The sequence below is a fragment of the Falco peregrinus genome, chromosome Z, assembly GCF_023634155.1.
Source record: "Falco peregrinus isolate bFalPer1 chromosome Z, bFalPer1.pri, whole genome shotgun sequence".
NCBI lineage: Eukaryota > Metazoa > Chordata > Aves > Falconiformes > Falconidae > Falco > Falco peregrinus.
Genome location: NC_073739.1, coordinates 22,467,536 through 22,538,910, shown reverse-complemented (window position 1 = coordinate 22,538,910; position 71,375 = coordinate 22,467,536). Strand labels below are relative to the sequence as shown.

Here is a 71,375-nt window from a genome sequence, read left to right as displayed (position 1 = left end):
TCCATATATCTTCTTTCTAACTGAAGTAGTCGGAAATTTCTGACTTCTTTTAAGTTAATTTTCCTTTCAGGACCCTGGGTTTTGTTGCTCCTTCATTCTGAACACCACCTCATCTCATTGCTTGCAAAAGAGCCCTCTTCATAATGAATACCTCAACAGCCACGCCCATCAAAACCCTTCTTTCTCCAGAGTTGATGGTGATAATGATAATAATAATAAAAACCCCTAGTGTATCAGAAAAAAGTATTGGGGAGGGGGAAATAGACTGGAATAGTATTTAGTCTCTGTAAAATAATTAGTACTTACAACAAAATGCATGTCAGACTGGTAGAAGGCTTGAAAATCCCAACCGTTAAATGAAAATGACTGAAAGTAAGAGACATGGATAGCCTCAGATAAGCACGGTTGCAACATTTCCCCACACAGCGATTCCTTATGTAACAGACTTATCTCTAACTTTCAGGACAATTCAGCAAACTGAGCCTATCACTGACATCTTCAGAGGGAGCTTTCATGGGTCACATTCACATTGCTATGGAACATGAAAGCAAAAATGCACAAAGCCATGTAGGACTTCCAGTGAAGACATGCTAAGAAATAAATGAATCATGGTACCAAGGTCACAAGGCCCTGGCATGGCATGGCACACTGTCCCCTGTAAGGCCAGAGGAAGAACTGTGAGGAGCATTTCAGCCACGTTGAAGTCAAAGGTGAAGCTCTCTGCTGAGGCTTGTAAGGCCCAGACTTCATGATTATTTTGCCAGTATCTGGTAACTACACATTAAATGTATTTTTCATGGTAGATCACTGCTTGCTGCCTGCTCAACATTTTTTTTCCTCCATGGTCCAGCATCTTACTTAACGGCATCCATTGCAGAAAACAACTGGTTTAATGGTCTTGTTATTATTTAGTTATCAATCTCTATTTTAAAGACATGAACAGTATTGACTATTCTGCACTAAACATCTATTTAAATATCACAACATAAGCAGCCTTTCAGACTGGGGAGGTTCTCTCTTGAAGTGACCTGCATTGTGCTTTTTAATTTCTTTTTTTTTTAGCTGACTTGCTAGGTCACTATGCCCTTCATCCAGATTGGAAATTCAGAAGCAAAACCAGTGGAAGGCAGTGGCCAGGTGTGCAGCAGAGCTGGGTACTGGAAGGGCACAGATTTTTTTTCTGGCTTTAAGATAATCTACTTTCACCTTTCATCCAGCTGTAAGAGTAATCCTAACAACAGAGGGACCACTGAAAGATAAGATGGTAGTGACTGGTTTTCTGTCTGTTTGGTGGCTGTGGTCCTGGCACAGGAGGCTTTCTCCTTCTTTTGTTAATATTCATTACTCTATTTTTAATCAGCGAAGGATGTATGGGCTGCCAGGAGAATGAGCTTCACATATCCACGCTATGCCAGGAAGCAAGCTAAGGAGCAATCTATTGAAGGTGATCAGGTTGAGTATTCAGACACACATCTATGTCTTGGCCAGGTGAACTGTGGCAAGACTGGGGGAAATTATGTTTGCTAATAACAGATTGAGATGGTCCCTGAGTTAGGAAATAGGAGACGTAAGCACAGACTTCACTTTAGGCAGAACTGGAGCAAGAGCAGAACCTCATTTTTTTCTGTACTTAGAAAGGAACCCCAGAATACTGTCAAATCTGGAGAGGACATCAGCATCCAAACTGAAGGCTTGCCATGCAGAGGCACACAGTCATTAACAAAAAAGGGCCACACTCGTTGGTGTAACACACACAGCTCTTTGTATCTCAGGGAATTACTTCTTACTTAATCAGTGTAGTGTTCTTCTCAGTGTCACAGTCAGCTCACAAAACCACCATTCCTTCCAGCACCCTCTGCACATCAATTTTCAGAGAGTAATCAAAGTTAAGAAAGCAGGTATTTTTCCTCAAACAAGGAAGTTGTCACAGCTCAGTGCACTGAAGGGTTCTGCCTCTTCTAATGGGAGTGTTTACCCAAATCCTTTCACATCACCCCTGGCTAACCTCCTTTGGCTGACAGGCTTAGCACTGGAGCAGGTAAGCCCTGAGCTCCCTGGGACTCATGGACTTGGTCAAGAGCAACTGACCACACTCCTCACCCTCACCACAGCACTCTCCACTTCTATGCAAGGATTTCCCACACACTAGCAATAAAAAAACCCCAAAACAGGTGAGTTGGTGACTCCATCACCAGCTGATTTTGTGTTGGCCATTATGACTGCAGGTAATGGATTTTAGGCATATTCCCAACTTTGTAGAAAGCTTCATAGATCAACCTGAAGTCTGAGGGAATCCTCAGTGTAGCTCCACAAAGACCCAGGTACATAATGCATTATAGCATAAGATAGATACTAGCAACCAGGAAGGGAGAGTCTACATTGCCTTCACTGCCAGGGGAAACCTACCATGGAATGATATCACAGGATCCCTCCAAAGTGGGGAAACGGAGACAGAAGTGTGAACATGGAAGTACAATAAAATTTTCTGTCATTCCTCATGCAAAAATTGTTAGGGCCAGAATGACTAACAGAGAAGCTTACACACTCATTATCCAAGCTGAATGTATATCATGATGAGGAAGCACTTCAGCCCCCAAAGCAGCTTTTTACGAGAATGAAAAATCATCACAGGACACAAAGTGCTTGAAAGGCACCTCAGCCATCCCATGCATCTTGCTGTATCCAAAAAATACACACCTTGCTAAAAAATCTCCAACAGATACCTCGCTGAGTTCATCAGCAAAGCACTAAGAGGCTGAGGAGCAGTGACTGAGAAGCACTGCAGCAACCTATTTCTGAGCATGAGTAGACAGGTGCTTGGTACACACAGGTATTTGATCATGACAGTACAGTCAAGTATTTGTGTGGTCTCCTGTATTCAAGCTGTGAATGTACTCATAAGAAACTGATGGGAAACCGTTTGTCCTTTAAAAAAGCGATGTCTTCATGAAATCTTCCTTTGTGGAAGCAGAACAACACTGACTGAGGCTGGGGCACTTCACTGCAATTCCAAACAAAGAACAAAGTGTCATGACACAAGAATTGAAAAGAAAATAAAATCCATGTTTATTCCTCTTACCAGCTACCTTCACAAAGCATTAACTGTGATAACATCAAGTCCTGAAGCAGAGAAACAATGTAATGTTTATGAAGTCTCTTTTGCCTGTCAGTCTGGAATTGAGGGAATCTCCCAATGTTAACTGAATGACAGCAAATAACTGCAACAGTTAAAGGAAGCTATTTATAAAGTAAGGACCATTATGAGGGTATCTTTCTAAACATCCAGGAAGAAACAGATCTCACAAACAGATCACTTTTCCTAAGTGATACACATTTGTTCTCACACAAAAGCATACACCACATTAAATACTGGCATTTACATACAGTCTCTGCAACCATATAAACAAAGTTGGAACCTGGCAAATATTTTGTTTTTTCTTGCTGTTACCTGGCTTTAAGGTTCCACTCATGATTCATGCATGTGGGAACTTGGCTCTCAGAACCGTCCTGAAAAACAACCCTCACATCTCTATGCAAAGTCCCAGACCGAGATGCTACAGGTCAAGTTTACTGAAGTTTTCTGTGGCTTGTCCCTCCATGACACATACACACACTAGATGAACCTTCCCCTCCACAGAGAAAAATCTCTGCTGTATGACATTGTACTACTGTAGCTGCCAAGTCCCTCAGAGCCCTTTCCCATGACTGTCACTCCCTTGTGGCCCAGGCAGCGCTCCCAGACAAGGTGGCTTCCTGCAGCACCCTCAGCCAGCCAGCACTCATGCAGCCACTCTGCCACCACTGCTCCCAGAGCCAGCTGCCCCAGTGTACCCTGACACACATGGACAGGCAGGACGCCTTGGGAAGGAGCCTGCAGGGGGTTGTGTGCTATCTTGCCACCCCACCAGGATTATTTTATTATTTTGGTTATACTTCTCAACATAAAATAACTATTCAGCTATTTGTGGAGGAAATCCTCCGCTGCACCCTGATTCAGGAGCAGGCATGGACTGTAACAAAGCTCTCCGCTGTTTAATGAGTTAGCATCAGCAGATCAAGAGAGTAAGCAACACAGTGCTAAAAAATCACTGCCAGAAGAGACTTTAAAAACACCTATGGAAACAGATTGGGGAGTAAAATTATTTCCCACTCTATTACACTATTTATAAATACCTCTTTTTAAGAAGTTGCTGGGCTTTCAGACTGCTAGAGGGCCCTCTGCTCTGCAGGCCAGTGCTGATCACATTGCTCAGGCTGCTTAGGTTGGCTATCAGAAAATTGCTTATCTTGTTAAATTACAGCATAATAATGGAAAGAATACCACAAACCTGGCAGCACTGCTTATAGTCAATGTCAACTAGAAGAGATCAGGATTAAAATATAGCATACAATAAAAAAGAAATTACAAAGAAGAGATCACTGCCTCTAGTGGTAGTTGGTTACGGAGTATCTAGCACATAATTGCATGTTAGATTTTCGTAACATGGTTTTATTGCCAAAGAAGTTACCCCTTTCCCATTGCATGTTGCTCATTCTCATCCATGGACTATCAGTCACAATTCCTTTAAAAACAATAGGCTGGGGGTGTGAGGAAGGGGTAGCTGGTGGCAGTGTGGCCAGAAACATCTTAAGCTAGCTCTGCTGCTGAAACCATAATACAGAATTACATCATTATTCTTTACAGAACGTATGACTTAGCAGCCTTGACCTGAAACGAATCCCTTCACTTAGTCACACCACAGTGTTGATGGCACAGCCCTTAACTAAAACACAGATGCTTCAGAGAAACAAGTGTGCATGTGTCAGAGAGGAGATGACTACAACAATTTATGTGCTAATTGTAGGGTAGACTCATGATGCTTCTCAGTAGGGCTGAGGAAATAAACAACAACAAAAAAAAGCACAAAGACAAGAGAAGCAGGTAAAATACATGGTGAATACAGAGTCAGCATGCTGGGTGACATGGAAATGTGAGCCATGAAAGACTCAGGGACATTGCAGTAGGTGAACTTGTCAAAAACAAGTCCATCCTTCTCCCACAGCCCTCTTCAAGCACACAGTTTATGAAACCAGGGGTATCAAGCCCCAGGTGTTGAGATGCTGGCTTAGTAATGCCAGGTGAAATAATAGTCTTCCGATCAATTCCTTCAAAAGCACTAGTTTTATAACTTCTATGTGTCTAACTAGAAGGTTTCTAGTTTGCCCCCAGAGCAGCAGTTTTCCTCTTAAATTCATTTTCTTTCCTGTTGAAGAAAAAATACATATATCTGCTGAATTTACAGACAGGAAGTCATCAAGAGTGTGGGGAAAGAGACACCAATAATTCAGACTCTACCCCATAGGTTTCCATGTATGAGACATGTGAAGCAGTTGTCTGTTCTCCCCAGCTCTAGATTCAGCATTGGAGCTGTCTTTCCATAAAAAAACGAACAGCTTGAGAGGGCCTAGAACAGGGTAAGGGTGGGGGAAGCAGTCAGCAAGCTAGAAAACATGTTGGAGACAGATTAAAGAAGTTGGGGGCAATAGCACTTAAAAAAGAAGCGACAAAGGAGGATGTGATTAAAGTCCTAGAAAACTCAGGACATTTCTGCATAGAAAAAGGGATGATTTGTTCAATTCCATCATACATAAAACCTCATCAGGCAAGCCACACTGCTGCAGGAGAGGGAGACACAACCAGGACTATCTAGGGAGTCTGTGGAAACTCCCATGCTGGGAAGGGCCAAAGACATGGTAGGTAATCCTTTGTCAGGGTACAGTTATCAATGATCACACCTCACAGCATGGCCGGGACCCTCCTGGATCGATTATTCTGATACTTCACTCCCTATTACTAAGCAATCATTTACAGAGCTGATCATGAAAGATTTTTTTTTCTTCTATGTGTGGTCAAAAAGAAAGTAAAAAATTCATAAACATTCTTGCTGGTATACTTGCCAGCTGGCAGCACCCTGCAGGTGTCCTTTCCAAACCTGGACAGTTGTATTTCTTAGCAGACGATTCAAAGGTGTTCAGATACCCAAGGAACTGCTTAAGATGGCTGTAGGCCCATCCAGACAACAAATTTAGAAATTGTCCTCCTAACTCAGAAGCCTGCAGTGTAAATGGCTGTTGTGTCCCTCTTGTACTTTCATTTGCAGTTTAAGAAAAGGTCTTCTCCAGGCTCTTTGGGTTTGCAATTATTTATTGTCTCAGACACACAGTGACTGTAAACTGAATGTTTGGTATTAGAACAAGCTGTGTGTTCTAGAAACGTAATGGACATATGCCAAGAATGTCTTCCACCTGAGACCACCGGAGCACAGTCCCTGCTTGCTGAGCCAGAGGAAGGTTACACATTGTCTCACCTGGGGTGGCTTACTGCCCACAGACCATATTGTTCCCTCTGTGTTTGGCAGGCACGGGACTGGGGGAGCAAAGGCAGTGCATAGGCGTTGCAGGAAGTGTTGGCACTGTAAACAGGACACTGCCTCTGGACTATGAACGTGGGAGGGATGCAGAAGGGAAGAAAGTTGGTATGTGTTCAACTTTACCTTTAAGTGGAAAAAAAATGGGATTTCAAAAGCATGCTCAGAACCCAGAACTCTTTCAGCAAATTACAAGGTGTATATCCTTTTTGTTTGGCTTGTGCACTCACACAAGCAACCCTCGATCACCTGCTGATCCAGCAGTGGAGCAAGCAGACCTACTGCACAGTGCAGCACCCTGTTTTGGTCACTCCTGCTTATGGTGGCACGAAGCTGAGTGCTTGTGGCATTTCTAAAGAGAGCTGAACTGTGGGCCTGAAGTGTGTTTGCTAGATGCATTAAACAAATTCAGGCAGAAATCTTTTTTTTTCTGTCAAAAGGCCTGCTCCTTGGCACTGCCAAGTGAACAAACATGCTTTTCCTCCATTATGTCTGTCTTCACTGCATCCATCTTATGTTTACCTGCTGGGTAGCCTTTGAAATCTATCTTAATTAAATGGACCAGGGCACAGCAGAATTTTTACCCCTATAAACATATATGTGTGTAGCCTGCCTAATACCTAACGTACACCTAGTGTATACAACCTGCAATTTGTTCTTGCACTTTGAACCAGTTCTTAGCACTAGTGCAACAAAAGGCGACAGGGTGCGGGATCTGCAGTCCCGTGTCCTCTGCCACATCCAGACGGCCCACTGACGCCAGGCAGCACGGTGCTCAGTGCTGGCAGCGATGTAGCGCAGGGGTTCAGCTGTCGCCCTTTAGTGTGGGAGACTTTTGCGGGTAAGCACAGCCTCAGCAGCTGTTCGGCAGGCCAGGGGCGGCTTTGCCCTCGCTGCCTCTGCTCCTGGTGGAAATCTGCCGGCAAAGCCGTTTCTCGGCTGCGCTTCAGCTCTTGGAGGGGCTGCAGCACTCCCAGGTGCTTCGCGTGGGGCTGGGCACCCCACCGGGGACCCGGCAAAGACACAAGCAAGACTCTGCGAGCCAGTGCCTCGGTGTCCGTTCGTTAGCCCTGCAGCTGCTCTTTGGACACGGCCCAGGGGGTGGCCCGATTTTATCCCTGGGAGATGGAGGAACCTGTTTGAACCCTGGCACAACAGCTTTGTGACACCCCCCTGGGTTTCCGCCACGACACACGTCGGGCTGCTTTAGCAGCAGCCCAGCGCCGCCCCCACGCTTGCATCCCCGTTCCCCCGCACACACCGACCAAGGGCCGCGGCCGCCGCGCTGCGCCCCGGTCCCCGCGGCGCCCCCGGTCCCGGCGGCAGCGGCTCGGCGCAGGGCCGCCCCCTGCCGGCAGCGCCGCGGCACAGCGCACGGCGGCCGGGCCGGCGCTTTGCCCACGGCCGGGCGCGGAGCGGGGCCCGGCGCTGTGCGCCGCGTTCCGGGGAGCGCCGGGACTGGTTTTAACAAGGTCCGAGCGGTAGGGCTGCCCCGGCTGGCTGCTGGGCAGAAAGTCCCGCTACACTGACAAGCTTGCCGCTGGGCTTTCCCGGTCTTTGGCTGGGTCTCTTGAATCACAATTCGGAAAAGCTGGCTCTGAACGCGGCGGGATTTCACTTCGGGTGTGCCGCAGCGAAAGCCGTTTTGGGCCACATTTATACATGCTTTGTTTGCTTGACTCATTTCAAAGCCATCGGGAGGGTCACATTCCTAAAAAAAAACAAAAAACAACGACCTATCTCAAACGGATGGCCAGACACACTGAAGCTGAAGTCAAAGCAAGTGTCATATCCTTTTAAGCAACAGTTTTTAAATCGTTGTCACTGCGAGTGCTTGAGAACAGATACCCTTTGGAACAGGCAGCTCAGATACCGCTAGCCTTCAGTCTTTGTTCCTTTTTTTTTTTTTCCTCACTGTCATTTAGAAACTCTTCATTTATAGTAGCCAATTTATATTTGCTTGCATTGACTGTGGTGGTTTAACCCCAGCCAGCAACCAAGCGCCAGGCAGCCACTTGCTCACTCCCACCCACCCAGAGGGATGGGGAGGAGAATCGGAAAAGAATGCAAAACTCAAGGGCTGAGATAAGAACAATTTAACAGGTAAAGCAAAAGCTGCACATGCAAGGAAAGCAAAGCAAGGAATTAATTCACCGCTTCCCATGGGCAGGCAGGTGCTCAGCCATCCGCAGGGAAGCCGGGCTCCATGCTGTGTGATGGTTACTCAGGAAGACAAACACCATAATGCCAAATGTCTCCCCCTTCCTTCTTCTTTCCCCAGTTTATATACTCAGCATGATGTCATGTGGTATGGAATATCCTTTTGAGTAGCTCAGGTCACCTGTCCTGGCTATGTCCCCTCCCAATTCCTCATGTCCCTCCAGCCCTCTGGCTGGCAAGGCCCAAGGAACTGAAAAGTCCTTGATTTAGTATAAACAACACCCAGCAACAACTAAAAACATCAGTGTCCTACCAACATTGTTCTCACATCAAATCCAAAACACAGCACTGCACCAGCTACTAAGAAGAAAATTAATTCTATCCCAGCTGAAGCCAGGACAATTTTAGCTATGCTTCAAAATAAGAAAGATTATTTAATACCTTCTGATGGAGGCTCAACACATATTTTGTCTCTTCTGTTGAATCCAGAAATAGGTTTTAATAATTAGATGTGAAAAAAATACCACAAAACTTGAAGAATTTGAAGCTTGTTAACGTTAACTGTAACATTAATGTTAACAAATTATAACTACCCAGGGATAAAATCAGCACTTGTTAATGAAGGTGTAGAACAGTGTTTTCCTTCCTTTTCAACAAATAGCTTGATAACTTGCAATATTGCAGTCTTATCGCTTTGATAAGATAAAAAGCCCCAGCTGTTAAACAAAACAACGTAAAATTAATTGTGTTAAATATTTCTGCCACTATTTATGTCAACACATAAAATATTCTGCGAGCATTTAGACTAAACCTACTATAAGAAAGGGAAGGGCAGGGAGATATAAATGTTCTGGTCAGTAACTCAGTTATGGATGAGAGAAGCAAACATTGGCAGGCTCCAGTATGACAAGGTTGTACACTTCCTAAATTTTCTGCACAGCTTATTATCATATCCTTTTTTCTTTGCCAGTATCTTGAATTAAAACTGCTTTCCTTTTATGCCTTATTTGTTTTGGCAAGCCTTGGAACAGAGCGCACTTCATAACTTCAACCAGTTTGGGTCTAAGCATGTTTGGGCTTATTCACACATGATGTAAACAGGTGTGAATGAAGCCCAAGCTTGCTTTGTAAACTGGATAAATCCAGACCATAAAGATAGCTATGCTGGGTTGAAGAACATGGTTAAAATGCTGTCTCCACTGAAAAGGACAAGTAATTATACCTGTATCAGACATCTACCTTCTTAGTGATGTCTCAGTTCAGGAAGATGCAAACCATAGGATATTGTGGTCACTTCTTAGACTTTTCATTTTTTTAAATAAAATTTAATATAGTTATTAAATTAGAAACAGGTGTTTGTTTGGGGTTTTTTTCTCAGTAGAACTTGCTTTTTCGTTTGGTATCATTAGCAAACAATAGAACCATAGGGGAAAAAAAGTTTTGTATCATTTTAAAAAGAAATAACCAAGTGTAAGGAATTTACATTTTGGTAAATCCACAAAAGGAAAAAATGTCAACTTGATGACTAAGAAATCTTTTTCATATTGATAAAGAATATTCTTCTTAATTCAGAGTTCACCCTAATGACAACTTAATAACTTCTGGCAGATTTCTCATTACACACACGTTGCAAATGTGAGCAATGCTGATCTCAACAGTGAAACATAGTGTAATCATCCGTTGAGTCACACTGGGGAGATGCAGGCTTTTAACTTTATTTCCAACAAGCTGGTCTCTGCAGACCTACTTGCTTAACTCTATTTCAACATGTTGAGTATTCTTTAGCATAACAGCTGTGGAAAGTAAGAATAAGTTTTCTCTGGTCCTCTGTTTCTCAAAGCCTTTTGATTGTCACTTGCCAGCATTCATTTGCATTGTATGTGCCATATCAAAAGTAATGGTAGCCACTGGAGCAGTGGCTTGCCATCAGGTTTGCACTTCAAAGCAGAAGAAACATTTTCTAGACTTACTTCAAAGCAGCCAGCCCTTGCACCTTAGCATTTCTTCTATGCTTTGTGGAGGACAGCCCAACGCTACCAGCAGCACTGGAAAATATATTAAGGCCTGGGTTGGTCCCATGTCAAAGGGCACTTCACGCAATCTCAAATCTTGTGCCTCTCCCTTGAGAAGTAAATGAGCACTTATGAGACTGCAGAGTGTATAAAGCAAAGCACACAATGACTATACATGAGCTGAACAAAGCAGGCTCAGCCTGTCTCCCAGGAAATACTGCCAATGGCTGGTGTGCAACCACACAGCCCACCTCTCCTATTCTCGTTTCTACTTATCAGCCAATATGCTTTGATCAGATGTCCCTAAAAATATTTCAGTGTTTCTTCCTTGCTGCCCTGCTACATGTTCCAGTCACACCAATGGATGCAACTGGTCTTATTAGGGTGATCCTGGAGCTAGAGGTCCTGTGAGGAAAGATCTCCCCAAGGGTGAGCAGGGGGTGAGTCAAGGGGACGCACAACACTGCAGCACGAGCTTGAGCTCAGAGCTGGTGCTAATGCTCGTTGCTGTTGCCCCCTTTTTGAAAAGAAAACAGGCACAGTCAATGGTTGGACCAGAACCACAAAATCACAACTAAGAAATTAGTATTTCTTAAACAATGTTGACTACACTTTGAAAAATAGTAGTGAAAGGTCTTTTTTAAAGTTAAAAAATAATCAAGCTCATAAAGCAGTCTTTTTAAAAAAATCACTGTAAATAATAAAATACTAAAATGGGTTGTATGTCAATACACTAAACCAGTGAATATTAGTATTTTCTCCTCATTATATATAATAACTTCACGAGTGATTACATGGTCTCCAAGGGCACGTTCTTTGCACTGCTTCTCTAAAAAATCTCTTCTGCTTGCATTCACACTAGAAATCCAGCAACTAGCTAGGCAGAAGAACTTGAGAAGGAAAAACTAAATAAAGGGTGAGACACTAGAAAGTCAATGAAATCAGAGCTTACCCACATGCTCAGCTCTGCTCATTCAGCTCAAAAACCAGCAACTGGGACTGAACAAAAAATGATGGAAAAACCCTGAGGAAAGGCCCCCCAAGCCCATGCATGTGTCCTGTTGTACTGGCTGCTCTCATGACAAGATAAAAAAAAGGTGATGAAAGACAAACTAATGTTTAAATGCACTTGAATATATTTGCACTGCAAAACTGCATGCTCTATGTTACTGCTATTTAATTACAGTAGTAACACACCAGTCTGGGTGATGTGACTGCCAGGACCTGCCTGGTGCATGGGGAACTGGATGGGGCTCAGAGCAATGACAGCTTGCCTCCATGGAGCCTGACAAAATAAAAGCTACATAAAATAAATCTTTTAAAAAAGCTGTGAATTAAGGTGTCCAGAGAAGAAATAGGATTTGCAGAGAGAAATCTTACCGGTACAATGTTTCCTTGCTAGTGTCTTGAAAATGATTTTTTCATAAATTTTATGTTTGAAAGAAACAAAGTGCACTGAAATAAAATTAAAATAGTACAAACCTGGTATTATACATGACTTTTTTCTCATAAAAAGTCCTAGTCTTACCCTTCTTCATCTTTATATTTCTGCCTCAGAAGTTCTTTAAAATAGACTCTATTGTCATTTGAAAAAAAAACCCCACCAATTAACAATTTGAGATTTAATTTCAGTAATGGTTTGGCTGTTCCGCTGTGAGGCATGAAAAAATTTTAATAAAACCTGCACGAATGACTTCACACCTGCATAAACACTCTGAAGTATCAGGGGATGCCTGATACATGGCACTTTCTAAATAAGGGAAGAAGTGACAGGAGAAACTCACCAAACCACGTTCCATCATTTATCAACAGTCCTGGCAAACTGGGGAGTTCCCAGTTAACTGGAGGTTAGCCCATCTAAAGGAAGGGCAGGAAGCATATGGGAAACTAAAGGCCTGTCAGCCTGACCACAGTGCCAGGGAAGCAGATCATCCTGAACGCCATCACGCAGCATGTGCAGGAGAACCAGGGGATCAGGCTCAGCCAGCAGGGGGTTATGACAGGCAGGTCCTGCTTATGACAGGCAGGTCCTGCTTGACAGACCTGATCTCCTTCTATGACAAGATGACCCACCTGATGGATGAGGGAAAGCCTGTGCATGTTGACTACCTGGACCTTAGTAAAGCCTTTGACACCATCACCCACAGCATTCTCCTGGAGAAACTGGCTGCTCATGGCTTGGACAGATCTACCTCTCACTTGATGAAAGCTGGCTGGACAGCCAAGCCCGGAGAGTGGTGGTGACTAGAGTTACATCCAGCTGGTGGGGTCAGTACTGGGTCCAGTCCTGTTTAACATCTTTATTGACGATCTGCATGAGGGGATCGAGTGCACCCTCAGTGAGCTTGCAGATGACACCGAGGTGCGGGGGAGTGCTGACCTGCCTGAGGGCAGGAGGCTCTGCAGAGGGACCTGGGCAGGCTGGAGCGATGGGCCCAGGCCAGTTGTATGAGGTTCAGCAGGGCTCAGTGCCGGGTCCTGCCCTTGGGTCACACCAGCCCCACGCAGCGCTACAGGCTGGGGCAGAGCGGCTGGAAAGGGCCTGGTGGGAAAGGGCCTGGGGGTGCTGGGTGACGGCCGGCTGGGCAGGAGCCAGCAGTGTGCCCAGGGGGCCCAGGCGGCCAGCAGCACCCTGGCCTGTGTCCCCAGCAGTGTGGCCAGCAGGACCAGGGCAGTGACCGTCCCCCTGCACTGGGCACTGGTGAGGCTGAACCTTCAGTCCTCTGTTCAGTGTTGGGCCCCTCACTTCAAGAGCAATGTCAAGATGCTGGAGCGTGTCCAGACAAGGGCCGTGAAGCTGGTGAGGGTCTGGAGCACAAGCTGTATGAGCACTGGCTGAGGGAACTGCAGTTGTTCAGTCTGGAGAGGAGGATGCTCAGGGGGGACCTTACTGCTCTCTGCAGCTCCCTGACAGGAGGCTGTAGGTAGGTGGGGGTTGGTCTCTTCTCCCAGATAACAAGTGACAGGACAAGAGGAAACAGCCTCAAGCTATGCCAGGGGACGTTTAGATTGGGTATTGGGAAAAATTTCTTCACTGAAAGGGTGGCCAAGCGTTGAACAGGCTGCCCAGGGACATGGTGGAATCACCAGCCCTGGAGCTGTTTCAAAAACACATAGATGCGGTGCTTAGCCACACGGTTTACTGATGGACATGGCAGTCCTGCGTTAACGGTTGGACATGATGATCTCAAAGATATTTTCCAACCCCAATGATTCTATGGCTCTAAGTGCCCGCCAGCTCTGCGTTCATTTGCTGACATGGTGCCAGGAATATTGCTTCCTGCGCTTCTTCAGCCACCCTTCTCTCTTGTGGTTTTACTCCACTTCAAGCAATGAACATGTCTTTTGTGTCTTTGAACCACGTACGTGAGGATGGCAGTCAAACAGGAAAGCTGAGAAAATGCAGCAGAATACTGCCCTTGGTTTCAGCACTCCTGCTTTCCCAGGAGCGTATATCAGCTCTGCGGCTGCTTTAACCACACCAGCACAGGTCACAGGACACTCACTGTGAATACAGCCTCCAGCACTCGCAGGTGCACATACAGCAGGCCTGAAGGCAGCTGCCACCATAAGCTGGAACTTAAAAGCATCCCAAAAGCAGCAGCGTTGATAAATGGAAACACCATACTTTCAAATAAACGCAGATTCCAGCACTGGCACCAATTTGCAGAACTGCAGAGCAAGGCAGCTCCGTCCAACCGCACTCAGGTCTCTTGGCTGGGCTGCTCAGCTGCAGAGCTAAGGGCCATCTTCTGCCTCTGTTAGGGAAAGGGTAGGTTCCCTTGAAAAGGCCAAAGAGCCAACGCTCTTCTGCACACACACTGTCCTCCCCTCCCTGGGAGGGACCCTCAGGCAGCCAAGTTCCTAAAGAGCAGCTTAAGTAAAAGCCTGATGTGGCAATTAGGACAAACTAGATTCTTTAGCCTCTCCTCAAATTAGAGTGACTGGTTTATGGGCACGCTTGAGAACTTTTTCCCTGCAAGTCACCTGTTGCCATCAATTGTAAGAAATACAATTCCAGCCGGGGTACTGCAGAGCTGGAATGTAATAATGGGAACGACCCAGCTCCTGTATTTTCAGCTTTTATTCAAAAAAAAAAAAAAAAAAAAAAAAATAAGAACCACACACATCATGTTTACATTTCAGGATATTTTTAAACAAGGCTGTTTTTTTAAAGCTTTAGATATCTAAAAAGTGTCTACATGATTCACACCTGCATGGAGCTTTGCAAATCACACAGTAGTCACCAAACAGCTATATTGCACAAAGATCCACACAATACCACACCATTCTTAGCTTAGTCTACATTGTAAAGTGCTGTTCCGTAGGAAGAAAATTGTTCTGGAAAAATAAGTATCTGGATAGCCAAGTACTGCTGAACAGTAGTTCTGAAATGTGACGCTTCCATTGTAGCCGAACAACTCTGACAGTGAGTTGCCAGTGCCTCTGACAGTGGGGGGGGGGGTCATTTAATACGGTGGAGTAAGCACCACAGAGTACTGTCATGAATGCATCCTAAGTATTCAAGTAACACCAAAAGCCAAATCCATTTTTAAACTCAGAACGAAATAAATACAAGCAGACATACCAAAAGGCAGATAAATGTTTAAAATAGTATCAGGCTCTGTCCAGTAGAGTAAGTAATTGCATAGCACAGCAAATCTTAAATGAAAGTAAGATAAAGCTAGATAAAGCTAATGGGGGGGGGGGGGGGGGGGCGGCGGAAGACAGGACAAATTTTTTATGTCTTACTTCTATATTCTCAAACCAGTAAATCTCAATTTATCTTTTAATAAATGAGTCTGAGAGACCGTCTTCGTGTCCAAGATGGAGTTGTTCCAGATTATGCATCTTTCTATGAACTAACAAAACGCCGCAGCCTCATGGTATTGGTCCAGGTGCATCCAAATGTGGAACTGGGCAGTGCTAACCATGACGCAAAACCTCTAGTTTAGACCAGTTTCTGAAACAGAGGAACCAAAAATGATGCATTTGTCTATGGAAGGACATCTAGCCTGGGAACAACAAACTGGAAAGTTCAACACTGTGATCTACAGCCTTCAGCTGACAGACACTGGGTTTCATAGATGAACAGGCAAATGGTGACTGTGCAATGGGAGAATCACAGCTACCGAAGAGAGAATCCTGTCTCCTGGGTCTGTTTGACTGCTGGGCTCACACACACAAGAACGTCAGCCACCTACTCAACACAGCGTAGTAATGTGTAAAGGTTTTCAGCGCTTGCCCAGCCAATCACGGTTTATTAAACGAGAGGGAAAAAAGTAGAAGGAACAACCAATTTTAACAGCAGAAAGAGATTTTCTGACTCTCACTTACAACTTTCCAAGATCTGGAAAAGCAAGCAAACAAAAAAGGATCACATTTGTGTTACTTATGAAGCTACTCGGGAACATTCAAGTCTAGGAGTGAATGACGAGCTGCAGGAGCCTCAGGACTAAGTGATCAGGTAAACGAGCAGAGGAAACTCAACATTAACAAATGCAGAATTCACACAAGGTGGGGAAACCCTTATCTGCATGGCTTACGTACAACTAGACCACAGGACTGTGTGGAAAATACTGCAGGAACCACCTTTGTGAATGTCAGCTTAATATTCGGTATTGACCAAAAGGGCAAATACAGTTTCAGGACTATGAAAAGAAGGAAAACACAGAACTCATGCGTGTCTTAGTGCTTCTCAGTGCCTTTTGTTCAGGGCACTAGTCAGAGGTAGCACTACGGTTCTGAGGGCATCCGTGAGAAACTGGGCTGGACCTCCGGTTCAGGGTGATGGGGGAAGGTGGAAGAGCACCTAGCTCTTGGGCACAAAGACTTTGAGACTGACCTGCTTGCTTTTCCATGAGCTGTTTAGACAAATGCCATGCATAACTCAAGGCGCAGTCAGAGGAACACTTTCCTGCTCTTGGTTCTCGGTGTTAGGGTACTAAACGCTAGCTTGGGTGCAGCGCTGATCGCGTTGTCAGTCCCAAAGAGCACAACAGAGCTCATTAGTCTTGTCTGTCAAGCGCCTGACTAGATTGCTGTGATACCTTGAACAACCTTATGTATGTTTCTGTACACAGCCGCAGCTGTGGAATCTGTCCGAGTGTCTTTTGTTCCCTTCTAGTGCAACAGTGAAAGGGCTAAAGAAGAAGCATCTCAGAGTTTTGAGAAATTATTTCATGTCCTGGAAGAGAAGAAGTCTGCAGCCCTTAGGGCAATTGAAGCTTCTAAGACTTTAAGGCTGGAGAAATTGCAAATGCAAGCAGAAGAATACCAGGGGCTCCTGGAAAATAATGGCCTTGTCGGATATGCCCAAGAAGTGCTTAAAGAGACTGATCCATCTTGTTTTGTTCAAACAGCAAAACAACTTCACGTCAGGTATCTGAATTACCTTCTGTTTGAGGGACGGGTACCCTTCCAGGATGTCTGGTCAGCCGTATTGTTTTGACACCTCCTAGCAAAGTACGGAATGTCTTGCGGAGGCTCAGGAGGTGGTCCCGGTACCGTTCAGTAGCAGTAATTAGAGTGTGCGTTCAAAAACAGCACGCAGGAGGGGCCCTGTCCTGTGGCAAGACCGAGCCTCCCTCAGTAGGACTGCAGTGGAAGGGCGGCTTGTTCAGCTCACTGCCGCATTCCTTTGCTCAGAGATTGTATCGGGTATTTGCAAGTTAATCAAACATGTCTCTTCCGGCTTTAAACGCTTTCATCTTAATGGCTACTCTCCATGAGTGCTTCACACCTATTTTGCTCTTTGAGCATAATGCCTCAAATTGTTAAAATGCTCTGCCAAGAGAATTGCCTGTTCCTTACCTTTACGCGGATGTACAAACAGCCTTTAAATGTTGCCTTTGAATTCTGTCTAGAGAGGCAGAACTTTCTGGGAGGTATCAGTAACTATATGAAGATGGAACTTTTTGGAAAGCAAAGCTTAGCAATTTTGTTTAAGGAATGCACACACGTGAATTCCCTTTTCTCTCTTCTGCCATGCCTCTGCTTCTGCGCTGTCAGAATCCAAAAAGCTACCGAATCTCTGAAGAGCTTCAGGCCAGCAGCTGGAGCTACTTTTGAAGACTTTGTGGTGGACATCGCCAAGCAAGAAGAGATCCTTGGTGACTTGTCTTTCCATTCCAATGGTAAGTTGCGAGCGCACCAGCTCATTGTCAAGTTACAGCTTTAAGGGCTGCTCTGAAAGAGGCAAAACTTAGGCAGGGCTGCAGCTGCAGAAGTCAGTCTTGTGACTTGTGTTGTCCTTTCTGTCTCTGTGATCCACAAGGCATTACCTGGCAGCAATGTAATGAAGCTTCAGCTTTGGTAACGAAGCTAAGACGCCATTGCTTTCAGTGCCAGTTAACACTGGCTTCCAAAATATTGTAGATCAGTAATACTAGGTCTTTGCAGATGCTTTTTGTTGCACGACAAAAAAGAACAGTTTTCATACGCTTTTTTAGCTGCCAGTAGAAACGAACGATACAACTTTGAAAGTAAAAACAGAAAGCGAAGGTTTTATTTAAGTGCACATCCAGAACCATCCTCATCTGCACTCGTGAACTGAGCCAGGTTCCCCCCTGCGACTCATGGTGCTGTAGCCACTCAACAAAGGGCTTGTACATGAATTCTAGACCAAGGTGTATCTAAATGTGAGGGTTATGCCTCCTGAGTCTCTGTCGTTCCAGGTCTGGAAATACCAGAGATCAATGAAGAGCAAAGCAGAATATACAACCAAGCTCTGATCAGCTGGGAATGCCCTGGGAATGTCGACTCGGCTGATATCTATGTCCTTGAATATCGTAAGCTTAATAGAGAAGACGAGACTGAGATGTGGCAGGTCGAAGTTTGCAGCAAGAGCAAAGTAATATCTGATCTTGATGATGACAGCAGCTATGCCTTTAGAGTTCGTGGATATAAAGGCTCCATCTGTAGCCCTTGGAGCCGAGAAGTTGTTTTGCGTACTCCTCCAGCTCCAGGTATGGGGTTTTCTTCTTTCCGCAAGGTGCTGGATCTGTGTCTGTCGGTGTTGAGAGCTGTGCGTACGTAGTTCCAGTAGCTCCCAGACTTTGACTATACAGTTACTAGTTGCATAAATGTTGAGAAGCACTGTTAATGGGTTAAGTAGGTAGCATGCTGAGACTGTGTTAAATTGCATGATGTTCCTGGTAGCCTTCAGAAGTGGGAAATCCCAGTGCCAGTGTATATGCAAATGTAGTTTATAAGCACAGGAGGCCAAATACCTAACTAAGAGGACAATTTTTTGGGATACTGTTTTTCAGTTTTCAGTTTTCTTTTTGATGACAAATGTGGGTACAACAGTGAACATCTCCTGCTGAACCCAGGAAGAACCTCTGTGGAGAGCAGGGCTGGATTTCCTCTGCTGCTGGGATCTGAGCGCGTGCAGGTCGGATGCTACACAACCTTGGATTACATCATTGGTGACACTGGGATTGCCAAAGGGAAGCACTTCTGGGCTTTTCACGTGGAAGCCTATTCATACCTGGTGAAAGTGGGAGTTGTTTCTAGCCACAAGATAAATAAATTGTTCCATAATAGCCATGACGTGACCAGCCCAAGGTAAATTGCATACTCTTGCTTAACACATGTTTTATAGAAGGAGATGTCTTTTTTAAAATATAAATAAAGAGCGGTTCTGGCCTCAATTAGTACACAAGGTGAACCTAACGAGTGCAAAGTAGCTTGAAGGATATGGTGTAAGCAGGTTGTCCTGTTCATCGTCTAAAGTTAGCGGGGAAAATGTGCTAGTTACCCAGAGTCCTATTTTCTTTCTTTTGAGGGTAGAAATCAGGTTTCTATAGATGTCAAGATATGTCACTTAAAGCAAGAAGGTAAAAAAGACAAATATTGCAAGATTGAAGCAATGCTTAATTGTCAGTAGTAAGACTCCGCCTTCATTCCTTAAGCATGCTAAGTTTGGCAGCCATTCAGAGGTACGATGTTCACTGTGCACATCTGTGTATCTTTGCTGTAGCTTGTGTCACGGTGGATTCCAAGCCACTGGCTTATCCCAGGCTGTGTGCTTGCATGTGGTACTGGAGTGCTAACTGAGGAGAAGCTCAGTGGACAGTGGACAAACGAGCAAAAAAGATTTCCAGCTCTCAATTACAGCTGTACTAAGCCTGGACGTGCCTAAGAACTGCAGGCTGGGAGGCTGTCTGCTGGGGACTCTGAACTTTTCCAGGAATCTGACAGATGTATTGGCTTCCTCCTGGAAGTGTAAGAAAGCCAATGTCTTGAGCTGCTTAAAGTCAGATGGAGCCTTTTTGCAAAGTGAGGACTTAGATCCTGATTTCCTGATCTCTTTTTCCGTATCCACACAAATATCTGGAAAAGTTGAGCTGACACACATCCAGCCTCCCACCAGAAACGCAAATCTAGGTAGGAATTGTCTGCACAGAAGAATGTCTGCTTCTGCAGTCTGACTTCTTCTGGGGACAGAAGCAGGGGGAAAAGCAAGTAGACTGAACAAAGCTGGCTACAAACTTTTCCCCAGTAACCAGCTGGGAAACAGGGGTTCAGGGAAGCCTCCAGGCAGTGCACTTTAAAAGCAACAAACAAAGTGGCAAGCCAAACAAACCAGATGCACCAAAACCCGAAGCCTACTGTGTTGTGTTGTGAATTTTAAAAGGCAATGTAATACAGCAGTGGTGTGGAAAAGTCATAGAACAACAGTAATGTTAAACGTATTTACTGGTGTCGCTTAACGTTATGTAAATGAAGTTAAATGTATCTTGTCTGTAATGGTTAGTCATTTTCGCTAAATTACTTCTCAAGTTAACTAATTTACTGTTCCTGTAGGTTCATTAATGATTGCCTAGCATGAGTACACTCAGATACACCTGTTCCTTAGTAAAGCCTTCTGTGGTCTCATCCGTATTAGTGTTTAGCTGTTATTGTTTGAAGTGGCCCATGTGAGTGTCCTCCACCTACGACAGGCATCTTCCCTCCTGCCTTAGGTAGATTTTTACCCCACAAGGTTTTCCAGGTAATTGTGTAGTGTTACGTATCTTATGGAAGTGTTTTCTCCACTTCACATCACTGTTCCCACAAAAACAAACAGTTGTTTTTCTGTTCCAGATACGAGCAAGACAGTGGTCATGACAGTGGGAGTGAAGATACCTTCTCTGACTCATCGAAGCCTTGTACTCTGGTCACTTTAGGCATGAAGAAGTTCTTCATCCCCACGACACCTGCTGCCCCCAAGGATCCAGCAAGCAGAATCCTTCCCCTGCCATCGTGCTTGGGCATCTGCCTTGATTGTGACAATGGCAAGGTGGGGTTTTATGACGCAGACCGCATGAAATGCCTTTATGAGTGCAAGGTGAACTGCTCTGGCATAATGTACCCAATGTTTGCCTTAATGGGTGGCGCAGCCATTCACCTTGAGGAAGCTGTCACAGCGAAGTATGAGGAGTACCACGACAACGTTTAGTGCAGTAACCTCTTTCTATTGCTGCTCTGAGATGGAGAATGACGGCAGGAGAGCTCTACCTTGTCCCGATTAATTATGTTCTACATATATGTTGCTCACAAGTCTCTCTGTCATGTCTTTTTTAAACGCGTTGTCCAGACACTTCCCACACCAGTGTGAACTGTTCTGGGAACTCTCCTGCCTTTCTCGTGATCTGTGTGATGCTGTTCTCTACGGACTTTCTTGGCAGGAGGAAGCAGGAAAGAAGTTTAACTAGCAACCAAGATCACTCCTCATGGGTAGAAATCTGCCTTCTATGTAACTTAAATTCTTACGTAGTCAGTTTTGCACTTAATGAACAAAGCTGACAGCGTGTGATTGCTGTTCTCCTTTTAAGATACCTGCCTGAAATGCCTCTGAGGGATCAAACGCCTTCCAAATAACCCCAGAGCACCGGGGTTGGGCCTTTCAGCACGAAAAATTATACACCAGACAGAAGTCGGAACTGCATATGAACGTTTAGCTTGTATTTGGAAAGAGAAGGGTAAACTAGAATACGATTGCATGTCATATACCTTTGATGTGGCTGTAAGCTAGAACTCTGACACCTGGCGTCATGCAGTTGGTGGCATAATGATAAGTTTCTTTACTCTTCTGGGCTTTTACTATAGGCTGTAAACAATAGAGTGCAATTCTACTTGAAGTACAGAATTCAATGTCCAAAATCAAAGGTGTTTGCATGTGTGAGTAGTTGTACCTGGTATTTAGGCAAAAGCAAATGAGTTCTTGACATCAGTTGTAATATGTGAACGTTAAATAATCAGGTATTTCTTAATTTTTTTTATCTAGTAGCAGCTTGTTTTTCTAGTAAGAATGTAAAAAATGCACTGATTAAGTTATGAGACCCTATTTCTGCCTTAAAGGATGTCTCCCCTCAAATTTCTGTTCCTGTCATGTTAAAAACTATCCCACGGTAGTTCTTCATAGAAACACAGAACTACAGATCGGTTTGGGTTGGAAAAGACCTTTCAAAATCATCTAGTACAACCCCCTGCCATGGGCAGGGATATCTTTCACTAGATGAAGTTGTTCAAAGCTCTCTTCAACCTGACGTTGAGCACTTCCAGAGATGGGACATCCACAGCTGCTCTGGGCAGCCCGTTCCAGGGTCTTCCCACCTTCAGTGTTAGAAATGTCTTCCTTAAATCTGATCTAAACACACCCTTGTTACCTTTAAAACCGTTGCCCCTGGTCCTGGCTTTACCAAGGCCTGTAGAAAGTTTCTCTCCATCATTCTTGCAAGCCCTCCTTATCTACGGAAAGGCCACAGTGAAGTCTCCCTGGGGCCTTCCCTTCTCCAGGCTGAGTAAGGCCAACTCTCTCAGCCTTTCCAGGGTGTTCCAGCCTTCTGATCATTTCTGTGGGCCTCCCCTGGACCTGCTTCACGCTGGGGGCCTCAGAGCCAGATGCAATACTCCGCGTGGGGTCTTAGGAGAGCAGAGTGGGAGAATCCACTCCCTTGCCCCTCTGGCCACCCAGCAGCCCAGGATGCAATTGGCTTTCTGGGCTGTGGGTGCGCATCGCTGGTACAAGTTCGATTTTTCACCCACCGGGATGTCCAAGTCCTTCTCTGCAGGGCTGCTCTCCATCCCCAGTCTGTATTGATACCAGGAGGTTGCCCTGACCCGGGTGCAGGACCTTGCGCTTGGCCTCGGTGAACCTCATGAGGTTCACATGGGCACACTTCTCAAGCCTGTCATGGTCCCTCTGGCGACTGAACTGCTCAGCTTGGTGTCAACTGCAGACTTGGTAAGGGTGCACCAAATCCCACTGTCTGCTCTTAGTGGAGGTACTACCAGTGCCAGTAGAAACCCCTCCCTGAGGGACACCACTTGTTCCTGGTTTCCACTTGCATGCTGAGCTGTTGACTATAAAACTCTTTGCCCATGGCCACCCAGGCAGTTCCTGCTCCATCCATCAAGCCCATCCCTCTCAAATTTAGAGGGAAGAATGTTGTGGGGGATCATATCAAAGGCCTGACAGCAGTCCAGGTATATGTCATCGGTAGCTCTTCCCTTGTCCGCTGATGCAGCCACTCCACCACAGAAGGCCACTAGAGGAGTCAGGCACAATTTGCCCGTGGTGAACCCTTGCTGGCTGTCGCTAATCACCTCCCTGTCTTCCGTGGGTTTTGAGATGCCTTCCAGGAGGATCCGTCATGTGCTCTTACTGGCCACAGCGGTGGACTGCATCTGTCGATAGAAATCTCTGTGAAAAAACATGGGGGTTACTTGCACTGTTAACTTGTGGTGTGGAAAAATCAGGATCTAAAGTGACGGATGTTTCTAATACATACTCGGTGCTTTCTAATTTGGGGATATGCTTTCTAATTTGGGGATAGTGTTGCGTCTTGATGAGTGTGTGTGAGAAGTATGCTTACTAAGTACATGTATACAGCTGTAGAGCTATGAAATGGGACCTGAAAAATCACAACACACTTAGAAGAATGTAGCTCATAATGCAAAACCTTTGTGCCCTTTGCTGTCTGAACTGTCGCACTGACCTGACCCAGAGCCCACCCCTCCCAGTGTCCGCTCTCCCAGGCCTCTGCCTGGTGGCCCCTGTCACCTCTAATCGGCAGGAACGGTATCTGGCCAAAATGCCATCCGTGCCAAGGTGAGCACGACAGCCCTGTCGGGGCTAGAAAGGCCCAGCAAGGGCACCTTCTTGTTGGGGTCTCACCCGCAAATGTTTCTGCCTTAGTGAGGCTGTGTGGAAGCCTGCTGCACAGCTTCGTTGTGTGCTTGTATGAGAAGCACTTGGGCGTCCCAGGCAGCAGCGGGGAAGCAGTGGGTATCTCCTGGAACTTTCTCCTGCAGGAGAAATGGCAAATTGTCCCTCGTTACTTATCCTGTGGGTCATTGATTTTTGTAAAAGGTGGTTATCGTAGCCTTTCTTTCCCACTATGCCCTCCCCTTCACATTTCCTCCTGCTGTACTGGTAACCATCCTGCTACCCCTCTTTCTCCTCTCACCTTCTGAGGCTGACTGAACTTCTCTTTTTAAGAAAGGATGGATAGATATTCAGATGAGTTGGAGCTGGACATTTTTTAAGTCAACTGGCACCTGCAGAGGCCAAATATAATCTTTTTACTTAAGCTCAGGCAGAAACCAAGTAATTTTCACATTGGGCCATATACAAAGGAACTTGGAGGAATGCACTGAGATTACCCTTCTTTTAGCCCACCAGGTCACAATGGGTTACCAGCCCCAGAAACAGCCATTTCTGGACACAGTGCCTAGTTGTGATGCGGGTTGTGCATGTTTTAGCAGCACTGGTGGGAACCTCCTCTGTCTGCCTGGCTCCCTGCCCTGCTCGACCACCATGCAGAATATTCAGTCAGTGATGGATCCCAAGGAAGAAAATAATAATTTCTCCTCTCCTCTAAAGCTATTTTTTTCCCTAGGTGAAATTTCTATCTACCTAAGGAACTTTCTCTCCATCTCATTCTGATAGGTTTAAGGATAGCTCCCTCATTTTTTTCCTCCTTCCTATATCAGTTATAGTGCCTGAGGAAGCCGAGGATTACTGCTGCTATAGTTTTTTCCAGGCCTGAGAAAGAGCAGGAAATCAAATAACTGCACCAAAGCTGAGCTGATATGGGTGTGCTGGAGTGAAGAGGAGGCAGAATTTAATAAAGGGGCAGGAAAAGATAAATTTTTGACAGAAACAATTTTTTATAGTGTTTGAATCTCCCATTTCTCCCTCACAAATGTCTTATGGGAGATAGGAGGCAGAAGGAATAAAAGGGTTAACAACAAGGACTAGGCTGGTCAAACCAGGCAGGCTCGCTAAAACAAATGGATCCTTTCATACGAAGTTGGATTTTCCCAGTGCAATGTTTATAGTTGGGCAATAAATACACAAAAAGCCTTATTATTTAGCCAAGGAGCTAGAAATATCCTTCAGGCCAAGTCAAAGCCGTTTCTTTCTAATTTGAGGCTCCAGTGCAAACTGGAGTTCTTTCTCACACAGATGCACTGTTTGTTTTTCTGAGCCTCGAAATAAGCTTTCAGAGAGCTGTTATTGAATAGGAGCTGAGCCAAAGACCACGCACCATCTCAGTCTTCCCTGGCAGCAAGCATCTCAGGAAGCCTCTGAGACGTGCTACTGCTGCAGAGGTGCTCCAAAGCAGAGCATTGCATGCCAAGGGGCTGTGGGGAGCTTTCTGTGAACCGGTGAAACCATGAACGCAGGAGTGCAGGCGGCCAAACCTCACATGTGCAAAAGCAGCCCCAAGGGACCATGGTGTGGTTGTCCTCCCGATGGCTCCAGAGGGTGAGGCCTGGTAGTGGCCATCGCCCCCCGCCCCCAGAAGAAACCTAGCCATGGTTTCCACTCAGCCAAAAGCCAGTGCCAGAAGCCACGTGGCAACCCAGACAGGGCTCCAGGCAAATATGTAACTGTCCCAGCCACAGGGCTGCCTGAGCCTGCCGCTGCTAGCGGAGGGCAGCAGGGGTAACACCTGCGTGAGATGAGAGCAGGTGGGCTATCTGCTCAGGCCGGTGGCAGAGCTGAAAGGTGAAGCAGAAAGGTTTAAGGAGTAGAGAGGGAGAGAGACTGGCGGAGCTGCTCTCTGCTGTCACTGAGGTAAATGCACTGCATGGGCACACCACAAGAAGCGGAGGCTCCCCTACCCTCTCACCACCAGGCAGAAAGGGTGCTCCCAAGAGCTGAGAAGGAATGAAACTCCTTCCTTCAGGTACCTGGGAAGGTGAAGTAGGCTGGGAGGTGATTCACCTGTTGCCCCTACACAATAGGTATGCAGCTCTGGAACCTGAGGGCCAGTAAAATGATGATGTGAATGAAAATTCATCCCGGGTGGAGGAGCTGCCTAGGGAAAGTCGGTCACCCCCAGGCTTCACGACCAGCTTTGCTAGGAGGAGTAGAAATGTGGTTGTCATTGGCGGCTCTGCTCTGCTCTGAGAGGAACGGAGGGCCCAATGCGCTGGCTGGACACAACCCACAGGGAAGCCTGCTGCCTCCCTGGGGCCTGGGGAGGGGATGTTACTAGAAAATCCCCAAGCAGACAATGATGAAGTCCAAATGAGAAGTCTGAGGGCAATCAAGAGAGACCTCAGGGCCTTGGGGCAATGGCTGAGGGATCAGGAGCACAAGTAGGGTTCTATTCTATCCTGCCAGTTGCAGGGAACTGTGGGCCATCTGATCAGGTCACACAGATCAATACCTGGCTCCGAGCCTGGTGTCACCAGCTAAATTTTGGGGGGTTTGGTCATGGGTCAGTTTACATGGCAGCTGATAGGGTTCACCTATCTGAAAGTGGGAAAAGGATCCCAGGTCAGGAGTTCACAGAGCTCATCGGGAGAGTTTGGAAGGGTGAAGAGAATAAAACAAAATTGTTAATCATCATCAGAGATGAGCCTCAGAGTGGCATACCAGTGTTTGATGTGAGATGGACAGCACAGCTGAAGTGCCTCTATGCCAATGTCTGAAGCAAGGGCAACAAACAGGAGGAGCTGGAAGCCACCATGCAGCAGGGAGACTGACATAGTCACCATCACAGAAACATCGTTGGATAACTTGTATAACTGGAGTGCTGCAATGGCTAGCTACAAACTCTTTAGGGATAAGCAAGGAAGGAGAGGTGGTGGGGTAGCTCTGTATGTCAGGGAGTGTTTTGACTGCCTAGAGCTGAATGATGGTGACAACAGGGTTGGATGTTTATGGGTAAAAATCAGGGGGAGGGCCAACAGGGGGGATATCCTGGTGGGCCTGTTACAGACCACCCAACCAGCATGAAGAGGTGGACGAAACGTACAAGCAGCTAGAAGTCTCACAATCACTACCTTTGTTCTTGTGGGAGACTTCAAGTTACTGGGCATTTGCTGGAAATGCAACACAGCAGAGAGGAAACAGTTCAGGATGTTCCTGGAGCGTGTGGAAGATACCTGCCTGACACAGGTGGTCATTGCCCAGCCAGGGGAGATGCCCCACTGGGCCTGGTGTTTACAAACAGGGAAGGACTGGTGGGTGATGTGGTGGTCAGAGGAGATCTTGGGCACAGCGATCACAAGATGATAGCGTTTTCATTTCTCGGAGAAGTAAGGAGGGGGTCAGCAGGACCATTACCTTGGACTTCTGGAGGGCTCACTTTGGCCTGTTTAGAAGTGTGGTTGACAGAGTCCCTTAGAAGATATTCCTGAAGGGCCAAGGCTCCAGGAAAGCTGGACACTGCTCAAGAAGGCAGTCTTAAAGGTGCAGGAGCAGGCCGTCCCCACGTGGCAAAAGATGAGCTGGTGGGGCAGAAGACTGGCCTGGCTGAACAGAGAGCTTTGGCTGGAACTCAGGGGGAAAAGGAGAGTTTCCCACCTTTGGAAGAAGGGGCACCCAACTCTGGAGGACTAAGGAAGTTGTCAGGTTATGCATTAAGAGAGGTGAAAGTCCAGTTATAGCTCAGACTGGCCATTGCCATGTTTTTACAAATATATTAGAAGCAAAAGGAGGTCCGAGGAGAATCTCCATCCTTTACTGGATGCAGCAGGGAACATTGTCACAAAGGACGAGGAAAAGGCTGAGGTACTTAATGTTTTCTTTGCCTCAGTCTTTAATAGTAAGACCATTTGTTCTCTGGGTACTCAGCCCCCTGAGCTGGAAGCCAGGGATGAAGAGGAGTACAATGAAATCTGCACAGTCCTGGACGAAACAGTTAGTGACCTGCTGCTCCAATGAGATGTACAGAAGTATATAGGGCTGGGTGGGATCCACCCAAGTGTGCTGAGGGTGCTGGTGGAGGAACTGACCATACCACTCTCCATCATTTATCAACAGTCCTGGCAAACTGGGAAGGTCCCAGTTAACTGGAGGTTATCCAGTGTGATGCCCGTCTACAAGAAGGGCGGGAAGGAGGATGTGGGAAACTACAGACATGTCAGCCTGACCTCAGTGCTGGGGAAGGTTATGGGAAGCAGATCATTCTGAGCTACATCATGCAGCATATGCAGGAGAACCAGGGGATCAGGCTCAGCCAGCAGGGGGTTATGACAGGCAGGTCCTGCTTGACAGACCTGATCTCCTTCTATGACAAGATGACCCACCTGATGGATGAGGGAAAGCCTGTGCATGTTGACTACCTGAAACTTAGTAAAGCCTTTGACACCATCACCCACAGCATTCTCCTGGAGAAACTGGCTGCTCATGGCTTGGACAGATCTACCTCTCACTTGATGAAAGCTGGCTGGACAGCCAAGCCCGGAGAGTGGTGGTGACTAGAGTTACATCCAGCTGGTGGGGTCAGTACTGGGTCCAGTCCTGTTTAACATCTTTATTGACGATCTGCATGAGGGGATCGAGTGCACCCTCAGTGAGCTTGCAGATGACACCGAGGTGCGGGGGAGTGCTGACCTGCCTGAGGGCAGGAGGCTCTGCAGAGGGACCTGGGCAGGCTGGAGCGATGGGCCCAGGCCAGTTGTATGAGGTTCAGCAGGGCTCAGTGCCGGGTCCTGCCCTTGGGTCACACCAGCCCCACGCAGCGCTACAGGCTGGGGCAGAGCGGCTGGAAAGGGCCTGGTGGGAAAGGGCCTGGGGGTGCTGGGTGACGGCCGGCTGGGCAGGAGCCAGCAGTGTGCCCAGGGGGCCCAGGCGGCCAGCAGCACCCTGGCCTGTGTCCCCAGCAGTGTGGCCAGCAGGACCAGGGCAGTGACCGTCCCCCTGCACTGGGCACTGGTGAGGCTGAACCTTCAGTCCTCTGTTCAGTGTTGGGCCCCTCACTTCAAGAGCAATGTCAAGATGCTGGAGCGTGTCCAGACAAGGGCCGTGAAGCTGGTGAGGGTCTGGAGCACAAGCTGTATGAGCACTGGCTGAGGGAACTGCAGTTGTTCAGTCTGGAGAGGAGGATGCTCAGGGGGGACCTTACTGCTCTCTGCAGCTCCCTGACAGGAGGCTGTAGGTAGGTGGGGGTTGGTCTCTTCTCCCAGATAACAAGTGACAGGACAAGAGGAAACAGCCTCAAGCTATGCCAGGGGACGTTTAGATTGGGTATTGGGAAAAATTTCTTCACTGAAAGGGTGGCCAAGCGTTGAACAGGCTGCCCAGGGACATGGTGGAATCACCAGCCCTGGAGCTGTTTCAAAAACACATAGATGCGGTGCTTAGCCACACGGTTTACTGATGGACATGGCAGTCCTGCGTTAACGGTTGGACATGATGATCTCAAAGATATTTTCCAACCCCAATGATTCTATGGCTCTAAGTGCCCGCCAGCTCTGCGTTCATTTGCTGACATGGTGCCAGGAATATTGCTTCCTGCGCTTCTTCAGCCACCCTTCTCTCTTGTGGTTTTACTCCACTTCAAGCAATGAACATGTCTTTTGTGTCTTTGAACCACGTACGTGAGGATGGCAGTCAAACAGGAAAGCTGAGAAAATGCAGCAGAATACTGCCCTTGGTTTCAGCACTCCTGCTTTCCCAGGAGCTCCAGCCCTGCTGTCCCAGAGTATACACGTACGTATATCAGCTCTGCGGCTGCTTTAACCACACCAGCACAGGTCACAGGACACTCACTGTGAATACAGCCTCCAGCACTCGCAGGTGCACATACAGCAGGCCTGAAGGCAGCTGCCACCATAAGCTGGAACTTAAAAGCATCCCAAAAGCAGCAGCGTTGATAAATGGAAACACCATACTTTCAAATAAACGCAGATTCCAGCACTGGCACCAATTTGCAGAACTGCAGAGCAAGGCAGCTCCGTCCAACCGCACTCAGGTCTCTTGGCTGGGCTGCTCAGCTGCAGAGCTAAGGGCCATCTTCTGCCTCTGTTAGGGAAAGGGTAGGTTCCCTTGAAAAGGCCAAAGAGCCAACGCTCTTCTGCACACACACTGTCCTCCCCTCCCTGGGAGGGACCCTCAGGCAGCCAAGTTCCTAAAGAGCAGCTTAAGTAAAAGCCTGATGTGGCAATTAGGACAAACTAGATTCTTTAGCCTCTCCTCAAATTAGAGTGACTGGTTTATGGGCACGCTTGAGAACTTTTTCCCTGCAAGTCACCTGTTGCCATCAATTGTAAGAAATACAATTCCAGCCGGGGTACTGCAGAGCTGGAATGTAATAATGGGAACGACCCAGCTCCTGTATTTTCAGCTTTTATTCAAAAAAAAAAAAAAAAAAAAGAATAAGAACCACACACATCATGTTTACATTTCAGGATATTTTTAAACAAGGCTGTTTTTTTAAAGCTTTAGATATCTAAAAAGTGTCTACATGATTCACACCTGCATGGAGCTTTGCAAATCACACAGTAGTCACCAAACAGCTATATTGCACAAAGATCCACACAATACCACACCATTCTTAGCTTAGTCTACATTGTAAAGTGCTGTTCCGTAGGAAGAAAATTGTTCTGGAAAAATAAGTATCTGGATAGCCAAGTACTGCTGAACTGTAGTTCTGAAATGTGACGCTTCCATTGTAGCCGAACAACTCTGACAGTGAGTTGCCAGTGCCTCTGACAGTGGGGGGGGGGGGTCATTTAATACGGTGGAGTAAGCACCACAGAGTACTGTCATGAATGCATCCTAAGTATTCAAGTAACACCAAAAGCCAAATCCATTTTTAAACTCAGAACGAAATAAATACAAGCAGACATACCAAAAGGCAGATAAATGTTTAAAATAGTATCAGGCTCTGTCCAGTAGAGTAAGTAATTGCATAGCACAGCAAATCTTAAATGAAAGTAAGATAAAGCTAGATAAAGCTAATGGGGGGGGGGGGGGGGGCGGCGGAAGACAGGACAAATTTTTTATGTCTTACTTCTATATTCTCAAACCAGTAAATCTCAATTTATCTTTTAATAAATGAGTCTGAGAGACCGTCTTCGTGTCCAAGATGGAGTTGTTCCAGATTATGCATCTTTCTATGAACTAACAAAACGCCGCAGCCTCATGGTATTGGTCCAGGTGCATCCAAATGTGGAACTGGGCAGTGCTAACCATGACGCAAAACCTCTAGTTTAGACCAGTTTCTGAAACAGAGGAACCAAAAATGATGCATTTGTCTATGGAAGGACATCTAGCCTGGGAACAACAAACTGGAAAGTTCAACACTGTGATCTACAGCCTTCAGCTGACAGACACTGGGTTTCATAGATGAACAGGCAAATGGTGACTGTGCAATGGGAGAATCACAGCTACCGAAGAGAGAATCCTGTCTCCTGGGTCTGTTTGACTGCTGGGCTCACACACACAAGAACGTCAGCCACCTACTCAACACAGCGTAGTAATGTGTAAAGGTTTTCAGCGCTTGCCCAGCCAATCACGGTTTATTAAACGAGAGGGAAAAAAGTAGAAGGAACAACCAATTTTAACAGCAGAAAGAGATTTTCTGACTCTCACTTACAACTTTCCAAGATCTGGAAAAGCAAGCAAACAAAAAAGGATCACATTTGTGTTACTTATGAAGCTACTCGGGAACATTCAAGTCTAGGAGTGAATGACGAGCTGCAGGAGCCTCAGGACTAAGTGATCAGGTAAACGAGCAGAGGAAACTCAACATTAACAAATGCAGAATTCACACAAGGTGGGGAAACCCTTATCTGCATGGCTTACGTACAACTAGACCACAGGACTGTGTGGAAAATACTGCAGGAACCACCTTTGTGAATGTCAGCTTAATATTCGGTATTGACCAAAAGGGCAAATACAGTTTCAGGACTATGAAAAGAAGGAAAACACAGAATTGTGCCATCCTTGACTTTGCCTGAGTGCATGTATGGAAGACTCCTTTAGTCAGCCTTAGAAGATGAGAGGAGAAAGAAGGGTAGCAGGATGGTTACCAGTACAGCAGGAGGAAATGTGAAGGGGAGGGCATAGTGGGAAAGAAAGGCTACGATAACCACCTTTTACAAAAATCAATGACCCACAGGATAAGTAACGAGGGACAATTTGCCATTTCTCCTGCAGGAGAAAGTTCCAGGAGATACCCACTGCTTCCCCCGCTGCTGCCTGGGACGCCCAAGTGCTTCTCATACAAGCACACAACGAAGCTGTGCAGCAGGCTTCCACACAGCCTCACTAAGGCAGAAACATTTGCGGGTGAGACCCCAACAAGAAGGTGCCCTTGCTGGGCCTTTCTAGCCCCGACAGGGCTGTCGTGCTCACCTTGGCACGGATGGCATTTTGGCCAGATACTGTTCCTGCCGATTAGAGGTGACAGGGGCCACCAGGCAGAGGCCTGGGAGAGCGGACACTGGGAGGGGTGGGCTCTGGGTCAGGTCAGTGCGACAGTTCAGACAGCAAAGGGCACAAAGGTTTTGCATTATGAGCTACATTCTTCTAAGTGTGTTGTGATTTTTCAGGTCCCATTTCATAGCTCTACAGCTGTATACATGTACTTAGTAAGCATACTTCTCACACACACTCATCAAGACGCAACACTATCCCCAAATTAGAAAGCATATCCCCAAATTAGAAAGCACCGAGTATGTATTAGAAACATCCGTCACTTTAGATCCTGATTTTTCCACACCACAAGTTAACAGTGCAAGTAACCCCCATGTTTTTTCACAGAGATTTCTATCGACAGATGCAGTCCACCGCCGTGGCCAGTAAGAGCACATGACGGATCCTCCTGGAAGGCATCTCAAAACCCACGGAAGACAGGGAGGTGATTAGCGACAGCCAGCAAGGGTTCACCACGGGCAAATTGTGCCTGACTCCTCTAGTGGCCTTCTGTGGTGGAGTGGCTGCATCAGCGGACAAGGGAAGAGCTACCGATGACATATACCTGGACTGCTGTCAGGCCTTTGATATGATCCCCCACAACATTCTTCCCTCTAAATTTGAGAGGGATGGGCTTGATGGATGGAGCAGGAACTGCCTGGGTGGCCATGGGCAAAGAGTTTTATAGTCAACAGCTCAGCATGCAAGTGGAAACCAGGAACAAGTGGTGTCCCTCAGGGAGGGGTTTCTACTGGCACTGGTAGTACCTCCACTAAGAGCAGACAGTGGGATTTGGTGCACCCTTACCAAGTCTGCAGTTGACACCAAGCTGAGCAGTTCAGTCGCCAGAGGGACCATGACAGGCTTGAGAAGTGTGCCCATGTGAACCTCATGAGGTTCACCGAGGCCAAGCGCAAGGTCCTGCACCCGGGTCAGGGCAACCTCCTGGTATCAATACAGACTGGGGATGGAGAGCAGCCCTGCAGAGAAGGACTTGGACATCCCGGTGGGTGAAAAATCGAACTTGTACCAGCGATGCGCACCCACAGCCCAGAAAGCCAATTGCATCCTGGGCTGCTGGGTGGCCAGAGGGGCAAGGGAGTGGATTCTCCCACTCTGCTCTCCTAAGACCCCACGCGGAGTATTGCATCTGGCTCTGAGGCCCCCAGCGTGAAGCAGGTCCAGGGGAGGCCCACAGAAATGATCAGAAGGCTGGAACACCCTGGAAAGGCTGAGAGAGTTGGCCTTACTCAGCCTGGAGAAGGGAAGGCCCCAGGGAGACTTCACTGTGGCCTTTCCGTAGATAAGGAGGGCTTGCAAGAATGATGGAGAGAAACTTTCTACAGGCCTTGGTAAAGCCAGGACCAGGGGCAACGGTTTTAAAGGTAACAAGGGTGTGTTTAGATCAGATTTAAGGAAGACATTTCTAACACTGAAGGTGGGAAGACCCTGGAACGGGCTGCCCAGAGCAGCTGTGGATGTCCCATCTCTGGAAGTGCTCAACGTCAGGTTGAAGAGAGCTTTGAACAACTTCATCTAGTGAAAGATATCCCTGCCCATGGCAGGGGGTTGTACTAGATGATTTTGAAAGGTCTTTTCCAACCCAAACCGATCTGTAGTTCTGTGTTTCTATGAAGAACTACCGTGGGATAGTTTTTAACATGACGGGAACAGAAATTTGAGGGGAGACATCCTTTAAGGCAGAAATAGGGTCTCATAACTTAATCAGTGCATTTTTTACATTCTTACTAGAAAAACAAGCTGCTACTAGATAAAAAAAATTAAGAAATACCTGATTATTTAACGTTCACATATTACAACTGATGTCAAGAACTCATTTGCTTTTGCCTAAATACCAGGTACAACTACTCACACATGCAAACACCTTTGATTTTGGACATTGAATTCTGTACTTCAAGTAGAATTGCACTCTATTGTTTACAGCCTATAGTAAAAGCCCAGAAGAGTAAAGAAACTTATCATTATGCCACCAACTGCATGACGCCAGGTGTCAGAGTTCTAGCTTACAGCCACATCAAAGGTATATGACATGCAATCGTATTCTAGTTTACCCTTCTCTTTCCAAATACAAGCTAAACGTTCATATGCAGTTCCGACTTCTGTCTGGTGTATAATTTTTCGTGCTGAAAGGCCCAACCCCGGTGCTCTGGGGTTATTTGGAAGGCGTTTGATCCCTCAGAGGCATTTCAGGCAGGTATCTTAAAAGGAGAACAGCAATCACACGCTGTCAGCTTTGTTCATTAAGTGCAAAACTGACTACGTAAGAATTTAAGTTACATAGAAGGCAGATTTCTACCCATGAGGAGTGATCTTGGTTGCTAGTTAAACTTCTTTCCTGCTTCCTCCTGCCAAGAAAGTCCGTAGAGAACAGCATCACACAGATCACGAGAAAGGCAGGAGAGTTCCCAGAACAGTTCACACTGGTGTGGGAAGTGTCTGGACAACGCGTTTAAAAAAGACATGACAGAGAGACTTGTGAGCAACATATATGTAGAACATAATTAATCGGGACAAGGTAGAGCTCTCCTGCCGTCATTCTCCATCTCAGAGCAGCAATAGAAAGAGGTTACTGCACTAAACGTTGTCGTGGTACTCCTCATACTTCGCTGTGACAGCTTCCTCAAGGTGAATGGCTGCGCCACCCATTAAGGCAAACATTGGGTACATTATGCCAGAGCAGTTCACCTTGCACTCATAAAGGCATTTCATGCGGTCTGCGTCATAAAACCCCACCTTGCCATTGTCACAATCAAGGCAGATGCCCAAGCACGATGGCAGGGGAAGGATTCTGCTTGCTGGATCCTTGGGGGCAGCAGGTGTCGTGGGGATGAAGAACTTCTTCATGCCTAAAGTGACCAGAGTGCAAGGCTTCGATGAGTCAGAGAAGGTATCTTCACTCCCACTGTCATGACCACTGTCTTGCTCGTATCTGGAACAGAAAAACAACTGTTTGTTTTTGTGGGAACAGTGATGTGAAGTGGAGAAAACACTTCCATAAGATACGTAACACTACACAATTACCTGGAAAACCTTGTGGGGTAAAAATCTACCTAAGGCAGGAGGGAAGATGCCTGTCGTAGGTGGAGGACACTCACATGGGCCACTTCAAACAATAACAGCTAAACACTAATACGGATGAGACCACAGAAGGCTTTACTAAGGAACAGGTGTATCTGAGTGTACTCATGCTAGGCAATCATTAATGAACCTACAGGAACAGTAAATTAGTTAACTTGAGAAGTAATTTAGCGAAAATGACTAACCATTACAGACAAGATACATTTAACTTCATTTACATAACGTTAAGCGACACCAGTAAATACGTTTAACATTACTGTTGTTCTATGACTTTTCCACACCACTGCTGTATTACATTGCCTTTTAAAATTCACAACACAACACAGTAGGCTTCGGGTTTTGGTGCATCTGGTTTGTTTGGCTTGCCACTTTGTTTGTTGCTTTTAAAGTGCACTGCCTGGAGGCTTCCCTGAACCCCTGTTTCCCAGCTGGTTACTGGGGAAAAGTTTGTAGCCAGCTTTGTTCAGTCTACTTGCTTTTCCCCCTGCTTCTGTCCCCAGAAGAAGTCAGACTGCAGAAGCAGACATTCTTCTGTGCAGACAATTCCTACCTAGATTTGCGTTTCTGGTGGGAGGCTGGATGTGTGTCAGCTCAACTTTTCCAGATATTTGTGTGGATACGGAAAAAGAGATCAGGAAATCAGGATCTAAGTCCTCACTTTGCAAAAAGGCTCCATCTGACTTTAAGCAGCTCAAGACATTGGCTTTCTTACACTTCCAGGAGGAAGCCAATACATCTGTCAGATTCCTGGAAAAGTTCAGAGTCCCCAGCAGACAGCCTCCCAGCCTGCAGTTCTTAGGCACGTCCAGGCTTAGTACAGCTGTAATTGAGAGCTGGAAATCTTTTTTGCTCGTTTGTCCACTGTCCACTGAGCTTCTCCTCAGTTAGCACTCCAGTACCACATGCAAGCACACAGCCTGGGATAAGCCAGTGGCTTGGAATCCACCGTGACACAAGCTACAGCAAAGATACACAGATGTGCACAGTGAACATCGTACCTCTGAATGGCTGCCAAACTTAGCATGCTTAAGGAATGAAGGCGGAGTCTTACTACTGACAATTAAGCATTGCTTCAATCTTGCAATATTTGTCTTTTTTACCTTCTTGCTTTAAGTGACATATCTTGACATCTATAGAAACCTGATTTCTACCCTCAAAAGAAAGAAAATAGGACTCTGGGTAACTAGCACATTTTCCCCGCTAACTTTAGACGATGAACAGGACAACCTGCTTACACCATATCCTTCAAGCTACTTTGCACTCGTTAGGTTCACCTTGTGTACTAATTGAGGCCAGAACCGCTCTTTATTTATATTTTAAAAAAGACATCTCCTTCTATAAAACATGTGTTAAGCAAGAGTATGCAATTTACCTTGGGCTGGTCACGTCATGGCTATTATGGAACAATTTATTTATCTTGTGGCTAGAAACAACTCCCACTTTCACCAGGTATGAATAGGCTTCCACGTGAAAAGCCCAGAAGTGCTTCCCTTTGGCAATCCCAGTGTCACCAATGATGTAATCCAAGGTTGTGTAGCATCCGACCTGCACGCGCTCAGATCCCAGCAGCAGAGGAAATCCAGCCCTGCTCTCCACAGAGGTTCTTCCTGGGTTCAGCAGGAGATGTTCACTGTTGTACCCACATTTGTCATCAAAAAGAAAACTGAAAACTGAAAAACAGTATCCCAAAAAATTGTCCTCTTAGTTAGGTATTTGGCCTCCTGTGCTTATAAACTACATTTGCATATACACTGGCACTGGGATTTCCCACTTCTGAAGGCTACCAGGAACATCATGCAATTTAACACAGTCTCAGCATGCTACCTACTTAACCCATTAACAGTGCTTCTCAACATTTATGCAACTAGTAACTGTATAGTCAAAGTCTGGGAGCTACTGGAACTACGTACGCACAGCTCTCAACACCGACAGACACAGATCCAGCACCTTGCGGAAAGAAGAAAACCCCATACCTGGAGCTGGAGGAGTACGCAAAACAACTTCTCGGCTCCAAGGGCTACAGATGGAGCCTTTATATCCACGAACTCTAAAGGCATAGCTGCTGTCATCATCAAGATCAGATATTACTTTGCTCTTGCTGCAAACTTCGACCTGCCACATCTCAGTCTCGTCTTCTCTATTAAGCTTACGATATTCAAGGACATAGATATCAGCCGAGTCGACATTCCCAGGGCATTCCCAGCTGATCAGAGCTTGGTTGTATATTCTGCTTTGCTCTTCATTGATCTCTGGTATTTCCAGACCTGGAACGACAGAGACTCAGGAGGCATAACCCTCACATTTAGATACACCTTGGTCTAGAATTCATGTACAAGCCCTTTGTTGAGTGGCTACAGCACCATGAGTCGCAGGGGGGAACCTGGCTCAGTTCACGAGTGCAGATGAGGATGGTTCTGGATGTGCACTTAAATAAAACCTTCGCTTTCTGTTTTTACTTTCAAAGTTGTATCGTTCGTTTCTACTGGCAGCTAAAAAAGCGTATGAAAACTGTTCTTTTTTGTCGTGCAACAAAAAGCATCTGCAAAGACCTAGTATTACTGATCTACAATATTTTGGAAGCCAGTGTTAACTGGCACTGAAAGCAATGGCGTCTTAGCTTCGTTACCAAAGCTGAAGCTTCATTACATTGCTGCCAGGTAATGCCTTGTGGATCACAGAGACAGAAAGGACAACACAAGTCACAAGACTGACTTCTGCAGCTGCAGCCCTGCCTAAGTTTTGCCTCTTTCAGAGCAGCCCTTAAAGCTGTAACTTGACAATGAGCTGGTGCGCTCGCAACTTACCATTGGAATGGAAAGACAAGTCACCAAGGATCTCTTCTTGCTTGGCGATGTCCACCACAAAGTCTTCAAAAGTAGCTCCAGCTGCTGGCCTGAAGCTCTTCAGAGATTCGGTAGCTTTTTGGATTCTGACAGCGCAGAAGCAGAGGCATGGCAGAAGAGAGAAAAGGGAATTCACGTGTGTGCATTCCTTAAACAAAATTGCTAAGCTTTGCTTTCCAAAAAGTTCCATCTTCATATAGTTACTGATACCTCCCAGAAAGTTCTGCCTCTCTAGACAGAATTCAAAGGCAACATTTAAAGGCTGTTTGTACATCCGCGTAAAGGTAAGGAACAGGCAATTCTCTTGGCAGAGCATTTTAACAATTTGAGGCATTATGCTCAAAGAGCAAAATAGGTGTGAAGCACTCATGGAGAGTAGCCATTAAGATGAAAGCGTTTAAAGCCGGAAGAGACATGTTTGATTAACTTGCAAATACCCGATACAATCTCTGAGCAAAGGAATGCGGCAGTGAGCTGAACAAGCCGCCCTTCCACTGCAGTCCTACTGAGGGAGGCTCGGTCTTGCCACAGGACAGGGCCCCTCCTGCGTGCTGTTTTTGAACGCACACTCTAATTACTGCTACTGAACGGTACCGGGACCACCTCCTGAGCCTCCGCAAGACATTCCGTACTTTGCTAGGAGGTGTCAAAACAATACGGCTGACCAGACATCCTGGAAGGGTACCCGTCCCTCAAACAGAAGGTAATTCAGATACCTGACGTGAAGTTGTTTTGCTGTTTGAACAAAACAAGATGGATCAGTCTCTTTAAGCACTTCTTGGGCATATCCGACAAGGCCATTATTTTCCAGGAGCCCCTGGTATTCTTCTGCTTGCATTTGCAATTTCTCCAGCCTTAAAGTCTTAGAAGCTTCAATTGCCCTAAGGGCTGCAGACTTCTTCTCTTCCAGGACATGAAATAATTTCTCAAAACTCTGAGATGCTTCTTCTTTAGCCCTTTCACTGTTGCACTAGAAGGGAACAAAAGACACTCGGACAGATTCCACAGCTGCGGCTGTGTACAGAAACATACATAAGGTTGTTCAAGGTATCACAGCAATCTAGTCAGGCGCTTGACAGACAAGACTAATGAGCTCTGTTGTGCTCTTTGGGACTGACAACGCGATCAGCGCTGCACCCAAGCTAGCGTTTAGTACCCTAACACCGAGAACCAAGAGCAGGAAAGTGTTCCTCTGACTGCGCCTTGAGTTATGCATGGCATTTGTCTAAACAGCTCATGGAAAAGCAAGCAGGTCAGTCTCAAAGTCTTTGTGCCCAAGAGCTAGGTGCTCTTCCACCTTCCCCCATCACCCCGAACCAGAGGTCCAGCCCAGTTTCTCACGGATGCCCTCAGAACCGTAGTGCTACCTCTGACTAGTGCCCTGAACAAAAGGCACTGAGAAGCACAGAAAGACAATCTGTATCAAGACAGAGGCAGGTCCAGGAGCTCCTGCAATTTCTGCCATTGTCTTTTTCAGCTTGTATGTGATTTCCAACTATGACTCTTCTGCAGGGAGATTTTTCCCTTAATTCTGATTTCACTGCAACATCCTCAAGGTAAACAGACAGCATAAACTGTGCAGCACCATTAATACACAAGAGCTGTAAATGTAAAACATGTCTCTTTGGTTAAAGTGTCAAATAAGCTGTATTTCAATTCAACAGCAGCACCCAAAACTTAACTTCACTCTGTATGTTGCCCAGATTTCCCACACTGTCAGGATTATGTCTTATTGTGTATGATTCACGACCAACACAAACCATTCAGAAATTGTTCTACTGGCTAACTGAAAAAAAAAAAAAAGGATTTTCAACACTTCACTGAAAACAGTTCAAGTCTTTGCAAGGGCCATCCCCAGACAACCCGCAAGTCACTCTTACCTCCGTTTCTTTCAGCAGCAGATCCAGCTGGGTGATGTGAGCTTTCACCTGGCTCTCCTTACTGATGAGGTACTTGATATCTTTTGAAAGTTTCTCCTATTAAAAAAAAAAATAGGAAGCTGGCAGAATAAGGGTGTCTCACCCAAACTGACAAACAGCACAGGCACGTCATCCAGCTAGCACTCAGCTGATCTAGTTAAAAGGACAACAGCCTGCCACCAGTTAGGAGCAGCAAGCCCACACAGAATTGCTCGGTGACCTGCCATTGCTGCACAGGGACATCAGGCCACTGCTGTGAGCAGAGCTTGGGGCACAGCCTCTAAAGACAAGAGGCAACTGCCTGACCTGGCTCATTCTTCCTCAGCCACAGGAGTCACCCTTTCTTAAGGCTAGGAACATGAGGCTTCAGGACATTACTAAAACTTACAGAAAAGCCTTGTTAGTTATTAAGTCATTTGTATTAAGATTTGCTAGAAAAATGAGTAGTTCTAAGCATGAACTTATGAGAGTCTCTGCACTTCCTTAGTTGCAAGAGTTAACAGCTGTACAGGAAAAGCCTTGCAAACTTGCAAGGAGGCCAAAGAGCACAAGACAGGCGGGTCTGGTCTTTTTTTTCTTTCCCTGCGAGGAAGAGAGGAAGAAAAGGAAGAAGAGGAGGTAGCAGCAATCATTCTTTAAAAACAAAGCAATCTTTGCAAGTCTTCCCTGTTGTACTGTGCTTAGGGAAGTAACAGCTACACAACTTCAGAAATTTATAAGGTCCCAACAGACACTTCAGATGCAAAGTTTTCAGGAGTGCTTCTAAAGCATCAGCTAACCCAAGCCACAAGGACAGTTATTTTCAGAAAGCTAGATTGTTCAATGTTAACTGCTTAAACCTTCTCCACTGGTCAATACTGCTGTACACTTGGCTAAAATAAGGTGGAAACACTTCTAAGGGGTTATGTTTCAAACCTCATAGAAAATACAGTTTCTCAGACACACACTATGCCACACTAATATACACAGTAACAGGTATTGCACAACAGCATGCCTCATGACTAGTTCAGTGTCCTCTAAACACACATCCTGGCTTCCTGCCAGAGGGAACTTGCCCTTAACACCAGCCGTTCACTACTCTTCCCCTTCCTAAGGTCAGGTCCAACAATATTTACTTTTACCTTAAGGGTTTTGTAGGCAGTGCTCATGGTTGTTACTCTATGGTTTGCATGATATCCACCCAGTTTACAAAGGTGACAAACAGGCCTTCTGCAGATTTCACAGTACATGTTCACCCCCTCCATTTCATGTTCTGGACACATCAAAATCTGAAAAAAATAGAGAGCAGAGAGAACACAGGTGTGCTTCTAAAAACTGAGGTGCTTAACAAATCATCAAAACTCTCAAGCATCCCACATCTGTGTCTGATTTCATCAGTAGATTTTTTTATATTCGGTTTATCTTCCCTCTTCTATATTTGTCCACACCAGTGAAAGGCAGCAGATGGACACACACAGTCTGACGAAGTCTAACAGTGAGTAAACACGTGGCAATGTCAGCGTACACACCACATAGCCTCTATACTGCAATCAACTGTTTTGCTAATCCCTGAAGCTGTTTGCATGCCTCAAGCTCCCTACACTCCTGTTCTGTAAATGCAATATATAACATACCCATCCTGTCAAATTTAACCATGTCCATGCCAGCATCTCTTGAAACAGCCATGAACTGTTTCTTAAAGCAAAAGCTGACATAATACTGTAATGATTTGAGTCTAAGCTACACTCTGACCAGCCACATAGCCGCTACTCTTGGAGCAACAAATGAAACGCAGCCACCGCCAGTCACAGTCATTTTAAAGACAAAAGGCTCCAGTGTTTCAGCTTCTCTGTCTGACTCCAATTACAAGTTGTTCATGCTGAGCGCTAATTCCAGTATCAGCATAAACAACATTGCAAAAATGCTGGTGTTCACTAAAAATCATCTTTCAAAAACTGAACATATTGAAATAACTCCTCAAAGTGGGGGGAAGTGCTGCTCAACTCCAAGCTCAAGCAACACATAAACCTATCTAAAATGGGAGGAAAGGTTGTTAAAAAAAAAAAAAAAAAAAAAAAAGAAACAAACAAATAACATTTTGCCTCATTCCAGAGGACTGAAAGACAGCATTTGATTTGGGTCCATCTACTCCCTGTTACCACAGAAGAGCTCTTGACAAAGCTTTTCCATTGCATGTCAAGCAAAAGAACAAGACAGGTGTGCCAATATGCAAGAACAAGATAGCTGTGCCAATACTCAAGTTTTAAAAGTATCACCTTTTCAGACACACACACAAAAAAGGACAGAAAAGGGCACAGAAGGAGAAAATTGTGAGTAGCGTAAACATGAGCACACTAATCTCAAATAGCAGGCCATGTCCAAAACCAGCTTTCAAGCCCCCAAATGTTATCTTAGGCTATGGTGAAAAGCCCAAAGACACTAATCTCACTGCCATCTTGGTACAAAAGACTATCATTAAGCAGAATATGTCATAAGCTATCTCATTTTCATTGACTGCTGGATTTGAGAAAAAGAAAGAAAAATAGGGAACTTTCAGGAAAATGAGCTGTGCAGGTAGACATCTCACATCTCCAAAAAGTCATGCAGTCATGCTGTTAGTCTGTGGCAGTAATTTTTCCACAGCAGGGCATAGCTCATATAAGCAAGAATTATAGCACACAAGCTAGAGGCAGGTCAGCAGATTACCTTGTCTAGTTCTCTTAAAATTCAAGAACAATCAGCCCAGTATGTGCTTCTCCCATCCCCACCATATACGTTACAAAGTGCTGTCCAGTCTGGTTCTAAACGAAAGTGATGACTGAGAACATTGTTTAGGAGACCAGCAAATACTCCATGCATTCAGTTCAGGTCTTAACAATGCAGTGCAATGAAAAATGCACTTTTCTTTCTTTTTTTCTTTCTATTAAGCTCAAGCAGTCCTCAAAAAAGTCTCTATAAGAGCACAGTAAACATCAGTTTACTGTTGCTGGGAAGTCTTCCTACATAGTAGATGTATCTATAGTCAATTTAACTATAGCATAGTTCGGGGCGGGGAGGGGGTTCTTTTTTTTTAAATAGTACATCTGTCTTCACACATTATTTAAAAAAGCTAAATCCCACACATGTATACACGTGATAAATCAAGGACAGGATGGTCTAAATCACTTCTCCCCCTCCTTTGCTCTACTTCAGGATAATTCAACTACTGACTTTTAAAATCAAATTCAGGCTGCATGTAGTATAACAACATATGGTACCTTTAAGAATACACACGGATCACAAGATGCCCTTGGTATTTTAAGGATTTAGATACCATAGAACGAAAGTTTTTAAGGAGCTGTACAGCATTTTAGACCAAGAGCCAGAAGACAGCATGCAAACTTTTACCTTGTTCATTTATCCTATAAAGAGACAAGACAGGTGTGTGCTAGCGCATTTTAAAGCACATCAAGCACATGCTTGCTCTTAACTGGAATGAATGTGTTAGACTCAAGACAGCAGTAAGCGGACTTCTGCATGTTCACTATCATCTGCTCGCTAACCTTTGAGGCTCAAATTTTTGCGGCTTCAGAAAGAAGGTACACCACCAGCAAGAGCCTTGTACACATTGCACATTCATCAAATTTACTTAACTTAATAAAAATTAATCAGGACTCCTTGAACATTAGCATTCCTGCTATCTGCTGGACCTCCAGTGAGGTCACTGGCCACAGGCATGCAGCAAGTGCTGGGACATTAAGACTTACTGTGGTCCCTTGTTAGAGAGATGGCAGCTGTGACAATTCCTCCTATCATGTAACTTAAATTCAATAAGGCACTGCCATGTTCTGCACCATGATTAGCAGGAAAAACAACAGTAACAGCACTTCACAATCACTCGGTTTTGTACAAGTGCAGCAGTAGCAGCACGTAAAGTAGAAAACTTGCCATTACATTCTTCTCCTCTGCTATAGCTAAAAAAAATAACAGGGTGTAATAACAATGGAGACCTGAACTCCACCTTTTGCTATTGCTAGGTGCAAAGAAGAAGGCAAGAAAGGAGATGGCTTTGTGATGGATCAAGCTCAAGCACAAAACATCTAAAGGAAACCTGCTTTAAAGGGGCAGGGGGGAGGCCAGTTGTGTTGGGTTTTTTAAGTTTACTGCACACAGGCATCCTCCTTACCCGTACTTTTAGAGAAAAGCACTGCCATTCTAGATGTTCAAGACCATTTACTCTTCCAAAAACAGAAGGAAAAAAAAAAGAACCAAAATGACAAATAACATGATCCACTCCCGCAAGTAAAGCATCCTTGGTTTTAGTGTCACCTTAAAACATGTTTTCAGTGCCCCCTCCAATAACAACCACTTCAGCATCAACAAGAACAGAAACTTACGTTTCACTCAATAAATAACAGCTGGAGTCAATAAAGCAACAATGGTCCCAATAAGCAACTACTGTTGCACAGATACGTTTGAAGCTATATGCAAATGCTGCAACCCAAATTCTGTAAGGTATGTTATACCTACCTTAGGTCTGAAGTTGGTGGTTGGTGCTACATATTCATGCTGGGCTTTCACAGTTCCCCAAGGATGGTGTACTTTGAAACATTCATTGCAATAGCTTGCACTGCAGTCCATGCAGCTCTTAGTGGATTCTTGAGGTGGAGGCTTGCAGAAATCACACATAATAGCAATGGCTGCCCTGGCTGCCTGTCTGTATCTTTCCACGATCGTTTCCAAAGTAAAGTTGCGAAATAAGCCATTGATGCCACGTTCTCCAAGATCAATATTCCTCTGGCAACCCGGACAAGGAAATAGACTCAATCTAGAAGTCACTGAATTGTGTTTTCTGCCTGTGTAGACACCAAATCCTGATTTAGAAGGAGCATAAACAGAAGAGGTTTAGAGGGAGAAGCACAGGAATTTATGAACCCATTCCAAACTATTGTAGCGCATCATCCAAACCAGTACAATCCCAACGCATATGCAGTCTGCCAAGCCAAAGGGAATGTATTTGCCATGACAAGGTAGTGTAATGCCCAAGTCCAGGGGCCACCACAAACTACTACTCTGAAACTCAATTCCATGTTAAGATGAATTTATCTGTTCCAATACTGTTGTCTTCTTCTAGTTTTGGATGCACTCAATCTGCTGCCTTTCAAAACACTGAACACAAAACCCTCCAGAAACCAGTTTTAGGCTAACTGGCTGCCCATACTGAAAAGATGCTTATTCCCAGAATGAGACAGGTTATTCCCAGACACAGATAGCCAGCTTCAAGCTCCCCAAAGTTTGTTTTGGATGAGTCTAATTTATCTGGCTCATCTCAAAAGACAAATAAAAAATTAAAGGGAAAACAAGAGAACTAGATATTACCAATATGAAATCTCAGCCAAATCATTTAGTCAAAACATGCAGAGGCTGACTTGGCCCTTGCTGAATGGACTTGATAAAAGAGGACTAGTAAGTAAGCACTGCATACCAAGGGGATGCTAAGATTGTTGTGTTTGAGAGATTCCTCTATCCTGAACTGGGGAACCACAAATCTGCAGTGTTACACAGGGTACATCTATCTCTTCTCATTTCAAAATGGGATGGCAAAGAAACCGCACTCCTACCAAACAGCTATGCACAAATATCCCCTCCTCTCCAGAATAAAGTGATCAAAGGCTTAAGTCAGGTCACAAAGGTAAGGAGGAGCCTTTGGAGCCTTTCATGGGGATGGCTCACTCAGACCCGAAAGCTATTTACAGGGTAACATTCTTGAGGCTACGGAACAAGGAGTGCATTCCCATGTCTCACTCATGAACCCAGCGGGCACAACTATCAAAGAATCCTTTATCTATTTCTGAAGGAGGCTAAGCCACTGTTCAGCCTTAATGTGTGCCCTCTCAGCTTCCCCTTACACAGAAATAATAAAACATCCCCTGTAGCTGGAGCATGGTTTTAAGATCCCTTTGAGGGCTGTATGTTGGTGTAACTAACAAATTTGTAATGCAGGTATGACTTACAGCTGAATTCCTAGTGTTGGAGTTGGCTCTTCTTCAGAAAAGGGAATTTGTCCTCATCTGTATTTAGTCAGTATCTTTCCACCAGAAGTGCTGATGCTTCATTTGTTTTTGAAGCGTCCTTTGATTCTACCCAAAAGACATCCGCCTTGTGCTGCTCTACCTAATCCAAAACCTCCCTTCATATCATACCCTTTTCAGTCTCTTAAAAAACAAAACAAAACCAATTCTCAGAAGGAACTAATTGCTCTTAAAAATAATCTTTGAAATGTGCCCCATGGTAGTTATGCATGACCATCAGCTAAGAAGCCACAATCAGAGCAGACGTGTGTACAAGCTGGCAGTCACAAACCCAGCTGGTCTCATGCCTCTCTGTAGATTCTGAGCGGAACGACTGGACTGCATTTACAGAACAGTATGGGTGACAGAAGGCACTGGTATACAATTCTCTGGCTAAGGGAAACAGAGATTTTTTTTTAATTTTTTTTAGTACTTACTTGAAGTGAATTAATTACCCAAACTGCACATCCTGCAGTACCTGTAACTTGATGCACAGCAACACACACATGCAATGCACAGCAACAGGAGTGAAACACAAACTGTATTTCCAAAGTATGCTCCAAGCTAGTACTGCGCACAGGAACACACATCTTCCAGACTTCCACCATGGCCTAAACAAAAACGGTTTCACATGCAGTGCCATGCAGTCAACAGCTACAGAAAGGGATCTGGAGTACTTAGATTTGCTAAAACTAAGAAGATAATCATATAGTGTCAAATGTCCAGGGACTGCCTACAAGCAGTATGCTGTAGCAGAGAGCAAGCAATGACAAAAATGACAAAGCACGGTTAAGAAGAAAACAAAAACCCATGGTGCAGTGGTCAAGTTTAAAAATCTGAAATTTGTATCCAGTTGCATGCTTTTGAAGTCTGGCCAAGTGGCTCAAATGTGGAAGGGATGTTTGTTTAACTCAAAGGTGACTTCAGCTGCATTCCAGTGGAGGCCTTTCATTCTGCCAGTGGTGGCCCGAAACAAGATAGTCATCATGAATGAGCCATGCTCTGCAAAGACTGGTGACACTGCTCTCAGAAAGCAATCCAGTATCCAGGAAGCCCTGTGCACCTTCAGATGTCTCATCTCTTTTCACTAACAGCACTCCAAGAGCCTAGGATTGTTTTTTTCCCCATTTTAAACCCTGGAAGTTTACTTGCTAAGCTTCTCGGCATGCTCTGCCACTTCAACACTTAAAGCATGTTAACATCCTCTTCTTTGCAAGTGTTAAAATGCTAACTTGGAGCAAGGATTACTCTGCTTTCTGCTTATAGGATTTCTACACTTGTATATTAAAACAGAAAGCACTGATGAAGTGATAAATTACTTTGAGCACTATCTCTCCTATCTGTCTTGTGTCCACTTTGCTAAAACTGAGTTCTGCTTATATATTTAAATATATATATAAAAAAATATTTATATATATATATGTAAAAAAAAAACACAGGCACACAAAGAAACAGAGCAGCAGAACCCATGGATTTTGTAGTCATATTAGATGTGCATCTCAGAGAAACTTAGGTCCTCCAGATATTCTCTTTCACACTTTGCTACTCTGGTTTACAACAAACAAATTGTGAAATATTAGGATCATCACAAGAAATTTTCCACTGTGATTTGTAAACAGACTGCTCCACTTGCAATTAATACCTCAATCAGTAACTAAAAAATTAGTACAACATGTTTATGCTTAAGATTCCAAACTCACAAATACTAGGATACAGGTTGCAAAGACTTAAGTCAAAGAGCAATCTTCACTATGTCTTTTAAAGATAATGTCTAAATGTCCTCTCCCCAAGGAGAGGTACCAACACTGAAAATGAAAAGCCCAGCCTGCAGCTGATGGTTTGCAAAGGGATAGGACATCTTAAAGGTAAAATTCTGTTTTCCAAGTAAACAGTATCACCAGAGTTTTATGATTATGGAAGACATGGAAGTTAAATGTGTGAGAGTTTGAAAAAATAAAGATTTTAAAAGTCAACTGGATTTTCATAGAATTTTTTTAAAAAAAAATATAAAGGTATATTGCCATACACCCCACCCCCTGAAACTCAGTTAATGCTTTTGGGTGGATTTTTAGGAAGAAAGAAAAGAAAAAGTGAGGTAAGTCAATAGCCGCAAAATGTCATTTTCAGATACTTTAATCTTCCCCAAATAAAGGGTGCTTTCTGCAAAAAGAGCAGATAAGGACAGCTTTCCAAGAGGTCTGCCAGTGTCCTGCAGTATCTTTGTTTTATGATACTTTCAGTCTTCAACTAAGCAATTTAAACTTCCCCTTTCGATTAGCCGCTTTGTCCTCCACGGAGTGTGAAATTCAGATTTGTGTTTAGCTCAGTTCATGTCTTTCTTGAAAGACAGTTTCTACAGATTGCTCATGTGACTGCCAATATTATGACAACATTGAGCTTGGGGGGGGTGGGCAGGGGGGAAGTGTGTTCCGCTTTTGACAGAGCATCACATGAAAAAAAAATATTTATGTTAACAAGCCCACACACTGGCTGAGATGATCCGACTAGCTCAGTTTTGGAAACGAGATATACTTAAAACAAAAAGACACTGGCTATCCTTCAACCTGGTGATACTAAACTTGCCAAATGTGACAAGTGTATAAACGTAAATATTTAGCTTTCCTCATATATTCATGTGCCATACTAAATTGCCAGATCCAGAACTACCTACTCAGGTTAACATGGTGTAAATTTCAATGTGCTTATTTATCAAATTAAGTGGGCTCCGACAGAATGAAGAACTAGTATTTTCTTCCAATTACAAGCGATGGCCAACCATGACCTCTCAATGTTACAAAGATCAATCTAGCAATTGCACTTCACTACCAGCAAGACAGCAATTTTACTGAAACTTGGGCATGTAAACTCTTCAAAATTAAAAAGGGGCTGGGGTGGGGTGACTGTTGGGGTTTTATTTTAAAGGGAAGAGAGAACATGTGTGTTTGCACCCATCGATGTATGTTCAGTCATGTGTACACACAAGAAAAAAATATATTCCAATACATTAACTGAATTCCAGTCCAGTTGACCTTTAAGTCAGTGTTAAACAGAATGAAAAGCTTTCCTTACAGAAGTCCTTTGCGGTACCTTTGCTCACTGCAAAAGCCATTTTGTGGACTTGACCACTGACAAAAAGCTATATGCTGACCAACAATAACTTGAGATCTAAATGCTAGACTATCTCCAGCCAATACAAGAAGTGAAGCATTTCTACCTCTCCACCCAAAAGATTTCCTCTGTGAGGCTGCAAACAACGAACAGAAAGCTGTTTAGAAACCAAAAAATTAGGTATGCTATTGGGTTTACAATGGTTCAAATGAAAAGCATCAACTCTTTTCTCTCCTGTGGCTGTTAAAATACTGCAGGGCTGAAAGGCAAGAATGTTTATTTCCTAGCACATGAAACAACTGTAGTATTTAAGCAGAACAGAAAAAAGGAGAAAGAATAGATGGGGAGGGGGGTTCAGGGAGAGATTTCAAACATTCAGTTTCTGCATCATCTGTCAGTGCTGCACAGGTGTCAACATAACCACATTACATACTTCAATTACACCAACACTATAATTACACTAACATTACAGAAAATAGATTAGCAAGAAGAAATATCCTTTATTTTCATTTTATATGCAACATGATTTTTTAAATCAAAAATTATTTTTATATACAATATAAACAGTGGGAATTTTTTAAACCAACATGTTAGATTTTAAGAGACAAATGCACTCCATTTCAACTGAAAAATAAAGAGTTCTACCAGTTCTGGCCTTTTTCTGTTAAGATAAATTGTATTTAAAAATGCAAGCTGCATCTGCACAACAAACACAAGAATCTGGACCAGTTCCTTCTGGCAGCTCAAGAATTTAAATGCCAAAATAATTGTAAATAGCTGATACTCCTCATGGAGATAGCAGGGATTCCTTAAGTGAAAAAAAGGAAAAAACCCACAGCAGCAGGAAGGTATCATGTCCATTTTCAAATATAATGATAATGTCTGGACAGTGACATGCCCTGCACAAGCCTACCAGAAATTGTATTAGTTTTTTGTTATACATGTGAGGTCCCACTTGGGATGTTTTCTTGTACATTCTTCTCTCTTACGGAGCTGTTTCATTACAAATTCCCCTAAGGATCACACAATTAATTAAGCAAGGCAATGTGCAGTATGGACACTTCAGATGCAGGATGAGAATTGTACAAATGTAAATTGCAAGCTGGTTAAACATTACTGGTACCAAACATCTGAGAACAAATATCACACCCACATAGCAATGGAGGTATAATGCCTGTAACATTAGAAGTGAAGATAGTATAACCTGAATTTCCAAATATATTATTTAAAGCTCACACTTCCATATGCTTTTCATTTTGCAGATTTGAACTGTCTGAGATAGTCTTCCTGTGATGTGCATCTGCTCAACACTCTTTGAGGGGAAGAGGAGGAAGCCCATTATTTCCAAGTCTCAACCCTCTCTTGCTACTCAAACGGGTAAGAAGTCTTTAGGAAAGCATTCATCTCCCTCTGCTAGCAGGTCAGATGAGGAGAAAACACATAACTTCCCATCAGTTTACTGGGACGGTGGCAGACTACTGTGGATTTAAAGATTACAACGGCTGCAACAATTTCCATGTATACATCTTGGGGGCAGGGGGCAGGAGTACCAAGAACGGGTCTTTCTTGCCCTGTCGTTATGGGCATAAGGAAGTAGCAATGCTAAATCGTGCAAGCAGAGCTATGGCGGCACTGCAAACTTAACTCTGCAAATCTAGTAGTAATTAAATGTCAGGTTCCTGAGGGAGCTCTGCTTCTCCTGAGCACAGGGCAGACTATGCCACAGCACCATGTGCAGGCCATATCATGCTAGATCACTGTTTCTACTGCCTGATGGAGAGCAAGCTGGAGGGAAGCTTTTGATGGGAGATAAAGCACTAGCTCCTTGCTTTACACTGCTGATGGCAGTGGTGGAGCCAGAGCAGGGGGAAGCTGCTCCCCATGCACAGGCTGTGTGACACTCCCACGCTTCCCAAGGCAGTTTTCACAGGAAGGTCAGGTTGCCCACAGTGCAAGTTGCACAGTCCACAAGGCACCCAACTCGGCACTCCTATGTCCACGCTGTAAAAACATAAACCAGACAGCTGCACCCAAAACTGGTGACCACTTCAATCCATGAATACAATGCCATGCCAGAACATTATGCTTACTGAGGAAAAAAGGGAACAGGCTTGGATTCGGAAGAAGGCAGTCACCAGTGGGTCCTTCTCATTCCAACTTACGTAACACTGCAGCTAGAGAGGGCTCAGAAAGTATATGCAGAGCTACACGGTGACTGTGGGGCTGTGCACCCCATGTCCAGAAAACAGGACTGTAATGAAGATAACTGACCATTTGGCTTGGGGATTCCCTCAAAATCATGTAAGCCTCAACCAGCCAAGCCACAGCAAACACAGCATTCACTTATCAAACTGATTTGAAAGAGTACCACTACTAACAACTCAGTAGTTCTTTAAGAGAAGTGGGTGAAATGAAACATTTCAGTTTTGAAAACGGGGAAAGGGAGGATGAACATTTGTAACATGTGAAATGCAAGATACAGCTTCAGGGTTTGTCTCATGGGTGACTCTTCCAGAGCACCAGTGGAGTGTGGTTTTAAAGTGGATAATTATGTCAGAAGGAAGCCTAAAAGCCAAGACAAGGTTTCTTTCAAGCAGTATAGGATGCACAAAGCACTTTCGATGTATCTGTGCAAAAGCAGATCAACTCATCTGTGGATTACATGGACAGCTGTAAGAATCTTTCTGGTGTGCTGTCACAAAGAGCACCGAGTCTTACAACTAAGCCCTCTTGAAAGCTTTGAGCAGACCTCACTGAAAGAGACTGTTCGCACTCATCTTACAGTCATCTGTGCTCCGTTAAAATGAGTAGGACAAAACTATCATTTTCAAAGTCTGCAGACGCTCAGAAGGAAGTCAGAATTACTGAATTTAGGCTGGCCAAGACCTGACGGAACCACCTCAAAAGTGCTACTGACAGGCAATACAATTGCTGATAATCCGTATCTCAATGCTACTGAAAGTAATGCTATTGCATCTTGATGTAACTGAAATAAAAGAATAAACAAGCACAATGGTTACAAAGATTTACAGGATACCGCAAAGACAAATCTATTATATATGAAATAATGTGCATTGTTCTTAAAAATACTCCCATTGTTCTTGCCACAGAATGAACAGGACTTGTACTATTACTAAGCCATCTCTCTAACCACATCAGGAGTACTGGGAAGGCATTTTACCAACGCAGATGCTATTCAGCTCAAATAAATCAATCTAATGCATAAAATTAGGAAAAGGTGCAAAAATTCTGATACATACCTGATCTAGTAATCCTGTCAATTCTGTCCACACTAGCAGTGATTCTAATTCGAGGGCTACTCTGATTAGAGGATTCAGACCCTCCATCAACAGAAGAGTCTTCGAATGCAAAGAGTATTTCTTTCACACATTTATGACACACGTTGTGCTGGCATGGGAGGATCAGCGGATGGGTAAATAATTCCTTGCATGCTGGGCAGATGAGCTCCCTTTCGATCCCCTTAATGGTAACCTTCGTGACAGAAAGAGGGAGAAACAAGGGTAAGTGCAGAAAACATGAGCCAGCAAGACTTACGGCACAGCTGTACGTCTGCATGTCACCAAAACCCAGCTCTGTAGAATCATTGTTCCACACAGCTCTAGCTGGTTTGGAGCACTCCTCTGGCTAACACCGCAAACACATCTCAATGAAGGTTTGCGAAAGCGCTGCCAGCGTTCACTTCAGCTGAAACGAGCACCGCCACCAGGCAAAGCCGGTTCATCCTTAGGTCACGTCTGCATTGCAGGGGTGGAAAGGAGAGGAGGGGAGTAGTCTTAATTCTACTCGGGGACCTAGTGAAACGAAAGCAACCGTGCTTCTCAACAATAGGAAGCCATACGTCTAAGTCAGCTTGTTCACTCGTTTTTCAAGGGGGGTGGTGGGGAAATTAAGCGTCTGACTGGTTAAACAACAGGCTTTCCCGCCTGTAATTCGCGTTTAAGGGCTGGAACCGCTGTGACTTCATTGGGCTAACAGTTCCGCGTCAGGAACATTATTTATTTAGTTATTTACTGCGCAGAAGCGCAGCCCTGGTGGGTGCAGCAGCTCTCCGGTCGCCCCCCGCCCGCAGCACCTGCCGGCCGAGCCCCGCCGAAGCATCAAGTTGCCGGCGCAGGCACCGCCCGCCCAGCTCGGCCCCTCCTGGGCTGCCGCCGCTCGGCTCGCCGGCGTCAGGCCGGCTGCACCGATGTGCCTCCGGCGGCGTCCCCTGCGCGCACCGCGCCCCGTCCGAAGGTCTCCGTGCGAGCCCTGCCCGCGGCACAAGCCGCGAGAGCGGAGGGAAGGACAAGCCCCGGCCCGCCGGCCGCGCCCCCCGGCTCCCCCCCGGCGCTTACCGGGCTCTTCAGCTGGCACCCCTCCATCCCCGCGCCGGCCCCGCGCCAGCGGCTGCCCGCCCGGCGGAGCGCTGTTAGGCCGGCCAGACGGGCGGCGACCCGGCGGGGCTGCCGTCCTCTGGGCGGGGACAGGGGCGTCGCCTACGGCACAATGGCGAGCGCGCTCCGCACCGGGCACCGGCGGGGCGGGGCGGCCAACGCCCACCGCGGCAGGGGCGGGGCGGCCGGCAGGGGGCGGGGCGGCGCCGGGCGGGCCCGACGGAGCTGTCCAGCCGCCCCGGGGGGGGGTGCGCGGCCCCGCCCGCGCCCGCCGGCCCCGCCGGTGTCACTGTTTCAGTGTGTTCTTCCGCCCAGCGGCACCGGGCACGCCGCCCGTCCCAGCGGCGGGGGCATTTCGTGCTTTCCCCGCCGAGGCGCCGCCGTTAACTGCCTGCGGTGCCCGGCGCGGCGCAGACTCGGGCCGGTCCCCGCGGGCTGGGCTGCCCCGCCGCGTCCCCAGCGCGGGCGCCACCGGGCGGCTCGCGCGGCAGCTGGGCCGCGAAGGCAGGGGCAGGGCGGGACCCCCGCGCCCCGTGTCCGCTGGAGGAGGCGCAGCAAATGCCCTTCTCACCGCCCGCCGGGCAAACGGGGATGCGTTTTACGTCCCCAGCCTCGGCGGGTTTGGCCGAGGCGCGGCTGCAGCCGCTGCGAGCGCGGCGCCGCCGGTAGTTAGCGCAGCGTCAGCCCCGGGGGGAAAATCGCCAGCTGGGAAACCCGGGGGTGAGAGCGTACCGTCTCCTTACGTTACACAGTGGATGGAGCCTGGACTGCCTGGACGACGAAATGCCGACAGTTTGATAAACCCTAAATTTGACCTACTTGCCTATTTAAAAGACTAATACCAGAACAAGAAGTTCCTTTTCCCCCTCAGAATTACCCTGCATATGAGTCAATAAAAGGAACACACTTGAGATGCCTTATTTGGTTTTTGGCCGCTATTTACATCTGGTCTTCGGTGGCCTGGACGTGAAATTTGAATAGAAAATGACAGCTGGAAATTATGAAGACAGAGGTGATGTTTTCGCATGTCTAATACTACAAAGAAGAACTTTCTAGAGAACACATGAAGATGTTACATTTACTTTATAAACCACCATCATAAAAACACAGAGTACTGTGCTCAAAACGGTGCCAGTAACGCCAGTAATGTGCAGTATGTATATTCAAACTGGAGCCAGTAATGCGCAGTATGTATATTCAAACTGGAGCCAGTAATGCGCAGTATGTATATTCAAACTGGAACATGTCACTTAACTGAGCAGGTGGGGAGAAAGGGTTGGTAGGGACATGAACTGTTAGTCTTCCAACTATGTTTTGAGTAATGATTTGCAAATATCTGAATAACTATGGTATCCCTTAACCACCTCTACTGTCCCCACATTTCCCGATGTTACAGGCAGGCTTTGAAGGATGCAGCACTTAATAAGCCCTTGACTACATTTGCACGCTACCCGTGGCTGACGCTGGATGTGGTTGACCTGGGGCCAAGTAAACTATCCGCCACAGACCAGAACAAAGCCCCTTTCACTCTACTGCTGCCTTTGAAACACTATGGAGAAATTTTCTTTTTGGTGACACAGCAATGCAAACTGTTCTGCATTTCATACCAGAGGTGTAGGTGCCAGCAGAGGTGGGTGTTGCTAGCATGGACAAACCTGGAGCACACACTTTCCTCCTGTCCTCCCACAGCCTTCACATGGACCACAGTGCCAACTGCTGTTACTGCCAGGACTTGTGAGTGACTCTTTGTTCAATCCCTTAATAGATCATTAAGGTATTATTAGCTTGTTTGTGTGCCTGTTTGCTCAGGCTTCAGGGTACTTTAGAACAGGATTTTAATTACCACCTCCTCCTCCTCCACCACTTTAAGAAGTTACATGGATGAATAGGTCCTCAAAGGCCTCCAAAGGGAAAAACCACACTTCAGCACTCACACTTTACTAGCCTTTTGGTCCTCCCCCAGCCTAGGACTACTACATTTGCAGTGCCAAAATTTGCACTAGCTTTATGGTACTGGGAGAAAAAAACAACAGTTAGGAATCACTGGTACATTAAACAGGTAAGAGTACAAACCACCATCAGAAAAGACTCCTGTCATTAGCCTCTGCAGAAGGAGTCAGCAAGACCAGCCTGGCCACAGAAGTCTGACCTACCTTTCTGCTTTGTTTCCAACCACATTCGTGCATTGGTTGGGCACCTGTTCTGCTAATGATGGACTCCTTGTACATGAGGAAGTGTCAAGATAGTTCAACACATCCTTCATAATTCACTCCTGCCCCCCCAGCAGGCAGGGTCTGACCAGGCATTGCTGGCATGTCTTGCACTCCCAAGAGAGCAGCACAAGAGAGAAACTGGAGTGAGTGGGGGTTGTCATCCTATTTTCCCTCCTACCTCAGTTTAAATGGGCTTGTTAATTTAATCACTGGTATGCAGCAGTCTCCCAAGCGCTCCTTTGCATTAACTCTCAGTACAATTCAAAGAAGGATGTGGCACCGGCTTTCAACAAGCTATAGAAATCCCACGCTTGTTATAGAGCGCATCTGGGGTCCTGCTGCATGAAGAAACACAGCCTTGCCCCAAAGCGCGCTGGAGGTTCTGGCAACAGTTCCCCTGCCTTCAGCAGTCAGGTCCTCAGGCCAAAGCTTTCCAAAGCGTGGTTTTTTTTCATGCTGCCTTTGCCACCATGGCTCAAGCGTGAGCCTGTTCTCTGCTGGTCTGCACTCCAACTGAACTGCTACTACTTGCCTTGCACTAGGTTTGCATCAGAGGAGAGCCAGTGCATCCACAGCAAAGATACAGAGGGTGAAGAGGGAGATTTGCTTCTGAGCTAACATGACTGTCTTGGGGACTGAGGCAGCAGGCAGACACTTTTCTCCCTGTGCAATGGAAGTATTTTCTGCCAGGATGGATGCAGTGGGGTTTTAGCCCTCATCCCAGTCTCTGTACATCGTCAGTGATGCAGTTTGCTTCTCTAGTTAGCCTTGAAAAGTTGCACCTTGAAGATGACTGTTTTCCCCAGGATTTTTTCAGTCATGCAGGCTGAAAGATACGTTGTTTGCTCAGCAATAAGGCAAGACTTTAAGATGCCTGAGAGAAATGTGCCTGGTTTGGCTCAGGAATACAGGCTGATCTTTGTCTTCTTGAGGGTTACCCTTCATTGCATCTCCCTGGACAGCCACCAAGGGCCTATAGACCGTGGGTGTTTCAAAATGAAAATAACGATGATTGAAGATCCCTTGCCATAAAAATATTAATCCTTCATCCTTTCATTCTGGTGTTTATCTGCCCATAACTTGGTCGGCTGGACCAAACAAGTCCGGAAGGTCATATGAGACACTGCTATGCACAGAGCACTGAGCAAATAAAGACTGTCCTCATTGAACTGCCATAATATTGGGATTGCAATCAGCTTTGGGTAGGATCTGTAGCTGGCACATCTCAAAGTGTGCTGAGCTGGCTCAGTACATCCTTACTTTTATTACTTACTGCTATGTGTACAGCACTCTGCTTCACGCTCAGGACACCTGGAAAGCAGCAGCTGCAGGGCATCCAAAGAGCACCTACAGACAGCAGTCCACACAGCACCCTGCTGTTTCCCTCCAGAAGTAAACCCCTTGCCAAGCAAAGGGAGGAATAATAATGAAAAGGTTTCCCAAAAACACATGACAAATCAAAACACACTCCATCTCTGAACTAGGGAAGATTCATACCGGTGAACAAATTATTACTGTTTAGCACAAACGGTTATTTTTAAAAGGATTTGGAATATAAGAGGTTTACATTAAAATAAAAAAATTAAATCAACTTTACAGAAAGCCCAGCCACAGGCTCAGTTTCTGGCACCGTAAAGATATGGCACAAAACCCATGAACAATACACACACAGCGCACAGGGAATTGCTATTCTGTCCTGCTGCCTTCTCTCCTTCGCTTCAGATTCTAGCTACCCCTGGCATGCAGGGCATGGCTAGCCTCTCACCCTCGCTGTGTCACATCCCATGCTCTGGTAGGTGCTTCAAAGAACCCACTGCTGGAGTGATGAGGACATGCCCAAACTGTGGAAACACACCTTTGTCACACAGGCTGACTAACCCAGCTAATTAACTCAGATTAAAAACTGTGAAGGCAAACTGGATTTTAACTTCTCTTAGCAGCTAAATTTCAGATTCTGGCTCCTCTGAAACGTCTAACCAGCTGTCACCTGAAACTGAATGACAAGTTATCTTCTACATGCTCTTTTAACCCATTCACCTTTTTGTGGAAATACCCCTCACAATGCAGACGTAATCGAGCACACTTCTGGACACGTGGTAAATGCAAGAAAGTTGTTGTTCAAGTAAAGGTCTATTCTCCTCACAGGGACCCAAAACCCAGACAAGCTCTTTCCTACACATAAGCAAGGAATATGTAAAGCTTTATCTTCTAAAGGATGAGGAGCAGAACTCCAGCTAAGTCAGGCAGCCCAGAGCAACCCACCAGCCCCCACAGCTGCTAGTAAATTTTACTATATTTCTTTTCTCCAGTTTCTCATGTGATTCAGTTTTTTAATCCCTGTGTAGCTCTATCCCTTACATTCACCAGCAGAAAAGCTGAAATGCTACCATGAGAGAATTGTACATCAGTCACTATATGCAACCAGGCAGAAGAGAGGGACAGAAATCAGGTGTCACATACAGGAGCCAGGTGGAGAGCATGCAGGATTTGAAATGCTCTTCAAATTATTTTTTTTATTTCTTGTATTCACATTATATGAGGTTTATATTTTGGGTTTAATAGTAACTATTTCTCTAAATGCTTTTTTCTGGAGAAGTGGTTTTAAAGCTGTTCCTTATGAGTCACAAACGTGTCAGTTTCTGCAAACCATGGGGATGGTAGGAATAGATGGCAAAACAAAGGAAATGAGTGAGGGAATAAAACAGAGGGTGAGGCATTGATTACAAATGGAGTATGCCAAGAGCTTTATTTCAACAAAATCAACGGTGCACAAACATAGTGTCAGTGCTGCTAGCCTCTCTCTGAAATTCACATTGGTTTATTGAATTTATTCTGCTTACAGAAAAATGCCTGAAAATGGTTCTACAAAATGGACTACAATGGTATCAGTTACCCATCAGACACAAGTATTTCTTGACAGCATTTAAAAATTCTTTGAAGTCAATAATACAAGAGAAGCAGATGTATTCCATTGAAGAGAGCATATATCTATGCAAGTTAAACAACTTTGAATGGAGTGAGGGTGAACAATTGTGGGGATGTTCATGTGTTTGACTGATGCAAAAGGAAACTTATAGACAATGGAGACGAAGAGGAAAAAAGAAACCTGGAACCATTTCTAGAATACTATGTCATTTTGAGTGTTGAATGTCCATCCTTGCTGTGATCTGAACTGGGATTTCAGAGTCCTGAAAGAATGTCATGGAATTCCTTCTGCCTCAGTACCTCTGGTATAAAATGCAGTGAATTGTTAATCTGTTTCTGTTAGGAAAGAGCTTGTCTGGGTTTTGGGTCCCTGTGAGGAGAATAGACCTTTACTTGAACAACAACTTTCTTGCATTTACCACGTGTCCAGAAGTGTGCCCAATTACGTCTGCATTGTGACGGGTATTTCCACAAAAAGGTGACTTGGGTTAAAAGACAGATTAACAATTGGAGTGCTCAGATGCTGCTGTGACGTTTCTGACAGGTGCCTCAGAGGCCCAGGATATCTCACAGTGTGTTGCAGTGAATCTAAACAGATGTTGTGGGTATATGGATTATGCAAGGACTGTTTTATTGGGGCTGAAAGTGTTACGTGCATCTTTCTGTTCCAGGTACGATGTGCAAGTTGTCTGTGTGTGAAACTGAGTCATAGGGGAATAATTAGCACAGATCATTAAAGGAGATAACAGGTTTTTGAAGTGACATTCCCCCAGGGAAAAGCGATATATAATGATTATATATAATGATTTGCCCTGTTTGAGAGGCCTGACAGAGGCTGGAAGCTGAGTGGAAACACAGCACAACTGCTGAAAGAGGTCGCATGCCCAGGGTCTAAGAGCTGATGTATCACACCTGCTGGGATCATATGCAGAGAAAGGTGAGTGCGAGTGTAAAGTATCGTTGTTAACATCCTGTTTCTCTAACAGTTCTTCGTTCAGTGAAAACCAGATGCTTAACAGTAAATCCAAAGCATGATAATGTTCTCAGGCCTCATTTCAAAAGCTTTATTGATGTGGGAGAAAGGGAAAACTGGGGTGCTTGGGGCCTCTAAGTAGTAATACCTTGCCCCTAATCCAGGGGTCCTCAAGCTACGGCCCGCGGGCTGGATATGGCCCCCCAGGGTCCTCAATCCAGCCCCTGGTATTTACAGAACCCCCGGCCGCCCCCCCCCCCCCCCCCCCCACCGGGGGTTGGGGGGGGAAACCAAGCAGCCGCAGATGACTGCATCCGTGCCAGCCCCCTGGTTAAAAAGTTTGAGGACCCCTGCCCTAAGCAAATACAGTTTACCATGCAGATTTACATCACCTGAGAAAGCAGCTTAATTATCCCAGCAGAACACCTCCAAGATGCTGGGAAGCATCAATAAATTACAAAGAGGCTGTAATCTAAACTCCCTGCCTAGAGGTAAAGAAATGCAAAAGGAAAACATGGAGAGTGAGAGGTGTCAGAGCTCGACCTCAGAAAGCCTCAAGCAGTGACCACCATTATGGAAAGTCTGTGAAGGTCACACAGCTGCTACTGCTCCTTCTCTCTTCAGGTACATCAAATGCCTCTGAGGATGGAACTTGGCAATGTGATGCCCTATGTATAAACACCAGCATTGTTTTCCATAAACATGCATGTTTCACTCTACTGTGCTAAATCATCTGCCCGCCAAGCCATATGCTCTTGCAGAGGGTGTCTGATTCAAGCTATCAGCACAGGCTGTTTGTTTAACTTTGAGATAAGGGGCAGGCGTAGTGCCCTCTTACAAACAAATCACAGGCAAAAGATGCTTCTTGCCTGAAACCCTTTGTATTGCATAAAAAGGACAGGAACAAGACTCGGCCATATGAATTTTCCTTTTGAGCTCCAGGCATGTTTACTCTTGGGCAAGAAGAAGCAGAAAATCACCCAGGAAACTCCTCTCTCACCAGCTATAAAAGCCCATCCACAACTTTCAGAAGAGGGAGTGAGAGGAAGAGTGGGCACAAAACCAAGGTGTGAAGGCAGCCTCTGGAGATGAGCTGAAGGTCTTCAGGATGCATTCAGAACAATCTTTTCCAGCGACACCATTGTTTGCCACACTTATTTTTAAGTTTAAAAATACCATGACTACTACTAATTATTTTTTTTAAACCACCACAGGAGTTTTTGGTAAGAGCAGAAGTACTCACTGTTTTTAGTATGTATCAGCATCAGTAGCTCACAAATACAAGAAGTTGGATTCTCGGAAAAGGAGGGGGGAATCCAACTTCTTGTATTTGTGAGCTACTGATGGATACATACAAAAAACATGCTAGTTCCCCTCAAAATATCCGCAAACTCTGCATCATTTCCTGGGGTCGGCGCTTCTCACTCCAGCATCTCCCGCAGCCCACCCAACCCTGGGCAGCAGGGAAAGCCCCCGGTGCCGGGCTGGCACCGCACGGCACGCACGGCACGGCACGGCACGGCACCGTGCAGGACAACTGCCGCTTGCAGGAGCCGGAGGCCGGGCTGTGTCGCGCTGTGTGGCATCGGGCACCGCATGTATTAACTTTTCCATCCGGCAGCCTTGGAAGCGCCTGGCAGATACGAGGCGGGGCCCCCAAGTCCATCAGCTCTAAACCCGGCGCCAGGTACCCCCCAAACAAAACGTTAAGGAGGGAAGCGACCCCCCGGTCCGGGCGCACCCCCGACGGCACCGGCCTGGCACCCCGGGGCCGCCTCACGGCACGCACCGGCCCGCCGCCGCCGGGACCCCTGCCGGCATCCCCCGCCCCCGCCGCCCCTACCTTGTCCCGCTTCAGCAGGTCCAAGATGTAGCCGAAGCGGCCGCCGTCCGCGGCCACCGCCATGGCCCCGCCGCGTCCGCCGCTCTGCGCCGGGGGGGCCGTGGCGCTGCGGGGAACACCGCCCTCGCTCCGCTCCCCGCCCCGCCGAGGGGACCGACGGCACCGACGGCGCCCGTGAGGACCTGTCGGCCACCAGCAGCGCGGGCGGACTGTCACCGCGCATCGAGGTGCCGGGAGCACCGTCCCTGCTCAGATGCTGCGGCCGTGAGAGCTGCGCGAGAGCCGGCGGGTTACACCCACCGTGGTCTCGCCAAATCTGAGTGTTACCGTACAAACCGCTCTCGGCCTTCACGGGGCGCGTGGCATGAGGCTGATGCCGCAGCCAGGTCTGCCCAGGGGAGCGCCCGAGGTGGGCATGCATCTTTTCAAAGAGACTTGAAAGCACAGCTTCAAGCGGGATGCATGCCGAGGTACCCCATGACACATTTGTCCCCGGGCTCCACCTGCTTTTCTTGTAGTCCAAGCTTTTGTTTAGATGACAGTTTGTCTAAACACATCTGCAGAGAACACTTACTAATGTAATGTATGTAGTCACATGTACGATCTGTCTCGTGTGTTCTGACTTGGCTGGTGGCATGTCTGCGTGGTAACTCCAACACCTCCTTTTATCTGTTTTTCTGCATCCCAGGCAGGCCTGATGCTGCCACTCAAGGTGGATACAAAATGCCTGTAAACAACAGTGGCAGAAAAACTGGTCCCAGCAGGTCAAGCACTTTGTTCTGCTTGAGGAAGGCAGCCCGCAGGGCCCTCTGAAATGTTCACACCAGGCAAGAAGGCCAGCTGGCAGGAGAGGCACTGTGGAACTCCACCCAGACACAGTGGGCAAGGGAACCCCACAGGACAGCTGGGGCAACGGTGTTTGAGACCTTGCAGGCATTGCAGCCCTGCTCCATGCCTGTCTCCACTCCATGTCACTGCAATAGCTTGCTTCTGGTGGAGGCACCACAGGTCACTTCAGCCAGCATTTGGCTCATTTCTTCCTCCTCTGGTCTCAAACTGTCCCAAACCCAAAGGTCCCAGCTGCTCCCAAGACCTGGGGGAGAGGGACAAGTGAGTGGCCAGTCCACTGCTCTCTCACCAGCTCCCTCCCAAACCGAGAGGCAGAAGGGGACAAGCCACCCTTGCGCTGCAACTATCAGGTAGCCCATGGAGCACATCACCCTTGTGTAGCGAAAACATACCAAAGGGTGTTTTATAACAGTATAATATATCCCCTTGGAGGCTGTATTTCCTAAGTGTACTGATACAGTAGTAATGTTATCCCAGATGCTCTCTACAGGTTACTCACTGAAACAATATACTCTTTCTTTCTCAGGAAACGGGACTCATGAATAGCTACCAGACTTTTCTGTTACTAGACACTGTACAATTATATATATCAGATGACTCATTAATCAAATAGCTCGTTATTGGGATATAGGCAGGCTTTCAGCACTCCACGTATTGCTTTTGTGCAAACAGCCCAGGAATAAACAATGGGCATCGGTGCAGGGGACAGTCAGCTGTCATCACCCACACAGCTGAGAGGTCCTCGATGCACAATGTATCAATGTGAGATATTTTCCTTCTCTGATCCAATTCTGGCTCACCAAATGGTACTTGTGTAGGAAATTTTTACTACTGTAATTTCTTTGGGTCAGTGTCAAGGGCTGTCAGAGAGCAAGGCTGGCTGAGGCTGGGTTGAGGAACGGCCTGAAGGAGTGCCTCGCTTCTCCCAAGCTGCTCAAGTCCAGCAATCATCTGCAGGACACCGTGCTGGGACATCATGCTGGGGGTGGCCTAAGCAACAGCAGCATCCCCATGTCAGGGAAGGTTGTACCATGATATTGGTGTGAATCTCCAAATGATAACCAGCAAACATAGCTTTGACCTTACTGCTCAGTGATGACAGACTGTGTGAAAAGACAAGGAATTTACAACACTTCATGCTCTGCAGTGCAAGAAGACAATGTGCAGCTCCTTACTCCACTGGAACCCTTTGAGCTGGATGCGCCTTTGCAGCTGAATCTCACTGCAGCTTTGTCATGTGCATGTTAAATGAACCCCAACAACCATCTCCCAAGGCCTTCAAGACAAGGTTCTCCCCTGGTGCACACACCACACGCCTGGTCTGAATTGGCGCTTTTGCCTTGCATTCTTTGGCCGTGGATCACACCAGCATTTTGAACTATGTGCTCTGAATTTCTGGCTGCTGTCTCATTACCTTTTTTTCTGCGCCAATGTGATTAGGTGGGGTTTTATTCTTTTTTTTTTTTTTTTTTTTCTTCTTGCCCTTTCTCCTACACACTGTAGGTTATGGCCAGCCTGCACTGAAGTTCAAGAACATGTGACAGAAAGGATGATTCCTGGTTCCCTTCCCTCCATCTCCTCATTTCCTGCATCCATAAATGGATCAACACCCCAGTCACACCTGAGCTGTGCTGTCCTCCAGATCAGGGAGTGCTGTGGTTCTTGCTAGAGTGCTCTGTAAATGTAAAGACATGTAAATGTAGCTCAAGTCATGAAGTCAGCCAGAGCAAGAGGGATACAGGAGAAGACAGAAGCAGCTTATGGTTCTTTCATGCTCTTTCCTTGGAGTGGTTTAGTTTCAGTGTTAGCTCTGTTAGCCCTCCAGGTTCAGGTGGCTGCCAGTGATAGGCAAGCAGGAGGATGCCACAAAACACATTTGCATTGATTTCACAGCCTCAGCAATGGCATCCTCCCAAGCAGCTCCTGCTGGGATAATCCTGGCCCCTGTATGACAGCGCTTTCTGCCATCAGCCCTGCAGAAGAGTGTATTTCTGCAAGCCTGGCCAGAGCCTTGTGGCTGGTTCAGTATCATTAACACAAGCTATGACCATAGATCCAGACTACCTAGGAATTTGTGACTATTCTTTGCAGCAGATATTGATTCCTGCAGCCATTCTGAGGGCTGCTGTTTACCTCCTCTTGGATGGAAGTCAGTTTGTGCCAGCCTTTGTCTTGAGTGGCTACAGGCTGACAGGGGAATGTGCACTTGGAAGGCTGGAGACAGATGGAGAAGCTTTGTGTTGCAGCTGGTAGGCCAGGGACTTTCACCCCTCTTGGTAACCAGTCACTGTGTTTTACACAACCTTTACCAAGGTAGGTTGTATGTCAGAAATAGCTGGAAGCTACTCACCTGTTGCACATAAATCTCAAACATGCAATTGCTTTTCACACTTTTCCTCCGTTTGTTTCTTCACTCTGGTCAGTTCATTTATGTGGAAGCAGAATGTCTGAAAATGGATTCAAACCTTTGGTTGTCATGGAATTATCAATCTCAGAGCATGTCATATTATGTTAAAATGAATCAGTAGAATTATTTTATTTGCTTTCTATCAACTGAACGTGAAGCAGGTCTCCAAAAAAGCAAGGATCCCAGGCCAGATTATCAACAGATGTAAACTAATTGGTATAATTTTATACCAATGTAAAAACTGGCTCTGTATTGCAATGCTGAAATGTCACGCAACACAGTGCTATGTCTTTGCACATTGGTATAGAAACTGAAATATAAAGGAAATCTGTGTTTCCTGACCTGTGAATTATGTTGACTCTCCCAGGAGAGCAGTGGCAGCTCCAGATTTTCTGGTTGCTCTCCTTCTTCATCTTAATTTCTACTTCTGAACTGAATCTGAATAGTAAAGCCTGCTCAGATGCTCTTTTCTTTCTGCTCCCCTAGGATAGTAAGGCATTTTCCCTTTATTCCATAATTTCCATTATACAGGAAATCCACTCAAGCATGGACCCTTGGCAGCCGTTTAGCATCCTGAGGGGGGGTCTTCTCCCACTGTGCACCCGTACATTACCTGAGGAAATCTACTTAAAGAGCATTTGAACCCAGCTGCAGGTGTTGATATGGGAAGGGCTAACAAATAATTCAGTATGGAGGAAGGAAGAAGTGCTTTCATTTTATAGTATGCATGGGGGAAATGGATCTGTATAGATGTACTTCCATCCCATCTCAGAGGACTCTGCTCTCATTCACAATTGCAATGCCAGAGCAATGGAGATGCAAGAAAGCTGATGTTAAAGGTAGGGGGAAACTGTGCCGGTATTCAGTGTTAAATTGTACATTTGAACAATTATTTGAAATCTTGAAAAAATAACACCACTTAAATGCATACCCAAGTGTGCATGCCTCTGGTAAGGATTGCAACCCGCTTTTATTCTCCTAACAGTGTTTAAGGGCCTGGATCCACCTTGAGCAATATTAAAGAGAATTCATGTAAATAGTTTATGAATTTTGTATAAACTGCTTCCTTCCACTGGCAGTAATATATATATGGGAACTGTCACTAGCAGAAAAAAAATTTTCCACAAAACAGATGAGACCTTCTGATGGCTGGAAAGGTTTTACAAACAGGACAAATGAGAGCAAGCTGTATTTCAAAGCTCAAAGTACCTGCATGCAGATGTAAACCTCTCCCTGCAACAAACCCTGTCCCCTCTAGCTCTTTCAGCACCACAAGGGGATTCCACGCGCCCACCCACATCCCAACCTCCCCATTCTCACCTGTGCTGCTCTGAAGAAGAAAAAGGAGCACAACCATCTGCAGTCCTTTGATGAGGGGTCAGGGAACCATGTGCTTCTGCTTCTCTTCCCCATTCAGCTGAGGCCCCACCAAGGCCACCTCAAGCAGACAAATGCCTGCACCTTCTCCCTGACAGCTGTGTTAATAAATCGCGCTCAGGATTCAGATTTAGCCTGTGACTCCCTGGGATCTCCAGATCTCTCTCTGCGATGCAGCTGCCAATTCACATCTTCACTTTCTGTTGGAAAATTTGACTTTTGACTCCTCAATATCTCTAGCTTTCCTTAATGATCAATTTTTTACTCCCCATCACCCCAGACTGAAACAGGGTTTTATTTATTTTTATATACTTGGTTCTAATATATATTGGCAAAAACAAAAAGATCACTAAACCCATGACACTGAATATGGCAAACAAACAGCAACGATCAACAAGAGATTCTAAAGCAGTTCTGCTGCTGCACTGTGGCTAAGTCAACATCATCCTCCGCTAACAGCCAGAAGAAAGAGTTTCGCCCTTAGCCTGTACCTCTCATTTCCCTTACTTCTGGCTTTAGGTCCTCTGGCAAAGGCAAATGTAATAAAGATAAAAGGTGAATTTCAGATCCACAATATTTTGGAGCCAGACTTTTTGTTCTATTGTGATTAGACCTTTTTGACACCAGTTGTCTACCTCTAGGTTTGCTGTCTTGCTCCGTTTAAGGATCTCTGCCCAAATGCAGTGAACATACTCATTCAGTATTTGTGAGGCACAAACACACATAAAATAGGGTGAAAACTGCATCTGTGCTACGTGAAAAATTATCTTTATGTATGATTTCCTCCTAGCCTGTCCCATGTGACACTAGCACAATATCACATGCCTCTGAGAACAAGCTCATTTAAGAAATATGGGTTAAGTATGCAGACTACTATTAATATTTGATGTATTGAGTTATTAGATATTTATAAGGAATCAGCTAAAGTACGTAATGATGCATACCATGAATACATAATGTAATTGCCTTTTTTTGTTGCAACTCCAGTTAATCAAGTTTGACAATATAAAGAGAATTTCGAGTATCTAGAGTTTTAACAAATATTAACAGAGCAAAACACAGCAGGCTTGTGTCTATTAATGTACTGATTCTATTAATTTCCTTAAAAGAATGTGCTTAATAAAGAAATCAGAGACATGCAAATCGGGGAAAGATAAAGGAAAGATGAGATCTGGTGAGATCTGCATGCAACTAAAACCCATGTTTTAGTGATTTTGTGAGTTTGGCAGAAAGGGCAGGTCTGTAACAGCAAAGGCTCTGAAGAAAGCAGCACAGACATGAAAACTTTTCAGGCTCAGCTGGCATTCAGAGATTATTACATCACTCTACAAAGCTTGTACAATTTATGCCTTTGAGGTTTAAATGCACCAGCTGGGTTCCTGCACTTTTCTTTCAGCTTAACTACACCAGGATTAGGTTTGAGTTAACTTTCCTTTCCAAAATGGCACGCCCTGTGTTTCCTGCAATAAAGCTCTTCCCCTGTGTTTACCCGTGTGTTAATACAGTCTTTAATCCCTACTGAAAGTGGATTAAGATCCCTGTGGGTTGAATTTGCACAGAGCAAGGCCAGCGCAGACCACACCATGCTCTGCATGAGCCTGACAAGTGCTAACCCACTGCACCAGAATGAGCCTGCCCCTTCACCTGGTGTCCTCCAGGCATCCAAGGCTCTCCAGACCCTTAACACTAATAACCTGCTTTTAACACCAGTATCCAGCTGGGATCAGGACTCGGCAGATATGCTGCTGGAGTACCTTCCTGCAGCAGGGCAGGAGCACTGTCACAGCCAGCATGGGCAGGCAGCACTCCGCTAGCCAGGGTTCCTGCATCTGCTTCCCCCTCTGAAGGCTGGCAGAGGTGCTGGTGACCCCTGAAAGAGCCACTGGCTTAGACAAAGTTGACTTATGTATGTAAAGGGATGTGCAGTGCAGAGCAGAAGGCTGCAGGAGGGGGCCTGGAAATCAGGACCATAAAGTGGCAATCAGTTAGCTGAAAGGAATGTGCTCGAGCTTGTAGGCCACAAACCCTGGGAGGACAAGGAATGTGAATAGATAACAATCAATGGGATGAGTCATGCCGGGAATGAGGAACGGATGGCGCCAAGGAGAGGTAACACCTTGCTGTTAATTGATGAAAGTGCCCTTTGTTTGTAGTTAACCACCAATCGGGGATTGCCTAGTATGCAATGCTTAGCTTAAAGAACCAATCTGTTTAAAACGCGCAGCTTCTGAAACATGTATAAACTCCTGATTGTGTACAATACATCAACATCTTGCTTGCATCAAGCTACGTCCCGTCTCTTCATTCGCTGCAGAAAGCCAAAAAATGTAATTTAGGGGAGTTTATCTGACATCACCACAAAGCAAATTGTTCCTTGTGTTAACAAAAAGCCGAGGGTGAAGCACAGTGACATTCCTGCTCCCTGGTTCCTTTGTGTGGAGCATGGAGAGGATCTGGGGCAGCAATCTGTCCCAGATGTGAGATGGATGCTAAGGCTGGCCATCAGTATTTGGGGTCAAAAACCCCAAATCATGGTTCTGTTTGGTTCCCTGTGTGCTTTGCAGTGCAGGACAAGCCGAGCATCACAAGGGTGCAGTGTAAGAGATCTACAGCCCTGAGCACCTGGCTGTTGCTCTGAAGATGTTCCTGCCCCACACACGCTGCCGTGCAGTGAGCTAGTACAAACCTTGCTGCACAAACTTGGTTGCTTTTGTCACATGGTGATGTGCAGAGGCATGGTCCCTGATGATGGGAGTCTGGGCCCTAGCATGGGCAGACAAGCACTCAGGCGCTATTCTGAAGTGTCTAGAGAAGGAGATCTCCCTGGGTTTCCATGCAAGTTTCTTTTCATTCCTTTGAATGAAGCCTTCTACAGGCTTCTTGACAACTTCAGTAGCTCTCCTTGGCATACTTAAAAGGGCCTCCCTGATGCACAGCCCTGCTGGGTGGAACTGTGGATAACTGGCTAGCTGAAAAGGGTCACATAGACATAGTCCAGCCGGCTGGACAAAAATGCACATCGCTCTCAGCTTATCTGAAGTAAAGCAAAAATACACTGTCTTTGGCTGTCCTTGTTACACAATAACAGGAAGATTTTGGTGGGAAAAGAATGTTGCAGGTGGGAACAGAAAACTACAGAAGAGAAACTAGGGGTGGGCTTGGTATTTAGGCAACTAACCAGTAATGAGCTTAACTTTTGTCATATGTATGAGCTAACTATTACAAGGCATAAAAGGTGACTGTAAGGGACAATAAATGAAGTCTGCTGATCACTCATATTGAGTGACTGTGTCTTCCCTCCGTCGCAACATGGAACAGATTTCCCTGTGATGCAGCTGTAGTACACTAACCTCACAGAGGCAGGAGGCAGGCTCACTTTGCTCTGCTGTGAAGGAGGGGAAAGTCAAATCCATGGTGGTCTGCCAAGGGTGGCTCCTCCCAGCATCCTCCCCAGATAACTCACCAGCCAAGGGTCTCAGAGTGCTTAGAGACCAGACAAATCCTTCTCCTACTGAAAAATGGGCCATATATGATTTATTTAAAGAACGGTGTGCTCATGTTTATCTGAGGAGACCCTTCTTGTTAACTCGAAGATATACTAAATCCTTGAATGGGAGTGTGCTAATTGTCCAGGCACAAGATATGTTAATGAGTTCCCAGACAGCTAATGAATAGACATGAGTGACTTGTATAAAGAGGGGGCTGAAAGTTTCCCTCGGTGTGCATGCCTTTGGAGGAGCGATCCCCCATGCACCCAGTGCTGCCAAATAAGGGTAACCTCTGCTCACTCGAATATTGGTGATAGATTCTTTGAATCACTGCTAGCTAGGAATACTGCATTATTTATTACCTTTTTACTGTTTTCATGTAGAGCTGGGGTGGGTGAAATAAACTATGTTGGCAAAATTATGTTTTAGCCTGGTTTGGTTTTTTTTTTTCCTTTTACCATTAGTTTAAAGCAATCAAGACTAATCTGCTCCCAACTGGTATCAGTAGGTGAGCAGTAGTGTGTAACCTAGATCTGTCTCAGCCCACAGAACAAACCACCTCCAAAGTGTCTGAATGTCCCTTTGCCAGCGTTTGCAGTGTACAGACCTTCACCAGAGTGACTGATATTGGAGCACTTAATTTTGAAAGAAAAAAAAAAATGCCACCAACTTCCTTTATGTTCCTGTTCACTCTAGATCTGGTTAGCATCAAAAAGCACCAGAAAGCTCAGCTTGTTCTGACAGCAAAAGCTGTCCATGGGTAGCTGGAGTAAGTTGGGCAGCCAGCAAGGACATGGGAGGGGGATCCAATTCAGACTGGCTATCAGATCAACAGCTGCTGCAGACTTAATTTCCTTTTATAGAAGGGACATCGTGGGAACTGTTACTCTTCATGGCCTGTGGAATCCTCAGCTTAAAAACTGCCCTCCCTGGGGACCAGAAACTATGCAACATCTCAAATGCCGGTCTGTGTGTTTGCTCAGGTTTCCGCTGCAGCCAAAAGCAGCGGGCTTGTCTTTGTTTCGGGCAGACCTGTGAAGCCTCCCTGTTCTGTGGCTCCTGGACCCATTACTTGGAGTCACAGGGGGTGAGAAAGCCTGTAACAGTTCAGAGGGGTTACAGGCAGGTGGTAAAGGAGGTGCAGAGTCAGGGCCACCCAGGAACAGGAGGAGGAATGTGCTAGTGACGTACCTGTTGCCAACACCTATTGCTGTGTGTGGGGCACCGCAGGGCAGGGCGCAGGCTCTGGTGTCTGCCAGGGTCTGGTGCTGAGGGCCACTGAGCACAGCAGCATGCCAGCAGCCCTTACAGGGCTGGAGAACAGCTTTCCTGCTGATAGCTGCCATTCCCCTCAGCCTCAGAGCCGAGAACACCCGTCATCAGGGAGGGGTGTGCATCTTGGGCAGACCTGAGAACACATGCCTCTGCTGTTCCCTCATATCTGCATTTAATAAAAACCAGGATAAGCCTGCGGTGGCAGCGGGGAAGGGGACAGGACTTGGCATATGGCCAGGGAAGGTCACCTTCTTAACATGGTTTACGTCTTTTCTTGAGATGCCCACCATCGCAGTCTTCACTCTTAACCAGCAGCTCCTCATTTTGCAGAAGGAAGCTGCTTGAGGTTGGAGTTTATTTACACTGACAACAAATGTCAAGGCACAGAGCCATCAGAAAAGC

The 71,375-nt window shown here is 45.9% G+C and overlaps 2 protein-coding genes across 4 annotated transcripts; one reads left to right on the top strand and one right to left on the bottom strand.

Annotated features, from left to right (window-relative positions):
• The first annotated feature begins 16,333 nt into the window (after window positions 1–16,333).
• LOC129782784 (E3 ubiquitin-protein ligase TRIM36-like) lies at window positions 16,334–24,048 on the top strand. The gene is made up of 5 exons (XM_055791554.1): window positions 16,334–16,960; window positions 17,591–17,715; window positions 18,256–18,546; window positions 18,850–19,147; window positions 20,669–24,048. The coding sequence occupies exons 1-5, from the start codon at window positions 16,839–16,841 to the stop codon at window positions 21,021–21,023; spliced, it is 1,191 nt and encodes a 396-aa protein (XP_055647529.1). The 5' UTR covers window positions 16,334–16,838; the 3' UTR covers window positions 21,024–24,048.
• Window positions 24,049–30,145: 6,097 nt separating this feature from the next.
• LOC101916893 (E3 ubiquitin-protein ligase TRIM36) lies at window positions 30,146–61,677 on the bottom strand. Of its 3 annotated transcripts, XM_055791397.1 has the most exons (11): window positions 61,578–61,677; window positions 52,490–52,721; window positions 49,336–49,365; window positions 44,581–44,906; window positions 41,214–41,360; window positions 40,054–40,149; window positions 38,890–39,143; window positions 38,135–38,259; window positions 37,304–37,594; window positions 36,703–37,000; window positions 30,146–35,181 (listed from the first exon to the last, which is right to left on the bottom strand). In XM_055791397.1, exons 1-11 carry the CDS (start codon window positions 61,638–61,640, stop codon window positions 34,827–34,829), a joined length of 2,217 nt encoding a protein of 738 aa, XP_055647372.1. In that variant the 5' UTR covers window positions 61,641–61,677; the 3' UTR covers window positions 30,146–34,826. The 3 variants fall into 3 exon arrangements, with proteins under 3 accessions (XP_055647372.1, XP_055647370.1, XP_055647371.1); XM_055791395.1 differs by lacking the exon at window positions 49,336–49,365 and having other exon boundaries at window positions 61,578–61,676; XM_055791396.1 differs by lacking the exons at window positions 49,336–49,365; window positions 61,578–61,677 and adding an exon at window positions 53,585–53,744.
• Window positions 61,678–71,375: the final 9,698 nt, after the last annotated feature.

Coding starts and splice junctions, on each gene's coding strand:
- LOC129782784 (XM_055791554.1), top strand. CDS start 16,839: ATGCAAGCAGAAGAATACCAGGGGCTCCTGGAAAATAATGGCCTTGTC. Junction 17,716..18,255: donor CTTGTCTTTCCATTCCAATG/GTAAGTTGCGAG, acceptor CTGTCGTTCCAG/GTCTGGAAATACCAGAGATC. Junction 19,148..20,668: donor CATGACGTGACCAGCCCAAG/GTAAATTGCATA, acceptor TTTCTGTTCCAG/ATACGAGCAAGACAGTGGTC.
- LOC101916893 (XM_055791397.1), bottom strand. CDS start 61,640: ATGGCGGTGGCCGCGGACGGCGGCCGCTTCGGCTACATCTTGGACCTG. Junction 41,361..44,580: donor CCACCAACTTCAGACCTAAG/GTAGGTATAACA, acceptor TATTTTTTTCAG/ATTTTGATGTGTCCAGAACA. Junction 37,595..38,134: donor CTTGTCTTTCCATTCCAATG/GTAAGTTGCGAG, acceptor CTGTCGTTCCAG/GTCTGGAAATACCAGAGATC.